Consider the following 71,581-nt stretch of genomic DNA (forward strand, 5'->3'; position numbering starts at 1 on the left):
GGCGTGATCTCAGCTCACTGCAACCACCACCTCCTGGGTTCATGCAATTCTCTTGCTTCAGCCTCCCAAGTAGCTGGGATTACAGGGCTCCACACTACAACCAACTAATTTTTGTATTTTTAGTAGACATGGGGTTTCACCATGTTGGTCAGGCTGGTTTTGAACTCCTGACCTCAAGTGATCTGCCCATTTTGGCTTCCCAAAGTTCTAGGATTACAGGCGTGAGCCACCGCGCCTGCCCGCCGTCACCCCCACCTGTTTTTTTTTTTTTTTTTTTTTTTTGAGACAGAGTCTCACACCGTTGCCTGGGCTGCAGTGCAGAGGTGTGATCTTGGCTCACTGCAACCTCCGGCTCCCGGGTTCAAGTGTGAGCCACTGTGCTTGCCTTTTTTTTTTTTTTTTTTTTTTTTTGAGAGGGAGTCTCGCTCTGTCGCCCGCGCTGGAGTGCAGTGGCCGGATCTCAGCTCACTGCAAGCTCCGCCTCCCGGGTTTAGGCCATTCTCCTGCCTCAGCCTCCCGAGTAGCTGGGACTACAGGCGCCCACCACCTCACCCGGCTAGTTTTTTTTGTATTTTTTTAGTAGAGACGGGTTTTTTTTTTTTTTTTTTTTTTTTTTGAGATGGAGTCTTGCTCTGTTGCCCAGGGTGGAGTGCAGTGGCATGATCTCGGCTCACTGCAACCTCCACCTCCCAGGTTCAAGCGATACTCTTGCTTCAGTCTCCTGACTAGCTAGGACTACAGGTGCACACCACCACTAATTTTTGTATTTTTAGTAGAGACGGGGTTTCACCATGTTGGCCAGGCTGGTCTTGGACTCCTGACCTCAAGTGATCCACCTGCCTCGGCCTCCCAAAGTGCTGGGATTACAGGCATGAGACCGAACCTGGCTGATTCTGTTCCATTTTGAGGCACATGCATTTGCTGAACTCTCTTATTCCACAATGAGAGCCTATTTGAATAAAGTACATATGGATGAAATGTTGATTGTAGTTCTGTTTATTTTCTTTATTTATGCCTTTCAATATTTACTATAATAAAAAATACATAAAAGTTTTTAGCAATCTTTTACTGTGTTTTGAGACATTGTGTAATACATCTTGAGGGTTTTCTTTCATTTATACTTGAATTTACTAGACTTGCTTGATCTTTTTCTTCTCTATATCAAGCGACCAGATCAGCACTTTTTCTGCCCTGGGAACCAAATGTCACCCCTGCTTTTCCATCTGCTGGCCCCGGAGCCTTCCAGCTTTTCATCTCCTCCTTTTCTTTCTCATTCCCTCACAAACAGTTCCATCACTGCTCCTGGAATAGCTCAGCAGAGTCCTGGCAGGAGGGACTCAGACCTAGAACCCAGAGGTTACTGTGGCTGTCAGTCTAGGAATATCATGAAAACCTAGAAGGCAGGAGAAATCCCATATTTTGTGGCCTTCCTGTGTGCACATGTCTCCTACACTGGGCCATGAACTCCTCAAGTGCTGGCTCTATGCTACCTGCCCAGGCTGGAGTGCAATGGCGCGATCTTGGCTCACTGCAACCTTTGCCTCCCAGGTTCAAGTGATTCTCCTGCCTCAGACTCCCGAGTAGCAGGGATTACAGGCTTGCGCCATGATGCCTGGCTAATTTTGTATTTCTTTTTAGTAGAGACAGGGTTTCTTCATGTTGGTCAGGTTGGTCTCAAACTCCCAATCTCAGGTGATCCGCCCACCTCGGCCTCCCAAAGTGCTGGGATTACAGGTGTGAGCCACCATGCCTGGCCTAATTTTTGTATTTTGAGTAGAGACCGGGTTTACACCATGTTGGCCAGGTTGGTCTCAAACTCCTGACCTTAGGTGATCTGCCTGCCTCAGCCTCCCAAAGTGCTGGGATTACAGGCGTGAGCCACCATGTACAGTCTTAAACTTAATTACACTATCGTTTCCATAGGCCATATGAACGTATTTCTTTTTAGACCATAGACTCTCTGAGAGCAGAGGTCATGTGACATTGATCTTTCTGTAACTTGGCACTGGCTCAGCTGCTGTATTGTGGGCACATTGTAATGGGCAGTAAGTGAAGGGGTTGGTGGAACTACTGGGTAATTGGAACTGAAAAGACAACTCAAGTGAAAACTTTCCGGATACAGACAACATGGAATAGTTTTCTGAAAACCTGTCATTTTTTTCTCATAGGTTGGAAGTATTTTTAGTATAAAAGTTTTCTTCAATCTGAAAGTACGAGATGAGCCATGGTTAATAAACAGGGATAGCCAGCGACAGCAGGTAAGCCACGTTTGGGTGACAATGGTCAGCTCACGCACTTGATGAGAGTAAGGTTGTATGGGGACATGTCCTAACAAAGGAGGCAGACCTGAGACACTTGGAGGAATGACTCGTCGTCACCCAGGAACAGAAACAAGGGGTCGGGGGAGGAGAAGGGATGTAAAACTGGTATGCCATTTCTGGCCTGAAAATCAAGGTTCTTTCTGCCATAAACAGGAATGAGAAAGGTGGAAAGAAAAGTTAGTTTTTGGTGCAAGATTAGTTTGTGTCCTTGAACTTCAGTGTCCATAATTATTAAATAGGAGCAGTACTTGCTCTGAGGAAATGAGATAATGAAAGCACTTTGTAAACTAGGAAGGACCAGATGATTATAATGTGTTAGTGATAATTGTTATCATTTTGATTATATTTAAATACATCCTGTCAGCAGGTGGAATAAAGACTTGAAGTGCTGTTTGGGATCCAAAGGGAGGGCCGAGCCACCTGAGGAAGCAGGCATGAATGGGGAGAGGCAGAGGAGACAACAGATCTTTAGGAATGCAGAAGAAAATAGTTTTTTTAAAAGGAATCCAAGGAGCAGTGAGAACTCCAGGAGAAGTTTGGATAGTGTAGTGTGGTAGAAACCAAGGCTGTGGGGAGTTTTTAGAAGGTAGAAATGTTCAGTAGTGGCTGGGCACGGTGGCTCATGCCTGTAATCCCAGCACTTTGGGAGGCTGAGGTGGGCAGATCACCTGAGGTCGGGAGTTTGAGACCAGCCTGGCTAACATGGTGAAACCCTGTCTCTACTAAAAATATAAAATTAGCCAGGTGTGGTGGTGCGCACCTGTAGTCCCAGCTGCTAGGGAGGCTGAGGCAGAAGAATTGCCTGAACCCAGGAGGCAGAGGTTGCAGTGAGTCGAGATTGTGCCATTGCACTCCAGTCTGGGTGACAGAGTGAGACTCTGTCTCAAAAAAAAAAAAAAAAAAAAAAAAAGTTCAGTAGTGTGAAATGCTGCAGAGAGGTTCAGTAAGAAGATGATTAAACTTCATTGAATTTGGCTTGAAGGAAGTTTTGGTGAACTTGAGGAAATGGTTTCACTAAAGGGTAGAGAGAGAACCCAGATTTTGTATATTTTGGAGGGGTGGTTGGGCTAGGTCTTAAGGTACCCAACGAGAGGAATGGTGGCTTTAGGTATCACCACAGCTGCAGGTACTTCGCAGCCAAAAAACGATAGCTTAATGTAATTTTGTAACTCTCATTCCAAAAAAAGGATTTGGACCAGCAAAGTGGGGAGAAGTAGTTCAAAAAGGGCAGAAAGATTAGCTGAGAATGTTTGGAAGGTGCAGGAAAGTGGGAGAGGAGAGAGAGGAGACTCTTGATCTGTGACAGAAAGTGACAAAGTCCAAGAGGAGGGCATAGCTTTACAGATTAGAGACAACTCTCATGAGGCTGGGAGAAAATGTGGGGTGGTAAGTGTAGGGTGGTGATGGTTGTGAGCAAGGGGAGGGCTTGTAAAGGATGTTTGGAGGATCTCAGAGCATTGGGAGAGCACAAGAGAGGCAGAGCAGGAGGGAGGCTGCCCACTGAGTGCAGAGTAAGAGAATTGGATAGAATTGGGCAGTTTAAGAAGCTGTGAAACCGTACTGAAAAAAAAAAATACTAGATATTTAGCAAATGTTTCTTGTAGTATAAAGAGCATACAAAAAAAGGAAAATATATTCTTTTTTTTTTTGAGACACAGTTTCACTTTGTTGCCCAGGCCGGAGTGCAGTGGCCCAATCTTGGCTTACTGCAACCTCTGCCTCCCAGGTTCAAGCGATTCTTGTGCTTCAGCCTCCAGAATAGCTGGGACTACAAGTGCATGCCACCATTCCCAGCTAGTTTTTGTATTATTAATAGAGATGAGGTTTTGCCATGTTGGCCAGGCTGGTCTCAAACTCCTGACCTTAAGTGATCTGCCTGCCTTGGTCTCCCAAAGTGCTGGGATTATAGGTGTGAGCCACCGTGCCCGTCTCAAATATTCATTGTTCATACCCATCTAAAAACTGTTAATTTTCACACAACTCTGAAAATATATAGTAACTAGATCCTTAATAAACGCTGGTTGAATTAAGGTCTATTTATTAGATTTCAGCTAGGCACTGACCTCATTTATGAACACAACTATGTGGCTGTGTGTGTGTGTGTGTTTCTTTTAAGTTGCTGCAGTTGGCATTCTATTTTTTTTTTCTTATTTTTTGCATACCCAACTCAGACCTAATTGTGCCAGTAGCTTTGACCCAGGGCTCTGCTTTGAAGAGGCTGGCAGCCCTGTGCTGACATGCTTTCCTATGCCCCTTCTCCTCTCTAGGCAGAGGGCCTGAGGTGGGGCAGTCTTCATGGGCTATTGGTTGCTTCCATCACCTGCCTCACCTGCTACCTCAGGGCTGAGCTTTGCTAACGCACAAAATGACTTCTTAGTAACATGTATTTGAAAGACTAAAAGTGAGTCAAGGTCCTGGTTTGCTGATTGGACAGCAATCAGTGGTTGTCCCATAGTCCTGGAAACCACTTGGGTTCTGCTGGTGTCTGTCCTGATGCTGCTTTGAGTCAGATGTTGAGGTCAGCCTGGCCCACTTTGCCATCAGCATTACGTTGCTTAAGGTACCAATGTTCTGCCTTCTCATTCTGCCCTGGTATTTTCATCTTCCAGGAACATCACTGCAACTGAACCCTTCTTGCCAACCCTCTCTCTCTTGCCCCCGACTTCACTTTCCTGTATAAACAAAGACTCCTCTACTGTCACCCTCTTTGGGAACACTCTATCTCTTTCTTTTCCCCTGAGGATATGACCTAAGTCCTCCTACCACAGAGCTGGGGGTGGGACTGGGGGTGGGGTGGGATTGGCTTTCTGCTTGCTCTCCAGTACTGCCTCCTAACCAAAACCATGTGCCACTGGGCTTTGCCCCCTTCATCCGCCTGTGTCCTGAGCTTTTCTCTACACTCACTGCAGACTTTGACATTTGCTTTATAGACTTTCCCTCTCGACACTTAGTCCTGCCATTATCCTGAACAACTTTATCTTTCCTGTGGTCTTTACTATCCTTTCCACTCCACTTTAGCTGCCTATCCCATGGTCACAACCTGTGCCTGATCTTTGTCTAAGACTGGCCTATTTCTGTACTCCTAAGCTTCAGAAGCACAGCTGTGGCCTTCCTCCTCCAACACAGACTCTCTCTCATGCACCTACTCCTACAGTTTCCAACCTCACACAGCTCTGGACTACCCCATTTTATCTTTTTATCATTTACTTCCCTCTGTGACCTAATTCTTGAAGTCATTATTTCAATTATTCTCTCTCCATCAACCTTTTTGCTTATTTCTCCCTTGTATCCATCCAGCAAACCCTGCCTTGGAGGAAGTCTCCTAACTCAACTTCTCTAGTTCTATATATACGCGGTACTTGTGTATTGTTGGTAAAAACTGTATGGTTTTTCTGCCTGACAATCTTTAGGCAGCTTTAGGAAGCTTCTCCCATCTCCCTTTTTCTTTTTCATACCCTCCACACTTCAACATCTTGCTCACTCTCAACAAGAGGCCTTTATTTTTTCACTAAGAAAACTGAGGTTGTAAGGTAGGGAGTTCCTTAACTTACTCATTTGTCCATCTGGCTCTCATCTTTCCATCCTCCTCCTCTTGGGGAAAGAGCTACCAGTTCCTGTTTATTAAGGGTTTGGATCTGGTCCCCCAGCCCACCATCTTTATCCATATCTTTACCCTAAGCCCATAAATGTGCTTACCCCTTTCCCATCTGAAAATGAAACCAAACTGAAACCCTTGCCACCATTCTATCTCCTTCCCTTCACAAGCAAGCCTCCTGCAAAACTAAGCCTGAATGAACTGTCTTCATGGTTTTACTTCCCGTTCTCTCCTCAGCCTTCTATAATCTGGCTTCTGCCCTATCATCATTCCACAATGAAATGCCGAGTCATTAATCTAGCTCCATGTGGACAAAACAAATTGGCGCTTCCCTTCTTCATTTTGCTTATCCTCCCTGAGCCATTTGCTCTGCTGGCTGTCCCTTCCTCCGTTAGCTTCTCCTGTATGTCTCTCCTCATTGCTGTCAAATCTTAAGTAGCTCCTTTCCTGTATTGGCTTCCTTTGGACTCTCATTGGTCAAATGCCAGAATCTCTGGGTTTATTCTGTACCCTGCTCTTCCCGTTCTATGTGCTTTCCTTGGGTGACCTCATCTGCTCTTCTGGCTTCAATGACCAGGGACATATTGAAAATTCATATGCCTCTAGTTCTGTTCAGGCTTCACTTCTGAGTTCCAAACCATGTGCTTAGTTGTCCCCTGGATACCTCCACTTAAATATCCCTCAGGTACCTCAGACATAGCTTCATCCTAACAAAATCAATACCTTTTCAGCCAAACGTCTTCCCTCGGATTCTCTGTATTGTCATCATCCAGGATCTCAGCCTCTTTTCCTCATTTCTAGTCAGTCACAAACTTTAGTGAGATGAGGTGGTAGGGCTGGTTTCCAAGAGACACGCAGTGGATTGGGAGCTACTAACAGTGAGGACAACCACCTGGCAGAAATGCTGCTAGGGAGAGGGCCCAGTAAAGGAAGGGTGGCTATGGGTGAGTGATGCTTCCAATCTTGGGTAAATTTTACATAGCATCACCAGATGCTGAGGGTAGTTGGAGTTCTCGAGGAAAAAGGAACAGAGCTTGCCTGTGCCCAAACAGGAATAGGGACAGAAAGAAGTCCAAAACAGTTAAGTTTGAAAGTAGGAGGGCATGTGTACCTGGATCTCTGAGGTGTAAGGAGGTTCCAAGTGAGGGGTAAGGAAGACTACCTTTGTGATGTCTTCCCAACCTGTTTTTTTCCTCAGTAGCCTCCAGGCTACTGCCCCCACCCAAGTCTTGTTCCGAAAGCAACTTTTTTTTTTTTTTTAAACAGTCTAGCTCTTGTTGCCCAGGCTGAAGTTCAATGGCGCGATCTCGGTTTACTACAACCTGCGCCTCCTGGGTTCAAGCAATTCTCCTGCCTCAGCCTCCCAAATAGTTGAGATTACAGGCACCCACCACACACCTGGCTACTTTTTTTGTATTTTTAGTAGAGACGAGGTTTTACCATGTTGGCCAGGCTGGTCTGGAACTCTTGACCTCAGGTGATCCACCCGCTTTGGACTCCCAAAGTGCTGGGATTACAGGTGTGAGCCACCGTGCCCAGCCCTGAAAGAAAATCTTATTTAAGCTGTTGGCTCTAGTAACTTTTGGACATCAAGTTAAAAATTTCTTAGTTTCTCAAACAAGGTCCCTCAGAATATAGTCCGTATTTGCTATCTACGCCCATCTCTTGCTACTGCATACACATTATTTTTGCTCCAGCCACATGGAAGTTCTTCCAGTCCTCTAAAAACATCACAACTTCATCCTTAGAGTGTCTGTCTCACCCACTCTTCCCCAGGCTCATTCATTCTTCCATTTCTGCTTGTCCTTCAACACTCAGTTCAAGCACCATCTCCTAGAAGCCTTTCACAAGCCCGATCTGATTTTGTCTGGGCTATCTTGGTATCCTAAAGGATAGGATCCACAAAAATATCATTTGCCACATCTCACTGTAATCCATTAAGTTGCCTCTCTTCCCCAGTAGACTGGGTACTTTATGAAGGCAGGTCTCAGTCTATCTTTTTTGCTATCCCCAATGTCTGGCACTTGATATTACTTAACTCTTTTCTTTTTTTTTCTTCCTTCCTTCCTTCCTTCCTTCCTTCCTTCCTTCCTTCCTTCCTTCCTTCCTTCCTTCCTTCCTTCCTTCCTTCCTTCTTTCCTTCCTTCCTTCCTTCCTTCTCTTTCTCTCTGTCTCTTTCCTTTCTTTCCTTCCTTTCTTTTGCTCTGTCACCTAAGATGGAGTGCAGTGGTGCCATCCTGGCTCACTGCAACCTCGACCTCCCGTGCTCGAGCAATCCTCCCGCCTCAACCTCCTGAGTAGCTGGGACTACAGGTGCACGCCACCACCCCTGGCTAACTTTTTTTTTTTGTAGAGATGGGGTTTCACCATGTTGCTCAGGCTGGTCTCGACTTCCTGTACTCAAGAGATCCGCGAGCCTCAGCCTCCCAAAGTGCTTGGATTACAGTCATGAGCCACTGCGCTTGGCTGGCACTTGATAGTTTTAAATAAATAGTTATTAACCATGAAACTTTTAAAGTTTAAGCAATAGGCTGTTCAACCTGGAAGACTTTTTAACATTTAAACAGCAGGCCATTTAATTGTGGCATTTCACATACTACACCAGTGTATGGAGCTCCTGGTGGCCAGTGCAATGTTGCTGATCCATTTGGCAGTGGGAAAATCCGGGCATCCAGGAGTGCATTTCTAGGAGGTATCTCCAGCCCTCACACCAATCTCAAACTGCCTGTCATCTGCAGAACCCACTAGATCAGCGCGCTTCTGGCCTTGACCCACTTGGTGGTTAACTACAGCCACTAAGAGGTGGGCAGATATTTATTTTTGGTAAGTGGTCTTTGGGTTAGGGAGTGCATGGGTTATGTCCGTCTAGATGGGTGTGTTTTTGTGTGTGTGCATGGGCGGGGGAAGGGAGGAAGGAGGCCGAATGTGCATCCCTTCTACAGGGACGCCTTTCCAGACCTCCTTATTAGATGGCATTCACCTCCTCACCCTCTCTCAGCCCCTTATTCTCCTCTTACACCGATCACGACTTGATTAATGCCTGTCTCCCAGCTAGGCCGCCAGCTGCACGAGGTAAGGAACCGAAGGCATTCCGGTTCTCCCTGGCAATCCCCCTCCTCAGAAGGATGCCTGAGGCATAACAAGTGTACCAGAAATATTTATTCCGCAACCGCTCTGGGCCAGTCTGGATGGACCCAGCGCCCGCTGGGCTGCGGGGGCCGGGGCCCCCGGCCGGCACTGACGCCCCGCCCACCACCGGCAGGCCCCGGCGGGGCGCGGCGCGGCCGGTTGCTCTCGCGGGGACCGTTCTCTGGATCGCGTGGGCGATGCCCAGGCGGGGAAGCGGGAGGGAACGACGGGACGCGAGGTAGCGGCCTGGCCAATGAGCGCGGGTCGGGCGGGGCTCGGGGCCGGCGGCCGGGGAGCGCGCGGGGCTGGGCGTGCCGCGGGTGACGGCGGGGCCGGGCGGGCCAATGGGCGCTGGGTGGCGGGCGGGCGGGCCTGGCTGCCGGGGGCTTTAGGACGTGAGCGGGCGGCCGGCCGGACAGACTTACGTGTGAGCTGCATCGCGGGAGGCGTATGGCGGGGATGGCGCTGGCGCGGGCCTGGAAGCAGATGTCCTGGTTCTACTACCAGTACCTGCTGGTCACGGCGCTCTACATGCTGGAGCCCTGGGAGCGGACGGTGTTCAGTATCCTGTCCGGGTCGCGGGCGCTGGGCCCGGGGTGGGGGTGCGGGCCGCGGGGCCGCAGCTCCCAGGCCCCGGGCCTGGGGTGGAGGTTGGAGCAGCGGCCTCGCGGGTCCTGTGCTTGGAAGCCGAGGAGTAGAGGGGGCAGGGGGAGGTCTGGGGGCCCAGGGCCGCGCTTGCAGGGTTAAGTGGGAGGTGGGGGAGGCGAGAACTCTTGAGATCCGGAGTCACCCGTGAGTCGCTGGACCCAAGGAGGAAGCGTCTTGATTCCTGGAGGAAATCCCCGAGGGTGATGTGTAACCCAGTGTGTCGCCTGCACTTCAGCCGCGCCTGCCTTTGGTTCAGTCCCCTGTTCCTGTAGGAGGCGGGGATCATGTAACAGTACGTCGCTCCCGGCTTGGACGCCGTTGACCTTAAAGTGTTCCTGATTTAGTTGGCTTTGGGTCTACCAAGAATTCTAACCAGTTAACCAGCTTTTAAGCCAGGTTCTGAATTTGTAGGCATGACACTCCAGTAGTTTTTGAAAGCAGTTTAAGTTATTGTATCTTTTTGGTCTTCAAGGTGGGGAGTTTTAAAAGTGTGTTTATTGCTTCTTTGCACCGTCCGTAGAAGTCGGCCTGAAAAGTGGTGTAATTTGTGGTTAGTTGTCGGTAGGGTTTGAAACTCTGTTTTGGTGGATAGTTAGTAAATTATTGTTAATGACTGTTGAGTAGTTACTATAAGCAAAGCATTTGTGCAGAGCACGTTGTCTGTATCTTAACTCATCTAACTTTGAGAACTTCAATTAATAACTCAGGATTGTGAAGATAGGCTCCCTGAAAGTCTGATGTTTCTTGTCTCTGCTTGTCCATATTGACATCCTTTGATGATATTCTTGCAGATTAAATACTGATAATGAAGTAGATGTAAGTTTTTACAAACTCAGGCCAATACGAAACAGATATTTCACAAAACATGTTTAGTTTATCCACGTTCTCTCCTTTTCAGTGTGATTTAGTTGGAGTAGCTTACTTCAGAACAACTTTGGGAATGCATTGTTGCATTCCAGTGAGTGACTGAGGTAATTTCATTCCAAGCCTTATCAAGTGTGTTTGTTTTGAAATAGCTTAAGGTTGTACTCAAAGCTGAGTCTTTTGTTTCAGCACTTTTGAAGAATTTGAGATGCTTTCAAAGCAGTTTATTTATTAGGAATTTAAGAACCAGAATGCATATTTTGGATTTAGACACTGAAGATAGCTTGCTTTGATTTCCTTCACCATTTATTTGTAGCTGCACTTTAGTCTCACTCTTTAGGGCTCACAGGGCCATGCCTTGTAAAATACATACTTAAATGCGTATTTAATAGAAGTCTCTCAGTAGAAGCAAGCGTATCTTGACTCACATAACACATCCTAAAATTAATTTAAACAATGCTGGGTTAAATTGAAGCTCTTTAAATCAGAGGTTGAATGTAGAGTGCACTATTAGAATATAGTATAGATTTTACACCTAAAAGCTTTTACACCTAAAATCTAATATAGATTTTACACACTAAAATGCTACAGTTATCAATGATGTTAAGATTTTTCTGTTATGTTGCAATAGTGATGGTATCCTATAAAGAACTAGGTGATGGCTTTTTTGGGGGATGGAGAAATAAATTATGAAATGAAATTCAGTGCCTTAGTAGATATTTGCCTTTAATGTTTTTGAGTTACCATTGGTTTAGCGACCAAGTAGTTTCAATTTTTTTTTTCAAATAGGTGACAACTGCAACCAACTGACATCCAGTATTATAGAACCTTATGATTTTAAACTTAAGATTAAAAAAAGTCTTATTTCAAATTTCATGTTATTGAATTAACTTAGGTTAGAAATGCAATCATTTGACATAAGCCAGTCTTGAATTACTATCAGCTGTTGTATTTATATTTTTCCACTTCAACTTCTAGAATCATTTAAAACTATCTGGTAGTTTGGAACATCAATTGGAGATTGAATCCTCGTTTTAGCTTGGCGGAAGAACTGAATGAGAAAGCTGTATTTTTTTTTCCCCCAACTTGTCAGAAGGCCTACTGTGAAGTACTTTGAATTTCATAAATCCATTAACGATTAGTAAGCTTCACCCAGAACTGATTTGTGGCCAGCTACATGGTGTTAAAGGAAAGAGGCATACTTTCTACAGCTTAAACATTACATTCAACTTAATCATCAATCCTAGAAACCTAAAATTTAGAGAAATTTGCCTCTGCCGGTCTGAAAATTGGTCTCTGTCTGAGTTAGAAGTCCTGAACAGAGGAAGACTTTAGATTGATTTCTTTTCTTTGTGTGTGTGTGTGTGTGTGTGTGTGAGATGGAGTTTTGCTCTTGTTACCAGGCTGGAGTGCAATGGCATGATTTCGGCTCACTGCAACCTCCGCCTCCCAGTTTCAAGTGTTTCTCCTGCCTCAGCCTCCAGAATAGCCAGGATTACAGGCGCCTGCCGCCATGCCCGGCTAATATTTGTATTTTTAGTGGAGATGGGGTTTCACCACCTTGGCCAGGCTGGTCTCCAGCTCCTGACTTCAAGTGATCTGCCCGCCACAGCCTCCCAAAATGCTGGGATTACAGGCATGAACTACCATGCCTGGCCAGATTAATTTTCTTTTTTTTCTTTTTCTTTTTTTTTTTTGAGATGGAGTCTCTGTCCCCCAGGCTGGAGTGTGGTGGTGCAATCTTGGCTGACTGCAGCCTTTGCATCCGGGATTCAAGCAATGCTCCTGCTTCAGCCTCCCGAGGTAGCTGGGATTACAGGTGCCCACCAACACGCCCATCTAATTTTTGTATTTTTAGTAGAGCCAGGGTTGGGGGTGGGGTGAGGGAGTGGTTTTACCATGTTAGCCAGTCTGGTCTCAAACTCTGACCTCAAGTGATCTGCCCACCTCGGCCTCCCAGAGTGTTGGGATTACAGGCGTGAGCCAACGCGCCTGGCCCAGATTAATTTCTTAAAGAGGATAGATGCATTAGTTTACATTTCCTTGCTGTATAATGCCTTTTTAAAAATTTGAAGTTGTTGGCCTAGTGTGGTGGTGGGTGCCTGAAATCCCAACTACTTGGGAGGCTGAGGCAGGAGAATCGCTTGAACCCGGGAGGTGGAGGTTGCAGTGAGCCGAGATCACGCCACTACACTCCAGCCTTGGTGACAGAGCAAGATTCCGTCTCAAAAACAAAAAACAAAAAACAAAACAAAACAAAAAAGAATCTCAATTGAATATAAGTATTTTTGAACTTACCTATGTAAGGAAATTGCTATTTATAAAAAAGATTTTAAGATGTGTTTTTAAGGAAAAGCCTCTATTGGGTCAAGTCAGACACATTGTAAATAGTTCTTGAAACAGTGAGATTTATGAATAAGTTTTGTAAATTCTTCCTCACTAGGGCCTATATGCTAAGTTTTCTTTTACCATGTGTCTTGTCTTTTCTTTCTTTGTATTTTTTTTTCGAGACAGTCTTGCTCTGTCACCCAGGCTGGAGTGCAGTGGTGCGATCTCGGTTCACTGCAGCCTCTGCCTCTGGGACTCAGGCGATTCTCCTGCCTCAGCCTCCCGAGTAGTTAGGACTACAGGCCGTGCCACCATGCCTGGCTAAATTTTTGTATTTTTAGTTAAGGTGGGGTTTCACCATGTTAGCCAGGCTGGTCTTGAACTCCTGACCTCAAGTGATCCACCCACTTCAGCTTCCCGAAGTGCTGGGATTGATTACAAGCATGAGCCCAGATACCTGGGCTACCATCTGTCTTCTGATAAGACATTTGAAGTGATACATTAGCATTTGGTTTGTCAAGGAATATTTGAACTTCTTCGTGTGCAGACATGTTTCTATCTTACAGAGAAATGGGACATGACACCCGCATTAAGACAAAAGATAACAATAAAAAAAGAATCTGGTAAGTGCTAATTAGTATTACAGTATGTACTATAAAAGGAGACCTACCATAGACTGAGAACCACTTACCTCATCTCAGGAGGAGACATTTTTTTTTTTTTTTTTTTTTTTTTTTTGAGACGGAGTCTCGCTCTGTCGCCCGGGCTGGAGTGCAGTGGCCGAATCTCAGCTCACTGCAAGCTCCGCCTCCCGGGTTTACGCCATTCTCCTGCCTCAGCCTCCCGAGTAGCTGGGACTACAGGCGCCCGCCACCTCACCCGGCTAGTTTTTTGTATTTTTTAGTAGAGACAGGGTTTCACCATGTTAGCCAGGATGGTCTCGATCTTCTGACCTCGTGATCCGCCCGTCTCGGCCTCCCAAAGCGCTGGGATTACAGGCTTGAGCCACCGCGCCCGGCCAGGAGGAGACATTTTTAACATACGTTTCAAAAGTTTCCTTTCCCTACTGGCATCCAAAGGTGGGAAAGAAAAGACCAGGTTTTGGCCGGGCGTGGTGGCTCACACCTGTAATCCCAGCACTTTGGGAGGCCGAGGTGTGTGGGTCACAAGGTCAGGAGATCGAGACCAACCTGGCTAACACAGTGAAACCCTGTCTCTACTAAAAATACAAAAAACTAGCCGGGCGAGGTGGTGGGCGCCTGTAGTCCCAGCTACTCGGGAGGCTGAGACAGGAGAATGGCGTGAACCCAGGAGGCGGAGCTTGCAGTGAGCCGAGATTGCGCCACTGCACTCCAGCCTGGGCGACAGAGAGAGACTCCCTCTCAATAAAAAAAAAGAAAAGAAAAGACCAGGTTTTGTAATCAAGAGAGGCTTTTGTAACAGTGAGACTGGCCCTGAAGTACCTCACTGGATAACATTGTAACCATGCCTTGTTGAGAGGTGAAAAAACTAAGAATAGTTTGTTAAAATAATTTGAATCAACTTTGGGAGGCTGAGGTGGATGGATCACCTGTGGTCAAGAGTTCAAGGCCAGCTTGGCCAGCATGGTGAATTCTTGTCGCTACTAAAAATACAAAAATTAGTGGGGCATGGTGGCTGGTGCCTGTAGTCCCAGCTACACAGGAGGCTGAGGCAGGAGAATTGCTTGAACCTGGGAGGCGAAGGTTGTAGTGAGCCAAGATGGCGCCCTTATACACCATCCTGGGCAACAGAGCAAATACTCTGTCTCAAAATAATAATAATAATTTGAATCAGAAGTATGCTATTTTAATCGTTTTTCTTTTTTTTTTTTTTTTGAGATGGAGTCTCGCTCTGTTACCCAGGCTGGAGTGCAGTGGTGCCATCTTGGCTTACTGCAACCTCTACCTCCTGGGTTCAAGCGACTGTCCCGCCTCGCCCTCCCGAGTGATCCACCTGCCTCGGCCTCCCAAAGTGCTGGGATTACAGGCATGTGCCACTGTGCCCGGCCAAGAGTACAGGTGTGTGCCACCACACCTGGCTGATTTTTGTATTTTTTGGTAGAGACAAGATTTCACCATGTTAGCCAGGCTGGTCTTGAACTCCTGTCCTCAGGTGATCTGCCTGCCTCGGCCTCCCAAAGTGCTGGGATTACAGGCATGAGCTACCGTGCCCAGCCTATAATCTTGTTTTATTGATTAAAAAATAGAGTCATAATAGTCTATAATCACGGCTATATTTGCCCATCTCTCTGCTGCTGCTGATGTTTCCATGGCATTTTATTTTAAGCAAAATGTGGGCAGTTTTTTGGTTTATGTTAGGAATTAGATTCCCCCTGAAAGACAGTTCATGTGTCTTGAAAACTTTTTTTTTTCCAGTTTTAAACCACAGTGCTGGGCACACAAATAATGCTTAAAAAACAGTTGTTTATATATTGATTTGTTATTTAATTAATTTATTTATTTTTTGAGACAGGGTTTTGCACTTGTTGCCCAGGCTGGAGTGCAATGGTGTGAACTCGGCTCACTGCAACCTCCGCCTCCCGGGTTCAAGTGATACTCCTGCTTCAGCCTCCCAAGTAGCTGGGATAACAGGCATGCACCACCACGCCTGGCTAATTTCTTGTGTTTTTAGTAGAGATGGGGTTTGTCATGTTGGCCAGGCTGACCTCAAACTCCTGACCTCAGGTGATTCACCCACCTCGGCCTCCCCAAGTGCTGGGATTACAGACGTGAGCCATTGCGGCCAGCTGATTCGTTATTTTAAAGCAATTGCAGAAGTATTTGAGAGTGGGAAAAGAGACCTGATTTTTTTTTTTTTTTAGATGGAATCTCACTGTTGCCTAGGCTGGAGTGTAGTAACGCGATATCGGCTCACTGCAGGCTCCGCTTCCTGGGTTCAACTGATACTCCTGCCTCAGCCTCCCGAGTAGCCGGGATTACAGGCATCTGCCACCATGCCCAGCTAATTTTTGTATTTTTAGTAGAGACGAGGTTTCACCATGTTGGCCAGCCTGGTCTTGAACTCCTGACCTCAGGTGATCCACCTGCCTCGGCCTCCCAAAGTGCTGGGATTACAGGCACGAGCCACCGCGCCCGGCCAAGAAACCTGGTTTTAAACCACTTCTAGAGTGGTTTTGGAGCTTGGCTGCTTCTGATGAACAGAATGCAGTTCTCAGAGAGAACTTAAATTTAAAGAGATTAGGTGAACTTTTTTTCTTTATTATTTTATTTTTTTAAGAGACAGGGTCTTGCTCTGTCACCCAGGCTGGAGTGTTGTGGTGCAATCATAGCTCACTGTAAACTTGAACTCTTGGGCTCAAGTGATCCTCTCGCCTCAGCCTCTTAGCCACCTGAATAGCTGGGCTAATTTTTTTTTTTTTTTTAATTTTTAGTAGAGACAGGGTCTTGCTATGTTGCCCAGGCGGTCTCAAACTCTTGGCCTCAAGTGTTCCTCCCACCTCGGCCTCCCAAAGCATGGGAGAACTTCTTTGACTTATCTTGGAGCTGTTAACAAAATTTACATTGCTTTGTTTACTCATTTGTAAAATGTGTATGTTTGTTGAATTCTACTCCACAAGTATTGTGTACCTTCTATTTGCCAGATACTATTCTAGAAATTGGGGCTATAACTGTAATAAAACATAAATTTTTTCTTCTAATGCCACTAGATAAAGAAATGAAATATATAGATTATTAGATTGTTACAACTGTTATGGATAAAAATAAAGCAGAACAGGATGGAAAGTAAGGCAGAAGGACGTTTTTCTTTTTCTCCTCTTCCCTCCCTCTCTTCCTTCTTTCTTTCCTTTACTTTCCTGCTTTCTTTTTTTGACAGAGTCTTGCTCTGTCACCCAGTCTAGGGTGCAGTGGCATGATCTTGGCTCGAGCTTTTCTGCCACCTCAGCCTCCTGAGTAGCTGGGAATACATTAGGCATGCTCCACCACACCTGGCTAATTTTTTTTTTTTTTTTTGTAGAAACAGGATTTTGCTATGTTGCCCAGGCTGGTCTCCAACTACTGGGCTCAAGTGATCTGCCAGCCTTGGGCTCCCAGAGTGCTAGGACAAGTGTAAACCACCCACCATGCCCAGCTGAGGTTTTTTTTTTTTTTTTTTTTTATTCCCTGCTCCCCAGTTTTAACCAGAGTGGCCAGGAGAAGACATTTGGAAATATTTAAGCAGGGAGATAATTCTAGAGGAATGAGCATTCCAGGCAAAAGGCACAGGATATGCAAATGGCCTGAGGCATGAGGAAGCCTGGCATGTTTCAGGACTAGCAGAGAGGCCAGTTTGGCTGGAGCCCAGTGAAGTGGGGTGTGAATAGCAGGAAAGGTCAGATGATGAAGGGCTTCTCAAGCTAAGATTTGAGGAGATGAAGGCAGGTGCTCATACCTTTTGAATACTTTCACTGGTTAAAATCCAGTAATATTTTTTTTCACTGACATTTTAAAATTTAATAAAGTAGGCAAGTGAACCATAAGAATATACATTTTTGTTGGGAAGGGTAAGGGAAGTCCCCTTCCCATTTTGTTGGGAAGGGGGTAGCCAGAGGTTGGTTGACAAATACGAAATTACAGCTAGATAAGAGGAGTAAGTTCTAGTACTATAGGGTGACTCTGATTAATAATTTATTGTATATTTTCAAATAGCTAGGAGAGCAGATGTTGAATGTTCCCAACACAAATAAAGATAAATATTTGAGGTGATAGATGTGCTAATTACCTTGATTTGAACATTATGCACTGTATACATGTATCAAAATATCACACTATACTCCGTAAATAGGTATAATAATAATAATTTTTTTTTTTTTTTAGATGAAGTTTCACTCTTGTCACCCAGGCTGGAGTACAGTAGCATGCTCTCAGCTCACTGCAACTTCCACGTCCCAGGTTCAAGCAATTCTGCCACATCTTCCCAAGTGGCTGGGATTACAGGCGCCTGCCACCATACCTGGCTAATTTTTGTATTTTTAGTAGAGATGGGGTTTCGCCATGTTGGCCAGGCTGATCTTGAACTCCTGGCCTTAAGTAATCCTCCTGCCTTGGCCTTCCAAAGTTCTGGGATTACAGGCATGAGCCACCATGTCCAGCCAATAGGTACAATTACTTATTATGTGTCAATTAAAAAAATAATAAGTGCTGGCCGGGCGCGGTGGCTCAAGCCTGTAATCCCAGCACTTTGGGAGGCCGAGACGGGCGGATCACGAGGTCAGGAGATCAAGACCATCCTGGCTAACATGGTGAAACCCCATCTCTACTAAAAATACAAAAAACTAGCCGGGCGACCTGGCGGGCGCCTGTAGTCCCAGCTACTCGGGAGGCTGAGGCAGGAGAATGGCGTGAACCCGGGAGGCGGAGCTTGCAGTGAGCTGAGATCCGGCCACTGCACTCCAGCCTGGGCGACAGAGCGAGACTCCGTCTCAAAAAAAAAAAAATAATAATAATAATAAGTGCTGAGTACAGTGGCTTGCACCTGTAATACCAGCTACTTGGTTGACTGAGGTGGGAGGATCACTTGAGCCTAGGAGTTTGAGATCAGACTAAACATAGCAAGACCTGTCTCTAAAAAAAAAATAAAATGATAAAACAATACACATTTTTGGGGCCAGGTGCGGTGGCTCACGCCTGTAATCCCAGCACTTTGGGAGGCCGAGGCGGGCGGATCATGAGGTCAAGAGATTGAGACCATCCTGGCTAACACGCCGCCTCTACTAAAAATACAAAAAAATTAGCTGGGCGTGGTGGTGGGCGCCTGTAGTCCCAGCTACTCGGGAGGCTGAGGCAGGAGAATGGCATGAACCCGAGAGGCAAAGCTTGCAGTGAGCTGAGATTGCACCACTGCACTCCAGCGTGGGTGACAGAGGGAGACTCTGTCTCAAAAAAAAAAAATATATATATATATGTGTGTGTGTGTGTGTGTGTATGTGTATATATATACATATATATGTATATATACACACACACACACATGTTTTTCCTCCCTGGGATTCCAAGCTATTTTCATTTTGGATGGAAAAAAATAGAACCTAAAAGCATTTTTTTTTTCTCATTTTTAATGTGTTGTCCTGAGTTCGTCTGAGTTTCCAAGAAGATGGATTTCATTTCTTCCTTTAGGGAAACTAGGGAGTAGTGTCAGGAAAAATAAGAATTTACACATGTTATCAGATAGAGCCTTCTGGTGTTATTTCAGCTGAGGGAGCTAGGCAGCAGATGTTTTGGGATGTAGGGCAGGAAGAGCAGGATGGATTGGGAGTGCTCAGAGAACTTTCAGGGAGGCATTTGAGTGGGTTTGTTTCTCTTCCCCAACATGGGTAAGAAGGTACAGACCAGGGTACAGAGGTGTACTGGGATGGTGAGTATTCCAGTCAGACTGGCTGGAGCAGGCATTCTTTTGGGAAGAATAGGTGGGAAATAAAGTTGAAAAAGTAGGCTGGGGCCATCCATTAATTCAACAAATACTGTGTGCATTCCTTGTACCAGATGCTGGCTTTGGTGCTTGTGATACATCAGTGAGCAGAAGAGACAAAGATTCCTGCCCTCATGGAACTTTCATAGCAACGAAGTAATAGAAAAGTAGATCATGACCCAGGTGTCAGAAATGTGGGGGTGTGATGGAGTTGTTGGTTTTTGTTTTCGTTTTTTTGTTTTTTGAGACGGTCTCACTCTTTCACCCAGGCTGGAGTGCAGTGGCACGATCTTGGCCCACTGCAACCTCTGCCTCCCGGGTTCAAGTGATTCTCCTGCCTCAGCCTCCCAAGTAGCTGGGATTACAGGCATCTACTGCCATGCCTGGCTAATTTTTGTGTTTTTAGTAGAGATGGGGTTTCGCCATGTTGACCAGACTGGTCTTGAACTTCTAACCTCAGGTGATCTGCCTGCTTTGGCCTCCCAAAGTACTGGGATTATATGCATGAGCCTCTGCGCCCAGTAGACTTGCTGGTTTTTAAAGAGAATATCAGGAGAGGCTTCATGGAGGAGGGAGGGGTATTTGAGCAAAATATAAAGGTGGTAAAGGAGTTAATGTGGGGGAAGAGCAGAGCTGGAACAGCCAGTGCAAAGTCCCTGAGTCAGTAGCCTGCCTGGCATGTGTGAGGAGGGTCACTGAGGCAGGTGTGGCTGGAGCAGAGTGAGCCTGGGCCAAAGTGGTGGGTAGTGAGGCCAGAGAATCAATGGAAGGCCTGTAAGGGCCAGAGGAAGAATAGGCCTTGAGTGAGGAGTGATCCAATTTACCTTTATTTAAGTTTTTTTTTTTTTTTTTTTTGAGACGGAGTTTCACTCTTGTTGCCCAGGCGGGAGTGCAATGGTGTGAACTCGGTTCACCAGAACTTCCACTTCCCAGGTTCAAGTGATTCACCTGCCTCAGCCTCCCAAGTAGCTGGGATTACAGGCATGTACCACTACAGCCGGCTAATTTTGTATTTTTAGTAGAGACAGGGTTTCGCCATGTTGGTCAGGCTGGTCTTGAACTCCTGACCTCAGGTGATCTGCCCACCTCGGCCTCCCAAAGTGCTGGGATTACAGGCGTGAGCCATGGCACCTGGCCCCTTTTATTTAAGTTTTTAAAGGTTAACTCTGGTTATGGGGTTTGGAATAGGCAAAGGTCTGTGAGAGGAGGCAGTGGTAGAGGCAAAAGTCAGTGTTTTGATTTGAGGGTAGTCTTTGAATGATAATGAAAAAAGAGCATTACAAATTTTAAGCTATATGCTATTTTCAGTAGCAACTAAATTATTTTCTTAGATTTTTGCTTTATCCTCAGATGCGTACAACTTAGCATTTTTTAATTCTCACGTGATCCTCCCCCCTCGGCTTCCCAAAGTACTGGGATTACAGACGTGAGCCACCGCACCTGGCCAAAAAGGACTTTTTTTGCATCTCAATATACTAATTAAAGTATTTGGGAGTTTGGAAAATGTGAATTTTTAAGTTGTAAATAAAATAGATTATACATCCTTATGGTTGAAACACAAAAGACACAAAAAGGTAGCTGGTGACAGTCTTCCTTCCACCCCTGCCCGAGCCACCCTGTGACAACCAGTGTCAGCAGTTTCCTGTGCATCTCTCGAGAGATATTCTGTGAATGTATAAAAAATATACTCTTTTTTTTTTTTTTTGAGACAGAGTTTCACTCTTTTGCTTAGGCTGGAGTGCAGTGGCGTGATCTCATCTCATTGCAACCTCTGCCTTCTGGTTTCAAGTGATTCTCCTGCATCAGCCTCCCCAGTAGCTGGGATTACAGGTGCCTGCCACCATACCTTGCTGATTTTTTGTATATTTAGTAGAGACGGAGTTTCACCATGTTAGCCAGGCTGGTCTCGAACTCCCGACCTCATGATCCGCCCGCCTTGGCCTCCCAAAATGCTGGGATTACGGGCGTGAGCCACCATGCCGGCTCCTATTTTTTTTTTTTTTTCTCAAGATGGAGTCTTGATCTGTCACTTAGGCTGGAGTGCAGTGTTACAATCTTGGCTCACTGTAGCCTTGGCCTCCTGGGTTCAAGCAATTCTGCCTCAGCCTCCCGAGTTGCTGGGATTACAGGCGCCCACCACCATACCTGGCTTATTTTTGTATTTTTAGTGGAGATGGGGTTTCACTATGTTGGCCAGCCTGGTCTTGAACTCCTGACCTCAAGTGACCAACCCACCTTGGCCCCCCAAAGTTCTGGGATTACAGGCATGAGCCACTGTACCTGGCTGGGAAATGCACAATCGTAAGATTAGGAAGTAATGTGGGAGAAGTGAATACATTTATAAGGGAGGGTGGGAAGGACAACCAGCAAACCACAAGAATTCTCAGACAGATCAAGCTCTGGGAGTACAGTGGAAGCAGACCACTTTTAACTGGTTTCTCCTTAAAGTATCCTAACCTCCTGAAAAGTTGTCTTGTTATCTCCAGGGCACCACTGCTTTAGTTTGAAGAAAACTGCTCTAGCCTCTTTTACATGTTAGCCTTTATATTTGGCTGATTCAGTGAGAATGTTAGGATATCTCTTAATTGTACTCCTTAGAATATTGACTTTTTCTTTAGTAGTTTTTGGTTGGTAAAGGTAGAAAATAATGAAGCCTGTGCTTAACAAGAACTAAATGGTCTGTACCAGGACAGGCGGAGAACATCATGGTTGGGTTAATGGCAGTGGGAGCCACACATTGATATTCTGCAGCAGTGTTTCAGCATGTGATTCTAGTGATTTGTGAGTAGTGATCACTATAGGCCCTGTCTCCATTTTCTTAAAGACTTTATGATTCCTCCAGACTATGAGTGTTGTAACATTTATGGTACATGGCAGCTAAGATGGGTTTTTTTTTTCCCCCTAAAACAGGGTCTTGCCCTGTTGCCCAGGCTGGAGTTCAGTGGCTGGCATAATCTTTAGTTCACTGTACCCTCGAACTCTTGGGCTCAAGCGATCTTCCCGCCTCAGCTTCCCAAGTAGTGGGGACTACAGGCACACACCACCATGCCTCATTTTTAAATTTTTAGTAGAGACAGGGTCTCACTATATTGCCTAGGTTAGTCTTGAACTCCTGGCCTCAAGCAGTCCTCCTGCATCAGCTTTCCAAAGTGTTGGGATTGTAGGTGTGAACCATTGGAACTGGCCTCTTTTTTTTTTTTAAAGAACAAACTCCAAATGCTCAAATTTAATAATTTATGCTGGCCAGGCACAGTTTTTCATGCCTGTAATCCCAGCACTCTGGGAGGCTGAGGTGGTGGATCACGAGGTCAGGAGATCGAGACCATCCTGGCTAACACAGTGAAACCCCGTCTCCACTAAAAAATACAAAAAATTAGCCGGGCGTATTGGCAGGCGCCTGTAGTCCCAGCTACTCGGGAGTCTGAGGCAGGAGAATGGTGTGAACCTGGGAGGCGGAGTTTGCAGTGAGCCGAGATCTCGCCACTACACTCTGGCCTGGGCCTCAAAGCGAGACTCCGTCTCAAACAAACAAACAAAAAATAAATAATTTAAGCTATGTGTTCCAGAAGATGTACTTGATAGAGGATATACAATTTTTATAAATTGGAATGTTGAAAAAATAGTAGTTATGGAATGGTAGAAAGATAGTATTTATGATCAATAGTTATGAGAAATAGAAGTTTTACTAATACAAGGATTTTGGTCAGCATGTATTATATATGTTTCTGAAAAATTGCAAAATAATAGGGTTTATGGGAAAATAGTATTGAGGCAGACCACTCAAAATGTATGCAATTTAGTATGCAAGCACTAACAAACACAATACTTGGCATCTTGAGGGAATAACTTGGATATCCCAGACAGGCAGGCAGCTCAGCTTCACTGGAAGCTGCCCGAGGGGACATGACCAAAGCATGGACAAAGTTGAATGGAAATGTCAGCAGCAGGTGCTGATGTAATGCAGATAGTGTGGGCTGCCATTGAGGCAGTGTAGGGGCAGTGCCACCTGCCACACTAGCTGAGAGCTGTGCTACCCTGGAGGTGCCTTTCTCTGAAGAGGGAGACTGGGTGCAAACGCGAATTTCTGATTTTCTTAAAACAGAGTTAAAAGGACTTCTGTCTGTATAGCTGAGTTGAGAGATGTTTCCTGCTCGAGGTGATACAGTTGACCCTTGATCCACTTGGGAGTTAGGAGTGCTGCCCCCAGGCCCTCATCCTCACCCCACAGGCAGTTGAAAGTCTGTGTATAACTTTTGACTCCCCAGAAACTTTATTAATAGTCTACTTTTGACCAGAGCCTTACTGATAACATTAATAGTCGATTAACACATATTTTGTATATGTATTATATACTGTATTCTTACAGTAACATAAGCTAGAGGAAAGAAAGTCATGAGGAGGAGGAGGGGTTGGTCTTGCTGTTTCGGGGGTGGCAGAGGCAGAAAAAAATCCATGTGTAAGTATAAGTAGACCTGCACAGCTCAAACCCTTGTTTTCAAGGGTCACCTAGTTATTTTCCCGCTAATCTGCTCCCCTAACTGATGAAATATCCCATATGAAGGAATACAGCTCCTATACTCTACTAGTCATATGTGAATTATCTGATGTTACAGAAACATGTGCTGTAGCAGAACAGATTATATTTCAGAGCAGACTGAGAATTTTTTTTTCCCATAACAATGGAACTTCAAATCTTCCTGAGGGTAATAGAAACTCAAATCAATAAAGGTGTGCCAGAGACACCATAGCCTTAGTGTCCCTGGGAGTAGAGCTACAAACCATTTCCGGGATTTTAGTCCATAGTGAAAAATGTGCAGTTTGTGATCATTACTGATTTCAGCAGCATGCTTTGTTGGTTGTTCAGCTTTAAAAGAGCTTGTCGTCAAGTTGTAGTTTCTAAAAACAATTTTTTTTTTTTTTTTTTTTTTGAGACGGAGTCTGGCTCTGTCGCCCAGGCTGGAGTGTAGTGGCCGGATCTCAGCTCACTGCAAGCTCCGCCTCCCGGGTTTACGCCATTCTCCTGCCTCAGCCTCCTGAGTATCTGAGACTACAGGCACCCGCCACCGCGCCCGGCTAATTTTTTGTATTTTTAGTAGAGATGGGGTTTCACCGTATTAGCCAGGATGGTCTCGATCTCCTGACCTTGTGATCCGCCCGCCTCGGCCTCCCAAAGTGCTGGGATTACAGGCGTGAGCCACCGTGCCCGGCTTAAAAAACAATTTTCATACTTAAGTTTGTATAATCAGCACACTATAGAAAGCTTAGAGAATGGATTTTGCTTGCTAAACACTAACTTCTGATGGTGATGTGCTATCCTTTAACATGACCCATGAATATCAAATTGGTTAACATACAGAGGACTGTGACAGTATAATAATTGTGACAGTATAATATTTTCCACTTGCTGCAATGTAAGGAAACTAGAAAAGTATCAAGAGATAGTCAATATATCTAGGAAAAATTAACTTTCTTTTTTTTTTGTGGGGGATGGAGTCTCAGTCTGTTGCCCAGGCTCCAGTGCAGTTGTACGATCTCGGCTCACTGCCATCTCCGCCTCCTGGGTTCAAGTGATTCTCATGTCTCAGCCTCCCGAGTAGCTGGGATTACAGGTGTGCACTACCGTGTCAGGCTAATTTTTGTAGTTTTAGTAGAGATGGGGTTTCACCATGTTGGACAGGCTAGTCTCAAACTCCTGACCTCAGGTGATAATGCCCGCCCCGGCCTCCCAAAGTGCTGGGATGGAATTACAGGCGTGAGCCACCACTTCCTTTACATTTCTGTTGGTGGTGATCTGCAGTTTTTTAAGGTCAAGGGAAAAGAAAACTACAGTAATAAGGAAGATTTCCTGTGTGGGGCCTCATTCAGTAGCCTGCAGCTGCTTTCACTTAGGGCTTTGATTGCTTTTCAGTAAACAGCATGTGATAATACTTAGTGAAATGCTTTGTTTTCTCTTTTCATTAAAGATGATTTCTTAGATCACAACTTTTGAGTATTTCTAAGGTTAAATAGCATTTTAGATTGATTTTTTTTTTTTTTTTTGAGACGAAGTCTCGCTCTGTTGCCCAGGCTGGAGTGCAGTGGCCGGATCTCAGCTCACTGCAAGCTCCGCCTCCTGGGTTTACGCCATTCTCCTGCCTCAGCCTCCCGAGTAGCTGGGACTACAGGTGCCCGCCACCTCGCCCGGCTAGTTTTTTTGTATTTTTTTAGTAGAGATGGGGTTTCAACCGTGTTAGCCAGGATGGTCTCGATTTACTGACCTCGTGATCCGCCTGTCTCGGCCTCCCAAAGTGCTGGGATTACAGGCTTGAGCCACGGCGCTCGCCCGATAATGGCCTTTGTATGGGCCAAAAAAAAAAAAAAAAAATTCTTTATTTCTTTCCTAGCTTGCTGGAAACTTAGCTTATGTTTAGGAGATTCCTCTTAAAGAAGAGAAAACAACATACAGATTCTATATATGGCTTCACATCTACTTGCTTTTATGTCCATGGAACCCATAAAATATTTATGTTATGCCCAGGTTATAAAGAACCTGTGATTGTTCATTCAGCCCTTGAACAAACATTTATCTTCAGCACCTGCACAGTATCCTGGCCCATTATTTGCTCAGTTCTGGGATGGTTCATGAAGCACCTGCTTTACCAAGTGATGCACTATAGCTGGAAGCAAAGGCTCAGTAGAGGTGCTCTGTCAAACACTTAAGTCAGTGTTTACAGACAAGTCATAAACACAAAACAGAACAGCCCGTTTTTTAGTTTTTGAGGTTGTATTCTAGATTGCACTTTGTTCTCTATTGCTTGAGTCATGGAACCCCCTCTAGAATATAGACCTGATTAATTTGTGTATAGCTACTGGCACTTATACAAACAACAAGAAGAGTTCGGTAAATAAAAAGATTACTCTATTACTTTGTATATTATCTTCCAATATGTGTGTATTGCATAAAACTGATTAATTTTTACATTTTTTCTTTGTGTACATGTGAAACAGAAGATTGCCTTATGGACGATTGACAGTTGGTACCTAAATGTCCTCTTCAGACAAGTGGAATCCCATGTTAATGAAAGAAAGGACCTCATTTTATAAAGAAACTCAGGTCCAGAGAGGTTGTGACATCCCAGGATTACACTATAAATTAATAACAAATTAGTAGCAGGATGAACTTGGGCAAACATAGGTCTAAGTCATGATGTTAAATGCTCAAACCCTCAAAGAACAGTTTTAATGAGGATTACATTGCCTTCTCTTGCAGAATAGGTTCGATTCTGAATTCTCACAACCCTGAAAGATAGGTGATGTATGTCCACATTTTATTGATAAGGAGACTAATGTTCAGAGAGCTTTTGATAGAAACAGGGATGGCAGAGTTATGACTCAAACCTGGGTCTCCTCTAGTGCTGTACTGTTTCTACTACCCATTTCTTAAAATTCACAGTGTGTCAAGGATACTTTAAATTTTGAGAGGCTTGTTACAGAATGAGATGGATTGAGAAATCTATACCAGATAGCAAATTATAGCCGGTATACTTTGTTATATATATGTTTAGCTTTGTGAGAGCACTTCCGAATGTCATCATAAAACCAATGCCTAGGCTGGGTCCCAGCCCTTTGGGAGACTGAGGTGGGCGGATCACCTGAGGCCAGGAGTTCAAGACCAGCCTGGCCAACATGGTGAAACCCCGTCTCTACTAAAAATATAAAAATTAGCCCCTTGCGGCCCGGGCATGCCCAGTGCGGGTGCAGCGGCCTCGGCCCTGAAAGCGCCCCGCAGAGCCAGCCGTGGTGGGTGAGGGGCCGGGCCGGAGCCGCGGATCCTTCATGATGAGAGATTTGGGGACACTTCTCTGTCCTCTGTGTAGTTGAGTTTGGTGGTGAAGAGATGGCTGACAGTGTCAAAACCTTTCTCCAGGACCTTGCCAGAGGAATCAAAGACTCCATCTGGGATATTTGTACCATCTCAAAGCTAGATGCTCGAATCCAGCAAAAGAGAGAGGAGCAGCGTCAAAGAAGGGCAAGTAGTGTCTTGGCACAGAGAAGAGCCCAGAGTATAGAGCGGAAGCAAGAGAGTGAGCCACATATTGTTAGTAGAATTTTCCAGTGTTGTACTTGGAATGGTGGAGTGTTCTGGTTCAGTCTCCTCTTGTTTTATCGAGTCTTTATTCCTGTGCTTCAGTCGGTAACAGCCCGAATTATCAAGGACCCATCACTACATGGAGGTGTTTGGTCGTGGCTGGAATTCTTCCTCACGTCAATTTTCAGTGCTCTTTGGGTGCTCCCCTTGTTTGTGCTTAGCAAAGTGGTGATTGCCACTTGGTTTCAGGATATAGTTAATCTGGCATTTGAGGTATCAGGGAGGAAGCCTCACCCATTCCCTAGTGTCAGCAAAATAATTGCTGACATGCTCTTCAACCTTCTGCTGCAGGCTCTTTTCCTCATTCAGAGAATGTTTGTGAGTCTCTTTCCCATCCATCTTGTCAGTCAGCTGGTTAGTCTCCTGCATATGTCCCTTCTCTACTCACTGTACTGCTTTGAATATCGTTGGTCAATAAAGGAATTGAAATGCACCAGCGGTTGTCTAACATAGAAAGGAATTGGCCTTACTACTTTGGGTTTGGTTTGTCCTTGGCTTTTCTCACAGCAGTGCAGTCTTCATATATTATCAGTGGCTGCCTTTTCTCTATCCTCTTTCCTTTATTCATTATCAGCGCCAACGAAGCAAAGACCCCTGGCAAAGCATATCTCTTCCAGTTGCACCTCTTCTCCTTGGTGGTCTTCTTAAGCAACAGACTCTTCCACAAGACAGTCTATCTGCAGTCGGCCCCAAGCAGCTCCACTTCTGCAGAGAAGTTCCCTTCACCGCATCTGTTGCCTACCAAACTGAAGGCTGCTGCAGGCCACTGAGTTGCCTGCCATCCAAACGGAATGGGTGGGATTGGAAGAAAGTTGTGGCAGCTCTTTTCCCTGTTCACCTCCCCCTACCAGGGAAGGCAGGACCCACTCTGCCAAGGGCCCTCTGCATATTCCCTTCTCTCTGAAGAACTGAAATTTTTGTCTCTGGTACACGTAAGGCAGAATGTTCCCAGACACCAGTGTGTGGATTTTTAATATCATCGTGAGTCTGAAAGGACCACAAGTTTTTCTGCAGCTATTTTCTAGCGTTTGCCAGTCCCTGTGCCTGGACTGATTTGAATACTTTGTTTTTCTCCCTGTGCCATTTACCCTTCCACCTTTCCATCCTGCCTTCTACCACCCTTGGATGAATGGATTTTGTAATTCTAGCTGCTGTATTTTGTGGATTTGTTATTATTTTTTCTGTGAAGCACATACATTGGACATGGGAGGTCAAGGAGTGTCCCGGTTGTTCCTGGTCACTCCCTTTATAGCCATTACTGTCTTGTTTCTTGTAACTCAGGTTAGGTTTTGGTCTCTTGCTCCACTGCAAAAAAAAAAAAAAAAAAAAAAAAAAAAACCCTGAAGAGATGAGATAGGAGGAAAGACCTCACAGCCAGTTCTGCTGGGTTTTGAGGAGTGATTTTCTTTCTTCCCCTTGAAGGGGAAAAAACTATTTTCACTGGTACATTTAACGTCCCCCAACTATGGGGAGGTACCAATTATGGACAAGTGCCACTGCAACAACACTAAACCTGAACTTTTCAACTCTGTTGGGGGTGGGAGGTGGTGGGCAGAAATTTACTGTTGGCTACTGCCAGGTCTGTTTCATATTTCAAAGGAATATTGGGTGCTGCAAATAGGAACTGAAGGGGTAAATGTATTAAACCTGTGATTGGTTGTTTTTCTGTCATTTTAAGACTAAATGTGGGGGGCAGATGTCAAAATACTTGTACAATTTTAAAATGTCACAATTAAATGTGAGCTGGTTTCCCACAAAAAAAAAAAAAAAAAAAAAATATTAGCTGGGCATGGTGGCATGTGCCTGTAATTCCAGCTGCTCGGGAGGCTGAAGCAGAGGAATTGCTTGAACCTGGGAGGGGGAGTTTGCAGTGAGCCAAGATCGTGCCATTGCACTCCAGCCTGGTTGACAGAGCAAGACACTGTCTCAAAAAAAAAAAAAAAAACAAAAAAAAGAAAAAAAAAAAAAAAAAAAAAAAAAGAGGGGCCAGGTGCGGTGGCTCACGCCTGTAATCCCAGCACTTTGGGAGGGCGAGGTGGGTGGATCACGAGGTCAGGTGATCAAGAAATTAAAATTTTTTTTTTTCTTTGAGACAGGGTCTCAGTCATCCAGGCTAGAGTGCAGTGGTGTGATCTTGACTCACAGCAACCTGCGCTTTCTAGGCTCAAGCAATACTCCTGCCTCATCCTCCTGAGTATCTGGGACTACAGGCATACATCACCATGCCTAATTGTTTTCTTTTTTTTTTTTTTTGTAAAGATAGGGTTTCACTGTTGTTGCCCAGGCTGGTCTTGAACTCTTAACCTCAAGTGATCCTCCCACCTTGGCTTCCCAAAATGCTGGGATTACAGGTGTGAGCCACCACACCCAGCCCACATTTTTTGATTATTAGAAGTTCCTCACTGTCCTGTTATCTGCTTGTTCACTTACTATGTCCCTGTATAGCTAATTTATTATTTTTTAAAAACTTTTTATCTTTTTAGATAGAGTCTCACTCTGTCATCCAGGCTGGAGTATAGCCGTGTGATTTCAGCTCACTGTAGCCTCGACCTCCCAGGCTCAAGTGATCCTCCCACCTCTGTCTCCAGAGTAGCTGGGACTACAGGTGTGTGCCACCACGCCCAGCTAATTTTTGTATTTTTTTGTAAAAGAGATGGGGTTTTACCATGTTGCCCAGGCTGGTCTCATATTCTTGGTGTTAATGGTGGAGGGTATCCTGGTTCTTGGTGTCTTGAACAAAGACTTGGTCAAAACGCACAAACAAAGCAAGGAAGGAATGAAGGGTTTTATTGAGAATGAAAGTACACTCCATAGTGTGGGAGCGGGCCTGAACACAGGGGTTCGAAGCCCTGGTTACAGAATTTTGGCGAGTTTAAATACCCTCTAGAGGATTCCATTGGTTGCTTGGGGTATGCCCTATGTAAATGGAGAGGATGAAGTAAAGTTACAAAGTCATTTACTTGGCATACACCCTATGGAGAGGATATTTCCTGTCATAGCTGAAGTGTGAATCGGCCTTATGTTCTGTGCCTCCAGACACTATTTTTCTGCCTCATCTCCCCACTGAGAGATGTGATTCCCATAAATCTTTATGGGAGGCAGAGGGACCAATGTTATTTTTCTATAACTACTTCATGCTGCCTTGTGGTCTAGTCCCTACCTATTGGGGACCACAGAACTCTCGCCCTGCTCTATCTAGTGAAGGTAGGGTAGCTTTTTTTTTTTTTTTGAGATGGAGTTTTTGCTCTTGTTGCCCAGGCTGGACTGCAATGGCATGATCATGGCTCACTGCAACCTCCGCCTCCCGAGTTCAAGTGATTCTCCTGCCTCAGCCTCCCAAGTAGCTGGGATTACAGGTAACCCACCACCATGCCTGGCTAATTTTTGTATTTTTAGTAGTGATGGGGTTTCACCATGTTGGTCAGGCTGGTCTTGAACTCCTGACCTCAAGTGATCCGCCCACCTCAGCCTCCCAAAGTGCTGGGATTACATACTTGAGCCCCTGTGCCCTGCCAGCAGGGTAACTTCTTGATGGCCAGGGGTGGTGGCTTCACTTGGAATTGGCTGGAACCTTTGTTGCATGATCATCTGAAGCTTTATGGTCTCTAGGTGAGAGGGAATGAATTTGGTTAAAAGATTTAATGGGAACTTCAGAGGTAGATGCCTATGCTATCAGAAATGTTTGTTACAGAGATTTGCAGAAGAAAAAACAAAACCTTGTCTGTTCTAGAATCCATGTGTTTCCTTAAAGTCTTAGCACAAACAGCCCCGTTTTGGTTTGGTTTGGTCTTTTGGGGCCCAGTGGATGAACTTAGTCCAAAACAATGGCCTCCCAGGATTTTGTTAAAAAATTCCGCCTTTTTGTTCAGGTTCTCACTTAGGTGAGAGTATGACCAAAACTTAGGGCTGTAGGACCACTCTCAGTTACCACCATTTTCGTTTCCAGTCTCAGCACGTCATTTATAGGTTAAGTCCTCATGGTTGCACATTTCCTTCAGCTCTTGTCATTCCAGTTGAAGAGAGATAATATGACATTCTAGAGATGGCTGCATGCAAGCATTTAAAACCTTTGAGACAATATAGCACTCCAGGGAGACGATTATTATGACTGTTGGGAGGATAATACCAAGAGTTCGGAGTATGCTTCTTACCCGGGTCCCATACCAAACCACCTAAAATTACATAGATTAAAGAATGACCTGGATGAAGAGTCAACTTGCTTGACCAAATGGTCTTTTTTTTTTTTTTTAAAAAGAGATGGAGTCTAGCTCTGTCACCCAGGCTGGAGTGCCATGGCACAATCTCGGCTCACTGCAATCTCCACCTCCCAGATTCAAGCGATTCTCCTGCCTTAGCCTCACGAGTAGCTGGGTATTACAGGTGCCCACCACCACGGCCAGCTGATTTTTGTCTTTTCAGTAGAGATGAAGTTTCACTATGTTGGCCAGGCTAGTCTCAAACTCCTGACCTCAGGTGATCAACCTGCCTCAGCCTCTCAAAGTGTTGTGATTACAGGTGTGAGCCACTGTGCCCAGCTGATTAAGTGGTCTTTTCATTAATCCCCTGCAATTGAATTTTTATAATATGCAATCTGTATTTCTCCATAGGCCACAGGTGCCAGCAGCTGCACGGATACTTCTCTGTTTAGCCAATTCTATTATTTAGTGTAACTTTCACAAGAGAATTTAAAGTCTGTTGTATGATAAAGCTTTTAAAGTAGAATGTGCTATAGAGCCTATCACGAGGGATACATTTCTGATCATTGCTTCTTTCACTTTAAACCATGGAAAAAGAGCCAAATAACTGATGCCCTTCTAGAAGAGTGAAGGCCTTCTGGCAATGTTCTCTTTAACCCATGATGTGGGTTAAGAGGAGTGAACCAGTGTTTTGTTTTTGACTGATTATGAGGCAATGTATGTACCATTAAGGTTTCTTACTTACATTGGGCCTTCATTTGTTATCTATCAAAGTATAAGGTTATCCAGGTAGAAGGCTGGCTGCAGACTCCTTCATAAATAAAAGTATACCCCATAAATACACATAACAGACCCCTTTTCCACTTCTAGTGTTCGTAGAGATGTAGGCAAGAAAAAAAATATTCAAAGATAAGAGTTTCATGATAGTAGAAGTCTTAATCTGTGAACTTGGAAAAGCTGTTCACATCAAGGATGCTATCTTCTTGGGAGAAATTTCCCTGGTTAGCTTTATCTCAAAGGTTCCAACAGATGCAGTTCCAAAAGTGTGGAGGGACCCCTCTCAGTTGCGAGACCATGAACCCAAAGCCCAAGGTCCCAAAGTTTTGTTGTAGTGTGGATGGGAAGGACAGTCTTTCTCTAATGTTCTCAGAAGATTCAAATGATAAAAAGCTTTTTTTACCTGGTGAAAATACACTGTAGCATAGTAATCTACTGTTACAACATCAGCCCTCTTGCATGGGAAAGCTTTATACAACCAGATAGCAATGGAATGAAGCCACTTTATAAAATGTTTAAAATGTTTAAATGGTGCACCAGGTGGACCAAATGTACATGAAGCTTTAATTGTCTTCTCAGTAATATGGCACCAAGCATTAGTTATAAACTATTTTAAATAATTTTAGTATCAACTGGTTTGATTTGGTTATTTCTGTGATTTACAATAACTTAACATAATAACCATAATTATAGTTGATAGCATATATTTAGACATTAGAATTTTAGAAATCCAATACAATTTTGGAACATAGTATTATTAACAAAAATATAACCTAAAGAAGATTGAACATCGTTTTGGCAATCCCATGTACCTAAACATGTCAAATAATCCTGTTTACCTCTTTTCTGGATGTTTTCAGGGATCCTCTGAGCCATCCAGAAAGTCAGGCATTTGGAAAGACAATTTTGAAACTGAAGTTTGATTTTGGAATTCCAGATTACCATACATTATATATTTTGCCAAAATGATGACTCAGAAATTTTATTTTATTTATTTTTTTTGAGACAGAGTCTTCCTCTGTTACCTAGGCTACAGTACAGTGGTGTGATCTCGGCTTACTGCAACCTCTGCCACCCAGTTTTAAACAGTTCTCCTGCCTCAGCCTCCTGAGTAGCTGCGATTACAGGTGCATGCCATCACACCCAGCTAGTTTTTGTATGTTTTCATAGACAGGGTTTGGCCACATTGGCCAGGCTGGTCTCGAACTCCTGACCTCAGGTGATCTGCCTGCCTTGGCCTCCCGAAGTGTTGGGATTATAGGTGTGAGCCCCTGCGCCTGGCCTAGAAATTTTAAAGACGCAAAAACCTTTTATAACCTTTTACCAAAAAGAAAAAATATTTTTTTCTACTATTTTTACACAGCTTGCATGTAAAACTGTTTTTAGTAGCCTTTTTTTTTTTTTTTTTGAGACAGAGCCTCGCTCTGTCACCCAGGCTGGACTGCAGTGGCGCAGTCTCGGCTCACTGCAAGCTCCACCTCCCGGGTTTACGCCATTCTCCTGCCTCAGCCTCCCAAGTAGCTGGGGCTACAGGTGCCTGCCACCTTGCCCGGCTAGTTTTTCGTATTTTTTAGCAGAGACGGTTTTTTTTTTTTTTTTTTTTCTTTTAGATGGGGCCTGATTCTGTTGCCCCAGGCTGGAGTGCAGTGGCGTGATCTTGGTTCACTGCAACCTCTGCTCCCAGTTCAAGTGATTCTTGTGCCTCAGCCTCCCAAGTGGCTGGGATTACAGGCACCCACCACCACACCTGGCTAACTTATATTTTTAGCTGAGACGGGGTTTCACCATGTTGGCCAGGCTGGTCTTGAACTCCTGACCTCAAGTAATCCACCCTCCTTGGTCTCTCAAAGTGTTGGGGGATTACAGGCATGAACCATCGTGCCTGACCTGTTTCAGGTAGTCTTATTGCATGTTACAATGATGACTCTTAGCAATTTTTTTTTTTTTTTTTTTTTTTGAGACAGAGCCTTGCCCTGTGGCCCAGGCTAGAGTACAATGGCGCAATCTTGGCTTGCTACAATCTCCGCCTCCGGGGCTCAAACGATTCCCCTGCCTCAGCCTCCTGAGTAGCTGGGGTTACAGAAGCCCGCCACCACGCCCAGCTAATTTTTGTATTTCAGTAGAGATGGGGTTTCACCATGTTGGCCAGGCTGGTCTCAAACTGTTGACCTTGGGAGTCACCCACCTCGGCCTCCCAAAGTGCTGGGATTACAGATGTGAGCCACCATACCTGACCTGACTCTTAGCAATTTTAATTTTAGTGTAAAACCTGGTAAGATCAGACTGTTTCTAGCATAACTAGGGGCGTGGCCAACTCCACATGTCCCCTGGCCTTACCTAGCTGGAAGGCAGGCAAGTTAAACAATTTTCAAAAGCGAAGGAAGCAGTTTATGACCGTAAAGCATTTAGCAAACCTAGTATTTGAACATAATTTAGACCAAATGTTTACATTTTGAATACATTTTTACCAATAATCTTTAAAACCATCTTTATTTCCCAAAGACTGCTAAAGTCACATGAACTAAAAGGCATTACACTTTCTATTTTCTGACAAAATATTTGATTTAAGCTCTTATTATTATTAAACCAATTAATTTAAAACTTTACAGAGGAGATTAACCATTTTGCTTATAGAGAAAGCAGGCCAGAAACTGAGTGGTAAGAAATTCTTATCCTTTTGCTGGCATGTCAGATTGCTGGGTTCTCTATCCCTGAGCGGCCCTAGCAACCCTGTTTGACTGTATGCAAACAGACACATTACCATGAATTAAGAATATTCACAAATAGTTTGCAAATTTTGGAGAAATTAGGCAGAGAAAGAGAAAAATATGACTCAAATTCTATTTATGAAAGTATCCTTTGCCAGGAGTGGTGGCTCACGTCTATAATCCCAGCACTTTGAGAGGCCCAGGCAGGTGGATCACCTGAGGTCAGGAGTTAGAGACCAGCCTGACCAACATGGTGAAACCCCACCTCTACTAAAAATACAAAAATTACCCCAGTGTGGTGGTGGGCACCTGTAATCCCAGCTACCTGGGGGGCTGAGGCAGGAGAATCACTTGAACCTGGGAGGCAGAGGTTGCAGTGAGCCAAGACTGTGCCATTGCACTCCAGCTGGGTAACGAGAGCAAAACTCCATCTCAAAAAAACAAAAAAACAAAACATATCTAGACATGTTTACACACACACAAAGGAAGATCCAATAGCTTGGAGCCTTAACCACGAGATAGCAATACAAGCTTGGCGGTTTTACTTTACCCCAAGAGATAATCCAAGGAAGACTGTGAACCAAAATTTTGGGTAAAGCAATCTCCATGGCAGTTTGATTTTTTTTTTTTTTTTTTTTTTTTTTTTGAGGCGGAGTCTTGCTCTGTCGCCCGGACTGGAGTGCAGTGGCCGGATCTCAGCTCACTGCAAGCTCCGCCTCCCGGGTTTACGCCATTCTCTTGCCTCAGCCTCCCGAGTAGCTGGGACTACAGGCGCCCGCCACCTGGCCCGGCTAGTTTTTTGTATTTTTAGTAGAGACGGGGTTTCACCATGTTAGCCAAGATGGTCTCTATCTCCTGACCTCGTGATCCGCCCGTCTCGGCCTCCCAAAGTGCTGGGATTACAGGCTTGAGCCACTGCGCCCGGCCAGCAGTTTGATTTTTAAAGGCCAAACCTCCCCCAGACTCCAAGGAGCACTGGGGCCAAAGAGTAGCAAAGGAGCGTGTCACCTGTTAACCAGGCCCTCTGCTTAGAACCACAGCACAAAAGCCTGGATGCATGTAATGCCATTCCACTTTGCCATTCAACAGTAAACTCCAGATTCCAAACAATGTTGGGGCCAAACAGCATTCATTGCAACTGCGAGAGTAAATTCTAAGGAGGGCCTAGTATTAGACCTCAGAACCTCTTCCAAGAGCATCCCCTTTGGGCAGGTTGAGGTCTGCAGGACCCCTGGAGCGTCCTCCTGTGGGGTCCAGTCTTAGAGTGCCAGATGTCTGTGACCGTAGGTGGGCACCAGTGCCACATGCAGGTTTTCCCCTCCAGAGCCTACTATGAGCTTTAGAAGAATAGCCATGAACTGTAATGAGAACCGGATGCTGGGTGGGCCTTTTCCTTAGCCAGTTGAGTATGATAAGGGAAAAATTTAGTCTAAGAAAAGAAGGTTTAAGTCCCCTGAAATGTGGGTGACTTTGCTCCGAGCTGCACACATGTAGGAATCAGGGACCACGTGCGGAAAATATTAAAAAAAAAAAAAGAAAAGAATCCAGGGCAATTATAAACAGGTGCTGAGGCCTCACAAGGTGGCTCACGCCTGTAACCCCATCACTTTGGGAGGCCAAGGTTGGGGGATTGCCTGAGGTCAGGAGTTTGAGACCAGCCTGGCCAACATGGTGAAGCCGTGTCTCTACTAAAAACACAAAAATTAGCTGGGTGTGGTGGTGGGCGCCTGTAATCCCAGCTAGTCAGGAGGCTGAGGCAGGAGAATTGCTTGAACCTGGGAGGTGGAGGTTGCAGTGAGCCGAGATTGTGCCACTGTACTCCAGCCTGGGCAACAAGAGTAAGACTTTGTCTCAAAAAAACAAAAAACAGAAAAAACAGCCACTAAAACACTGAAAAAGAAAGAAAGGAAAAAAAAAAAAGAAAAAAGACCCAGGTTCCTTTAGTGGACTGGGCGGTGGTAGCTAGGCTTCTCCACATGAAAACCCCTTAGTTTCACTAGCCATGGTCAGAAACCTGCAGTTGCTTCCATGTTTAGGTGCTACCCACATGGGTCCTGGGTGGGAAAGGAAAAGAGAGAGCAATATTCCCCTGTATGGAGCAGAAAAGAAAAGGAGAAAGGAGGAAAAAAAGAATTCCCAAACTTTAGGCTTACCTCTTCCTCCTGGCTGGCTTGCCAAAATATGTTAACTGTGGACGGTGTCCAGGTTCTTGGCTTTTGAAGAAAGAACTGGTGAAAATGCACAAACAAATCAAGGAAGGAATGAAGGGTTTTATTGAAAATGAAAGTACACTCCACAGTGTAGGAGTGGGCTTGAGCATAGGGGCTCAAAGGCCCTGTTACAGAAGTTTTGAGAGTTTAAATATCCTCTAGAGGATTCCATTGGTTACCTGGTGTACGCTCTATGTAGATGGAGAGGGTGAAGTAAAGTTACAGAGTCATCTGCTTGGCCTACACACTATGGGGAAGCTATTTTCTGTCATAGCTGAAGTGTGAATTGGCCTTGTGTTCCCTGCCTCCAGGTCCTATTTTCCTGCCTCACTGGTCTCAAGTGATCCACCTGTCTTAAGTTCCCAAAGTGTTGGGATTAGAGGTGTGAACTGCCTCGCCTGGCAACATTTTTTTTTTTTTTTGAGAGACAGGGTCTCACTCTGTTACCCATGCTGGAGTGTGTATACAGTCTTGAACTCTAGTATCTTGTATTTTAACCAGGCAAAAAACCTGTTCAAGTTTTGATAAGTTACTATTTCACTTAGAATTTAAAAATGATGCTTTTATATGCATGTAAAAAATTTAAAAGCTTGAAAATTTAATGTTCAGAAAATTGAGCTTAAGTTTCAGATTCTTTTTTTTTTTTTTTTTTGAGATGGAGTTTTTGTTCTTGTTGCCCAGGCTTGAGTGCAATGGCGCCATCTCAGCTCACCACAACCTCCACCTCCCGGGTTCAAGCGATTCTCGTGCCTCAGCCTCCCAAGTAGCTGGGGTTACAGGCATGCGCCACCACACCTGGCTAATTTTGTATTTTTAGTAGAGACAGGGTTTCACCATGTTGGCTAGACTGGTCTCGAATTCCCGACCTCAGGTGATCCACCCGCCTCGGCCTCCCAAAGTGCTGGGATTACAGGCGTGAGCCACTATGCCTGGCCAAGTTTCAGATTCTTGATTTATAGTGGAATAATCCCTGTTAGGCTAATTTATGCATGTTCCTTAAGTGATATATTCTCCATACTAAATTGAAGAATTAGTACCTTAAAGACTATGTAACATACATATTCAGATAGCTGATTTATAGTAATCACTCCTACTGGAGTTGAAATTGAGCCAATGACTTTAAGATTATTACTATACCATTTTCATTTGTTTGGTATATATATTTATAAGGTTTCCATAAAAGCTGTAAAAAAAAGCAAAATTTGTTCTTAACTACAATATTGCCTGGAAACGGGTTTTGTCTTTTCTGTAGTCATTATCAAGTTTGTCAGCCACGGTAATGTGTGGAATATGTAGAAAGCATCATAATGAATCTAGTCACATGACCATCTCTTCATCAAATGTCTATTTAGCATGTTTTTTGTTAGATGCTGGAGATACAAAAATAATATTATTTCTCTGTTTAAGGAGTTGATAAGTTTAGTGAGATAAGTACATTGACAAATAGGTAACGTCAGGTAGTAAGTGCTGTGTTACTCACTTTCATACAAAGTATTAAAGGAGCTTTATGAGCTTTAAGGAATAATTAGTTCTGCCAAGGGGCTGGGGTAAGAATAGGAAAAATTATGAATGCCAGGAAAGGCCTAAGGCCTAATAGAAGAGGAGATAACTACTGAGCTAGAATTATTAGGTTTTACCAGGGAGAATAGGGCATTTCATATGTAGGAAAGTGTGTAGTGTAGTAGTTAAGAACACAGACACACCGGAGTTGGACTGATTTGGTTTGGAACTGGCCCCTTTACTTTGTTGTTGGGGAGGTTACTGGAACTTGATGAAGTGCTTAACTAGTACCAGACACACACTAGACATTCGCAAAGTGAAAGCTGCTGCCGCCACTGTTATTCTTACTTGTATTATTATTAAACAATAAGCAAAGCTAGAGCAGTATGGAAATATATAATGTTGTTTTCTGAGACTCTTGTAATATGGCTGCAAGTAGGATATGTGTGTATTAGGGAGTGGTTTGAACTGTCGGGAAGTACAGTGGAAAAGTAGCATGGTACTTGTGGTTGGTCCTCACCTAGGTCTCCTTTCTTTCTTTTTTTTTAAGTTAATTTTATTTTTATTCTTGGTAGAGACATTGTCTTACTATGTTGCCTAGACTAGTCTCATACTCCTGAGTTGAAGTAATGCTCCCACCTCAGCCTCCCAAAGTGCTGGAATTACAGGCATGAGCCACTGCACCTAGCTTAAGTCCCCTTTAATAGCTGATGTACCCCATCCCCCCAGCCTCCGTGAGTTTTGGCTGCTAATGACTTATAGCTCCCTCTTTCTCCAGAGTATTGTCCTCTGCCAAGCAGCTTTCTTGCTTAGGTGGATTTTCTGTATCCCACCCTATACCCAGTGATTGACAGGTAAGGAGATACCTGTCATGCCTTAATCATTTATCATTGATTAAGGTTGTGGGGGGTGAGATTTAAGAGTCATTTGTAGGGGTTGGGGAAGAACTGAGAAGTCATAATTTGAATGTGGGGAGAAGGAATAAAAAGCCTTCTAGACTGGATGACTTGGCAAATAGTTGTGTCAATTGGAAAAATAGGACTCGTAGGAAGAGGTAGTTTTGGAGAAGGTTAATGAGTTCAGTTTGAATTTAAGTTACCTTGTTGAATGCCATAGATGGAAATGTACAGTAAGTAGGCAGAAATATCTGTCTGCAGTATGGAAGGTGAGGTCAGGTTGACAACATTAAGGTACAGATTGGACATCCCTAATCTGAAAATCAAAAGTCTGAAATGCTCCAAAATCCAAAACTTTTGAGCAACAATATGACAGTCAAATGAAATGACCACTGGCGTATTTTTGATATTGGATTAGGTATGCTCACCTGGTAAGTATAATGCAGATATTCTAAAATTATTTTTAAAATCTGAAATTTGAAATGCTTGTCATCTCAAGCATTTAGGATAAGGGATACTCATCCTGTAGTTGTTTAAGTTATGAGAGTGTGGGGCCCAAGACAAAACGATGGGAATTCCATTTGATCTGGAGCGTTTTCAGCCGCAAGTAACAAAATTGAACAAGCTGCTTTAAGAGTAAAGGGGATTGGCCAGCCAGGCGTGGTGGCTCACACCTGTAATCTCAGCACTTTAGGAGGCTGAGGTGGGAGGATCGCTTGTCCCCAGGAGTTCAAGACCAGCCTGAGCAACATAGGGAGACCCCATCTCTACAAAAATAGTAAATCAACTGGGCATGGTGGTGTGTGCTTGTTGTCCCAGCTACTTGGGAGGCTGAGGTAGGAGGATTGCCTGAGCCTGGGAGGTCGAGGCTGCATGAACTCTGATTGTGTCACTGCACTCCAGCCTGGACAACAGAATGAGACCTTGTCTCAAAAAAAGTAAAGGGGATTTATTAGGTTAGTATGTAAAAATCCAGAGGTAGGGTGGGCTTAAGGGTTTTTTGGTGAGGATTCTGACTCCATTTTTCTGTGATTATTTTTGTTCTGCCACCTTCTTGAGTTAGCTTTGTTCTGAATCTTGCTTTCCTCATGGAGGTAAAGTGACTCTAGTGATTGCAAGATTCCATCAGCAAGCTGCATATTCTAGGAGAGAGCATCTACGTTCCTGAATTCCTGGCAGAAGTCCTAAGCTTTGAGCTGATTAATCGGTTTTGAGGTAGGGCATTGTTGCCAAGAGAAAGAGATCCCTCTAATTGGTTAAGACCAGTCAGGGGTTATCCATGAAGATGGGTTAGTCCAACCAAAAGGGCATGGCTGCTATACTAGGAAGAGAGGTAGAGTGGATGTTTGCAAGGAAAGCACAAAGTTCACTCTTATCATCTATCATCCATCACAAAGGAAAGAGCCAATGAAAAACAGGGAAATGGTAAGAGAGATTAAAAGAGGGCCTTAGAAAATACCTCAGCCCAGAGTAGAGTTTTGAAGAGTGGAAGGGGTTGTTTTGTTTTGTTTTCTGTTTGTTTTTTGAGACAAGGTCTGGCTCTGTTTCTCAGGTTGGAGTGCAGTAGTGCCCTGGCTCACTGCAGCCTTGAACTCCTGGGCTCAAATGATTCTCCCACTTCAGCCTCCAGAGTAGTTGGGACTACAGGCATAAATGCAAAGGGTTTTGAAGAAGAAGGACTAAAATAGTGTCAATTCAAACAGCCTTTGGATTTGGTGGAGACCACCAGTGACCTTAGGACAATGCCTACAGTCTGGAGGAGTAAGAATCAGATGGTGTGTTGGTGATGAACAAATATATGCCAGTGATATAGAAGCAGCAAATGTTTTTCTTTCTCTCTCTTTTCCTTTCCTTTCCTTTCCTTTCCTTTCCTTTCCTTTCCTTTCCTTTCCTTTCCTTTCCTTTCCTTTCCTTTCCTTTCCTTTCCTTTCCTTTCCTTTCCTTTCCTTTCCTTTCCTCTTTCCTTTCTTTCCTTTCCTTTTTCCTTCTTTCTAAGAAATTAGTAAATAGAAGGTGGCAGTTTAAGGAAGAACTGGATTAAGGGAGGTTAAAAAGTAAATTGTAAAAAAAGATTGTGAAAGACTTTCTGCCCTTGTTTGCTGGGTGAAGAGAATGAGTTTATGGTTTCAGTCAGGCAGTCTTGATTTGACCTCTGGCTCCAAAGACAACTTCCTTTATGGCCCTGAACAGGCTGCTCAGTTTTCTCAGTTTCTGATTAATAGTGAACATAATAAACATTTCATAGGAAAGCTATAAGTGTTAAGTAAGATAATGTAATTGTGGAAGAGATTTGTCAACTAACCTGTTATACAAATATTAGTTGGTAGTAAGCACATTGCTTATTTAAACCCTATCTTCTCATAAAAGAATGTAAGTTATTTTAGAAATAATAGTATGTAAAGGTATGTAGAGTTGAGAAAGGGGAAAGGCAAGTGGAAGAGGAGAGCGAATAAATGAGAATATGAATGAATTAATAAAGCATGACCCCAGTTCAAAAACAGTTATTCCTCTTAGCATCCTATGTAACTGTGCAAAGCCAAAAGCCCTTAGATTTGACATAATTTTTGCTAGCAGTGTTTTGTGTGGCCCCAGAGAGAGACCTCTTGTTGACTTCCATATATGCAGTTTCAGTTCCTTTTGTAATAAAGGAGCACAGCACAGAAAGGTTATTATTTAGGTTATCAAGATGACTTTTATTTGAAGTTGTTGCAAATAGTAGCAATAGTGATAATGATGTTTAATAGTGATAATAATAAATAAACATTTGATAGTAGCTGTTGCTGTCATTTTATATATCCCTAAGCTAGTGTATGATTGATTCTAGCTTTGTGTGACTCTAAAAATACTTTTAGCCACATTCTAGTCTAACTAATTCTAAAATTCTTTGATCATACATTCTTATTAGTTAAGTTGGTAGACCTTTTACAGTCATTAAATAGAATTTTATTCCTGTATATTTATTTCTTAGGTAGAACAGTGTCACATCCTGTGCTTCAGTTTTAAGCAGTCTTGCTGGGTGCAGTGGCTTACACCTATAATCCCAGCACTTTGGGAGACCCAGACGGGTGGATCACCTGAGGTCAGGAGTTTGAGACCACCCTGGCCAATATGATGAAACCCTGTCTCTACTAAAAATACAAAACTTGGCTGAGTGTCGTGGCAGGTGCCTATAGTCCCAATTACTCAGGAGGCTAAGACAGGAGAATCGCTTGAACCCAGGAGGCAGAGGTTGCAGTGAGCCGAGATCATGCCATTGCACTCCAGCCTGGGCAACAAGAGCAAAACTCTGTCTCCAAAAAGAAAAAAAAAAAAACAAAAAAAAAAAGAAAAGAAAAAAAACATTTTAAGCAATCTGATGTTTTCGACTATACAGGGAGAATAACAGTACCTACCTTATATGGTGATAGTAAAGATAGAATGAGCTAAAAACAAAACAAAACAAAAACCAACTTAGAATGGTGCCAGGCATGGTTGTTAGTAGCTAGCATTATCGTTCTTGTTTTTTTTTTTTTTTTTTTAATCAGTGCTTGATATAAATGAGAAAGCACTAAGTGAATGGGTACTTCATCATAAAAGAGTTGTTGAAAACATGTGGGGATTTAGTTTTGAATAAATTAATAAGTTTCCTTAACTACAACTCAGATTCAATGCTGGTTTCCATTGTGGGGATGGCACTATACACAGGATACGTCTTCATGCCCCAGCACATCATGGCGATATTGCACTACTTTGAAATTGTACAATGACCAAGATGCGGCAGGATCAGAGGTTCCTTGGGGAAGACCCACCCTACGAAGTTGGAATGAGACCATCAGTTGTGATAAGAAACTCTTCTAGATGTCAACATAACCAACCTTATAAAGACTAAAATTCATGAGTAGAACAGGAAAATCATCCTGACTCATGTGTTGTGTTCTTTATTTTTAATTTTCAAAGAGGTTCTTGTAGAGCAGTTTTTGTCTATTTTAACATTGTAGTCATTTGTACTTTGATATCAGTATTTTCTTAACCTTTGTGACTGTTTCAATATTACCCCCGTGAAAGCTTTTCTTAATGTAACTTTGAGTACATTTTAATTGCCTTCTATTTTTAAAACTCAAAATCATTAGTTGGGCTTTACTGTTCTTGCTATTGTATGGCATATACATCTGCCTGGATATATTTCTACTCTTGACCAAAGTTTTGTAAGAACAATATAAGATTTCGGGTAGGGGTATGGGGAGGGAAGATATTTTATTGAGAACTACTTACAAAAGATTTATCTGTAAGCTTGAACTCAGGAGTACAGTTTTAGCTATCTAGACTCTAACAGCTTTTGCTTTAAAATTATTAAATTGTTTCTTAATGAAAAAGAAAAGATCTTGCTAAAGTTAAAATAAGGAACGTTTCACCTTTTAAATATTTTATTCTTATGTGGACTTATTTCCAGAAAACTTTGGTGATAATTCTTGAGACAAAAGGTGGTTAAGTAGCATTATTATGTAGTGCTTATATACCATAGAGTTTTTAATAGAAGAGAAATCCATTTCTTCTGAGGGTCACTATTGACAGTGTACTTCCTTAAATTTAGTTTAATGATTGAAATGGGTGCTGCATTTGCACATTGCATTAAGTTATGATGAGACGAATTGTTGTTAAAACTTATAGCAAAAAGAAAGGTAAACTTGGTTAAAATCTTTTCACTCTTTGTATTGTTTTTTTTAAGGTTTTTATTCCTTAAATGTAAAATGACTACCTAATTTTTTGATGTAAATACATTAAATTCAAAGAGAAAAAAATCAGCTGATGTAGCAGTATATCTTTTCCTTGATGGTTAAATATTGATCTAGTATTTATATTTCTGAATTGTTTTCTGTGGAGGACCAGATAAGCAGTAAGTATGTTTTATCCTATATGTCTTGCAACATAAAAATGTTGCTAATTAAAAAAAATTAGGCATTATGTGTGTGTGTGTGTGTGTGTTTTTTTTTTTATTTATTTATTTATTTTTTTTTTTTTGAGGCGGAGTCTCGCTCTGTCGCCCGGACTGGAGTGCAGTGGCCAGATCTCAGCTCACTGCAAGCTCCGCCTCCCGAGTTTACGCCATTCTCCTGCCTCAGCCTCCCGAGTAGCTGGGACTACAGGCACGCACCACCATGCCTGGCTAATTTTTTGTATCTTTAGTAGAGATGGGGTTTCACTATGTTGGCCAGGATGGTCTTGAACTCCTGACCTCCTGATCCACCTGCCTTGGCCTCCCAAAGTGCTGGGATTACAGGCGTGAGCCACTGTGCCCGGCCAAAATTGAGGTATTTTTTGCCCAACATTTTAAGGACTAGACTTTTGAAGTATTTTATAGTCTAGAGGTCTCAAGTAATATATACATGTTTAATATTTTTAGAGTCAATTGATACCACAATTAGAAATAGAATAATATGTAATTACTTGGTTTGAAGTAGTTAAAACTTGGATATGGTTATATCTGAGCTATAGTCATACTATCTCAAGAAAAATAATATGAGGATTTAATTTAAGATTTGTTCTATTAATGCCCAAATTTGGCTTTCCTCTACTATCCCCCATAGAGAACCACTAACAAGTGGATGTCTAATATTCCTCTGGTGAGTTGAAGGCAGGAAAAGTTGAGAATCATTAGTTTCAATGGGTATCCAGGTGACCTATCCTGGCCCTCTACTCAGAAACCTGCAATTTGTCCTCACTCTGCTGAAATTCATTAAATTGCTGTTGTATAACTGATGGTTACTATGAACACTGACCTGTGAGACATACGGAAGACAAAATTTAGTCCTACAGGAAATCTTGAGGAGACTCAAAAGAGAAATGGGAGCATGTCTCTTGAGAAGTGATCAGGGAAGTTTATGCTCACTGTCTGATGCAAATGTCTGGTCTATTTGTTAGTAAATAACAAACAGGGAAATCATTTTCACTTTTTGTTTAAAATAAGGTATTTACAAGCATACCTTGTAGTTATTGTGGGTTCAGTTTCAGACCACTGCAATAAAGTGAATATCTCAATAAAGTGAGTCACATGAAGTTTTTTGGTTTTCCCCTGCATATAAAAGTTACATTTACACCATCCTGTAGTCTATTAAGTGTGCAATAGCATTATGGCAAAAAAAAAAAAAAAAACAAAAACAAAACCCATATGTACCTATCTTAATTAAAAAATTGTCTATTGCTAAAAAAAGCCAATGATTATTTGAGCCTTCAGCAAATCATAATTTTTTGTTGGTGGAGGGTCTTGCCTTAATGTTGATGGCTGCTGACTGATCTGGGTCAGGGTTGCAGAAGATTGGGGTGGCTATGGCAATTTTTAAAAATAAGACAATAAAGTTTGCTGCATTGATCGACTCTTTATTCATGAAAGATTTATCTGTAGCATGTAATGCTATTTGATAGCCTTTTACCTACAATGGAACTTCCTCCAAAATTGGAATCAATCCTTTCAAACCCTGCTGTTGCTTTATCAACTAAGTTTATAAAGTATTCTAAATCCTTCGTTGTAATTTCAACAATGTTCATAGCATCTTCAGCAGGAGTATATGCCATCTCAAGAAACCACTTTCCTTGCTCATCCATAAAAGGCAAAATCTTGTCTGTTCAAGTTTTATCGTGAGATTGCAGTAATTCAGTCACATTGTCAGGCTCCATTTATAGTTCTCTTGCTATTTTTAGCAACTACAGTTCACTCCCTCACTGAAGTTTTGAACCCCTCCAAGTCATTCGTGAAAGTTGGAATCAACTTCTTTCCAACTCCTGTTACTGTTGATATTTTGACCTCCTCCCATGAATCATAAATCTTCTTAATGGCATCTAGAATGGTGAATCATTTCTGGAAGATTTTCAGTTGACCGCCTAGGTCCATCAGAGTAATCACTACCTATGGCAGCTATAACCTTACAAAATGTATTTCTTAAATAATAAAGACCTCAAAGTCAAAGTAAATCCTTGATCCATGGGCCACAGAATGGATGTTATGTTGGCAGGCACGGAAATGATATTAATCTCCTTGTACATCTCCTTCAGAGCTCTTGGGTGACTAGGTGCAGTATTAATGAGCAGTAATATTTTGAAGAGAATCTTCAAAATAGTAGTAGGTCTCAACAGTGGGCTTAAAATATTTAGTAAACCATGTTGTAAACAGATGTGCTGTCACCAGTCTTTATTGTTCCATTAGTAGAGCACAGGCAGAGTAGATTTAGCATAAGTCTTTTTTTTTTTTCCGAGCCAGAATTTGTCGCCAGGCTGGAGTGCAGTGGTGCGATCTCGTTTCACTGCAACCTCTGCCTCCCAGGTTCAAATGATTCTTCTGCCTCAGCCTCTTGACTAACTGGGACTACAGGCACGCACCACTGCACCCAGCTTATTTTTGTATTTTTAGTAGAGACGGGGTTTCACCATGTTGACCAGGATGGTCTCAATCTCTTGATCTCATGGCCCGCCCCCCTCGGCCTCCCAAAATGCTGGGATTACAGGCGTGAGCCACCACGCCTGGCCTGATTTAGCATAATTCTTAAGGGCCGTAGGATTTTTGGAATGGTAAATAAACATTAGTTTCAACTTAAAGTTACCAGCTGCACTAACCCCTAATAAGAGTCAGCCTTTGGAGTTTTGAAGCCAGGCATGGACTTCTCCCTAGCTATGTAAATTCTAGAGGGTGTCTTCCAATATAAGGCTGTTTTATCTACAGTGAAAATCTTATTTAGTATAGCCATCTTCATCAATGATATTAGCCATAGCTGCATTATTTGCCACATCTTCTAAATCAGTATTTGCTGCTTCACCTTGCACTTTTATCTTACAAAGATGGCTTCTTTCCTTAAATGTCGTGAACCAACTTATACTAGCTTCAAACTTTTCTTCTGCAGCTACCTCACCTCTCTCAGCCTTCATAGAATTGAAGAGAATTAGGACCTTGCTCTGGATTAGGCTTTAGCTTAAGGGAATATTGTGGCTGGTTTGATGTTTTATTGAGACCATTAAAACTTTATTTATTTTCAGCAATAAGTCTGTAATACTTTCTTACCATTGGTGTGTTCACAGGATTAGCATTTCTAGCTTTAAAACAATTTATTATTATTTTTCCCTATCTTTCAGCAGCCTGGAACATTTCTAGCTTTTGATTTAAAGTGAGAAATGTGGCAAGGCACAGTGGCTCGTGTCTGTAATTGCAGCACTTTGGGAGACTGAGGTGGGAGGATTGCTTGAGCCTAGAAGTTAGAGACCAGCCTGGGCAACATGGCATGACCCCATCTCTACAAAAACTTAAAAAAAAATTAACCAGGCATGGTGGTGTGTGCCTGTAGTGACAGCAAGTTGGGAGGCTAAGGTGGGAGGATCGCCTGAGCCTGGGAGGTCGAGGCTCAATCAGCTATGATCGCACCACTGCACTCCTCCCTGGGAGACAGTGAGACCCCATGTCAAAAAATGCCTCCCGCTTTGTTCTTTTGACTTAGGATTGTCTTGGCAATGCAGGCTCTTTTTTGGTTCCATATGAACTTTAAAGTAGTTTTTTCCAATTCTGTGAAGAAACTCATTGGTAGCTTGATGGGGATGGCATTGAATCTATAAATAACCTTGGGCAGTATGGCCATTTTCACGATATTGATTCTTCCTATCCATGAGCATGGTATGTTCTTCCATTTGTTAGTGTCCTCTTTTATTTCACTGGGCAGTGGTTTGTAGTTCTCCTTGAAGAGGTCCTTTACATCCCTTGTAAGTTGGATTCCTAGGTATTTTATTCTCTTTGAAGCAATTGTGAATGGAAGTTCATTCCTGATTTGGCTCTCTGTTTGTCTGTTACTGGTGTATAAGAATGCTTGTGATTTTTGCACATTAATTTTGTATCCAGAGACTTTGCTGAAGTTGTTTATCAGCTTAAGGAGATTTTGGGCTGAGAAAACAATGGGGTTTTCTAAATATACAATCATGTCATCTGCAAACAGGGACAATTTGACTTCTTCTTTTCCTAACTGAATACCCTTGATTTCTTTCTCTTGCCTGATTGCCCTAGCCAGAACTTCCAACACTATGTTGAATAGGAGTGGTGAGAGAGGGCATCCCTGTCTTGTGCCAGTTTTCGCCCATTCAGTATGATATTGGCTGTGGGTTTGTCATAAATAGCTCTTATTATTTTGAGGTACGTTCCCTCAATACCGAATTTCTTGAGCGTTTTTAGCATGAAGGGCTGTTGAATTTTGTCAAAAGCCTTTTCTGCATCTATTGAGATAATCATGTGGTTCTTGTCTTTGGTTCTGTTTATATGCTGGATTACGTTTATTGATTTGCGAATGTTGAACCAGCCTTGCATCCCAGGGATGAAGCCCACTTGATCATGGTGAATAAGCTTTTTGATGTGCTGCTGAATCCGGTTTGCCAGTATTTTATTGAGGATTTTTGCATCGATGTTCATCAGGGATATTGGTCTAAAATTCTCATTTTTTGTTGTGTCTCTGCCAGGCTTTGGTATCAGGATGATGTTGGCCTCATAAAATGAGTTAGGGAGGATTCCCTCTTTTTCTATTGATTGGAATAGTTTCAGAAGGAATGGTACCAGCTCCTCCTTGTACCTCTGGTACAGTTCAGCTGTGAATCCATCTGGTCCTGGACTTTTTTTGGTTGGTAGGCTATTAATTATTGCCTCAATTTCAGAGCCTGCTATTGGTCTATTCAGGGATTCAACTTCTTCCTGGTTTAGTCTTGGGAGAGTGTAAGTGTCCAGGAAATTATCCATTTCTTCTAGATTTTCTAGTTGATTTGCGTAGAGGTGTTTATAGTATTCTCTGATGGTAGTTTGTATTTCTGTGGGGTCGGTGGTGATATCCCCTTTATCATTTTTTATTGCGTCTATTTGATTCCTCTCTCTTTTCTTCTTTATTAGTCTTGCTAACGGTCTGTCAATTTTGTTGATCTTTTCAAAAAACCATCTCCTGGATTCATTGATTTTTTGGAGGGTTTTTTGTGTCTCTATCTCCTTCAGTTCTGCTCTGATCTTAGTTATTTCTTGCCTTCTGCTAGCTTTTGAATGTGTTTGCTCTTGCCTCTCTAGTTCTTTTAATTGTGATGTTAGAGTGTCAATTTTAGATCTTTCCTGCTTTCTCTTGTGGGCATTTAGTGCTATAAATTTCCCTCTACACACTGCTTTAAATGTGTCCCAGAGATTCTGGTATGTTGTGTCTTTGTTCTCATTGGTTTCAAAGAACATCTTTATTTCTGCCTTCATTTTGTTATGTACCCAGTAGTCATTCAGGAGCAGGTTGTTCAGTTTCCATGTAGTTGAGCGGTTTTGATTGAGTTTCTTAGAGCCTGAGTTCTAGTTTGATTGCACTGTGGTCTGAGAGACAGTTTGTTATAATTTCTGTTCTTTTCCATTTGCTGAGGAGTGCTTTACTTCCAATTATGTGGTCAATTTTGGAATAAGTGCGATGTGGTGCTGAGAAGAATGTATATTCTGTTGATTTGGGGTGGAGAGTTCTATAGATGTCTATTAGGTCCGCTTGGTGCAGAGATGAGTTCAATTCCTGTATATCCTTGTTAACTTTCTGTCTCGTTGATCTGTCTAATGTTGACAGTGGAGTGTTGAAGTCTCCCATTATTATTGTATGGGAATCTAAGTCTCTTTGTAAGTCTCTAAAGACTTGCTTTATGAATCTGGGTGCTCCTGTATTGGGTGCATATATATTTAGGATAGTTAGCTCTTCCTGTTGAATTGATCCCTTTACCATTATGTAATGGCCTTCTTTGTCTCTTTTGATCTTTGAGGGTTTAAAGTCTGTTTTATCAGAGACTAGTATTGCAACCCCTGCTTTTTTTTGTTCTCCATTTGCTTGGTAGATCTTCCTCCATCCCTTTATTTTGAGCCTATGTATGTCTCTGCATGTGAGATGGGTCTCCTGAATACAGCAGACTGATGGGTCTTGACTCTTTATCCAGTTTACCAGTCTGTGTCTTTTAATTGGAGCATTTAGTCCATTTACATTTAAGATTAATATTGTTATGTGTGACCTTGATCCAGCCATTATGATATTAACTGGTAATTTTGCTCGTTAGTTGATGCAGTTTCTTCCTAGCCTCGATGGTCTTTACATTTTGGCATGTTTTTGCAATGGCTGGTACCGGTTGTTCCTTTCCATGTTTAGGGCTTCCTTCAGGGTCTCTTGTAAGGCAGGCCTGGTGGTGACAAAATCTCTAAGCATTTGCTTATCTGTAAAGGATTTTATTTCTCCTTCACTTATGAAACTTAGTTTGGCTGGATATGAAATTCTGGGTTTAAAATTCTTTCCTTTAAGAATGTTGAATATTGGCCCCCACTCTCTTCTGGCTTGTAGAGTTTCTGCCAAGAGATCTGCTGTTAGTCTGATGGGCTTCCCTTTGTGGGTAACCCGACCTTTCTCTCTGGCTGCCCTTAAGATTCTTTCCTTCATTTCAACTTTGGTGAATCTGGCAATTATGTGTCTTGGAGTCGCTCTTCTCGAGGAGTATCTTTGTGGCGTTCTCTGTATTTCCTGAATTTGAATGTTGACCTGCCCTACTACGTTGGGGAAGTTCTCCTGGATGATATCCTGAAGAGTGTTTTCCAACTTGGTTCCATTTTCCCCCTCACTTTCAGGGACCCCAATCAGACGTAGATTTGGTCTTTTTACATAATCCCATACTTCTTGCAGGCTTTGTTCATTTCTTTTTCTTCTTTTTTCTTTTGGTTTCTCTTCTCGCTTCATTTCATTCATTTGATCCTCAATCGCTGATACTCTTTCTTCCAGTTGATCGAGTCGGTTACTGAAGCTTGTGCATTTGTCACGTATTTCTCGTGTCATGGTTTTCATCTCTGTCATTTCGTTTATGACCTTCTCTGCATTAATTAGTCTAGCTGCATATTCTTCCACTCTTTTTTCAAGATTTTTAGTTTCTTTGGGCTGGGTACGTAATTCCTCCTTTAGCTCTGAGAAGTTTGATAGACTGAAGCCTTCTCTCATCTCGTCCAAGTCATTCTCTGACCAGCTTTGATCCGTTGCTGGCGATGGGCTGCGCTCCTTTGCAGGGGGAGATGCACTCTTATTTTTTGAATTTCCAGCTTTTCTGCCCTGCTTTTTCCCCATCTTTGTGGTTTTATCTGCCTCTGGTCTTTGATGATGGTGACATACTGATGGGGTTTTGGTATAGGTGTCCTTCCTGTTTGGTAGTTTTCCTTCTAACAGTCAGGACCCTCAGCTGTAGGTCTGTTGGAGATTGCTTGAGGTCCACTCCAGACCCTGTTTGCCTGGGTATCAGCAGCAGAGGTTGCAGAAGATAGAATATTGCTGAACAGCGAGTGTACCTGTCTGATTCTTACTTTGGAAGCTTCCTCTCAGGGGTGTACTCCACCCTGTGAGGTATGGGGTGTCAGACTGCCCCTAGTGGGGGATGTCTCCCAGTTAGGCTACTCAGGGGTCAGGGACCCACTTGAGCAGGCAGTCTGTCCCTTCTCAGATCTCAACCTCCGTGTTGGGAGATCCACTGCTCTCTCCAAAGCTGTCAGACAGAGTCGTTTGTGTCTGCAGAGGTTTCTGCTGCTTTTGTTGTTGTTGTTGTTAACTGTGCCCTGTCCCCAGAGGTGGAGTCTACAGAGACAGGCAGGTTTCCTTGAGCTGCTGTGAGCTCCACCCAGTTCGAGCTTCCCAGCGGCTTTGTTTACCTACTTAAGCCTCAGCAATGGCAGGCACCCCTCCCCCAGCCTCGCTGCTGGCTTGCGGTTAGATCGCAGACTGCTGTGTTAGCAATGAGGGAGGCTCCGTGGGCGTGGGACCCTCCCGGCCACGTGTGGGATATATTCTCCTGGTGTGCCCGTTTGCTTAAAGCGCAGTATTGGGGTGGGAGTTACCCGATTTTCCAGGTGTTGTGTGTCTCAGTTCCCCTGGCTAGGAAAAGGGATTCCCTTCCCCCTTGCGCTTCCCGGGTGAGGCGATGCCTCGCCCTGCTTCAGCTTTCGCTGGTCGGGCTGCAGCAACTGACCAGCACCGATTGTCCGGCACTCCCTAGTGAGATGACCCCAGTACCTCAGTTGAAAATGCAGAAATCACCGGTCTTCTGTGTCGCTCACGCTGGGAGTTGAAGACTGGAGCTGTTCCTATTCGGCCATCTTGCTCCGCCCCAAGTAGAGTAGAATTTCACACTCTTCATAGTTTATGACAGTTTAGGTGATGAGGATGGGATGTTGGCAGATGTGGTCTTCTGGAAGAGGGAGAATGGACCCACAAACTAGGTTTGAAGATGAGACAACTTGGATCAAGAGGTAAATACATTTGCCCAAGTATTGGGTGAGTTAAGAGAATAAGGATTCCCCAATATCCTACTTGTTAATTAATAGTTGGGGGCTGTACAGTGAGAAGTAGAATGAAAACAGCTGCCTAAATGGTGCCTCAGTTGTTACTCTCCTCTGGGCAGATAGAAAAAGGGATCTTATGACAATGGGACAACAAGTGCCATGGTCTTGGTCTAGATGCAATGATAGCTATGGCTACTAAGCTAAGCTTGGGTGGTCCAAAACCTCAGAAGCTCATTCAGATGAGCCATGAGTGAGGGCCACTTGAAATTGAATGCAATGCCTCAATTTTCTCAAAAAAAGCCGCTCTTCTTCTGTACCTTTGATCCTTCCTTTGCCTCCTACCCTAACTTCAGCTTTATTAAGGAGAAGGATAATTAAGAGTGAGACCTGGCCAGGCGCAGTAGCTCATGCCTATAATCCCCGCACTTAGGGAGGCAGAGGTGGGCGGATCACTTGAGTTCAGAGTGAGAAACCAGTCTGAACAATGTGATGAAATCACATCTCTACAAAAAATACAAAAATTAGCCAAGCATGGTGGTGCAAACATGTAGTCCCTGCTACTTGGGAGGCTAAGGTGGGAGGATTGCTTGAGCCGGGAGGTTGAGGTTGCAGTGAGCAGTCTTTGCACTGCTGCACTCCAGCCTGGGTGACAAAGCAAGACCCTGTCTCAAAAAAAAAAAAAAAAAAAAGAAAAAGAAAACAAAAAAGGATCCAGTATGCACTTATGCACTGCTTGAATATGCTGGGGAACTGTGGAGGAAAAAAATTCAAACTGTGTGCTGTTGCATATAACTACTCAAGGCACTAGTCTTTGCAGCTGCTTGGGAAGAAGGGGCACCTTAATTCAACTGATGGGATTTGGGCAATTTTTGCAGTGAAGAGAAATTAAGTGATCCTGTTGCATGTGGCCCTTTGGGTCTGTTTAGTGTACTGTTGTAGCTTCCACTGATGAATGTATATTTGGTATTAATGTTTTACATGATTGTAATTTGAATGCTTATAAGTGCCAGAGGTGATTCTCCTGATTGGGAAGAGATGTTGTATTAGTCTGTTTTCTTGCTGCGGATAAGGACATACCTGAGGCTGGGAAATTTACAAAAAAAAGAGATTTAATTGGACTTACACATGGCTGGGGAGGCCTCATAATCATGGCAGAAGGTGAAAGGCATGTTTCACATGGCGGCAGACAAGAGAAGAAAGCTTGTGCAGCGAAACTCCCCCTCATATAATCATCAGATCTCATGAGACTTATTCACTATAATGAGAACAGCACAGGAAAGACCTGCCCCTGTGATTCAGTTACGTCCCACTGGGTCCCTTCTGCTACATGTGGGAATTCAAGATGAGATTTTGATGCGGACAGAACCAAACCATATCATTCTGCTGCTGGCCTCTCCCAAATCTCATGTCCTCACATTTCAAAACCAGTCGTGCCTTCCCAACAGTCCCCCAAAGATTTAACTCATTTCAGCATTAACTCAAAAGTCCACAGTCCAAAGTCTCATCTGAGGCAAGGCAAGTTCCTTCTGCCTATGAACCTGTAAAATCAAAAGCAAGTTAGTTACTTCCTAGATACAATGGAGGTACAGACATTGAGTAAATACAGTCATTTCAAATGGGAGAAATTGGCCAAAACAAAGGGGCTACAGGCCCCATGCAAGTCTGAAATCCAGCAGGGCAGTCAAATCTTAAAGCTCCAAAATGGTCTCCTTTGACTCCACCTCTCACATCCAGGTCACGCTGATGCTAGAGGTGGGTACTCCCATGATCTTGGGCAGCTTCATCCCTGTGACTTTGCAGGGTACAGCCTCCCCCCTGATTACTTTCATGGGCTATCACTGAGTGTCTGCAACTTTTCCAGGCACATGGTGCAAGCCGTTGGTGGATCTACCATTTTGGGGTCTGAAGGATGGTGGCCCTTTTCTCACAGTTCCACTAGGTAGGGCCCTAGTAGGGACTCTGTATGTGGGCTCCAACCCCACATTTCCCTTCTGCACTGCCCTAGCAGAGATTCTCCATGAGGGCCCCGACCCAGAAGCAAACCTGCCTGGGCATCCAGGAGTTTCCATACATCCTCTGAAATCTAGGCGGAGGTTCCTAAACCCTAATTCTTGGCTTCTGTGCACTCACAGGCTCAATACCATGTGGAAGCTGCTGAGGCTTGGGCTTGCACCCTCTGAAGCCATGGCCCGAGCTCTGTGTTTGTCCCTTTTAGCCATGGCTAGAGTGGCTGGGATGCAGGGCACCAAATCCCTAGACTTGGTTAAGCTTCAAACTGATGGCACTCATTGAGTTGCTGCCACTGTTCAGCCTCAGTGCCAGCTCTGCAGAACCAAACATGGGTGGGATTGCTCCATTCCCTTTGCAGAACTCAAGGCTATCTCATATCTCTCGCCAGTGTTCCTTTTGATAAAGCTTGTTATATTTTTACTGACCTCTGGGCTATAGCCAAAGGCCTAGGAGTTTAGTCTGTCACTTGGAAAACTACGGATTGGTAGATTAAAGCCACCCTCTCTGGGGCTGCAAAATGTGGTAATAAATCACAGTTAAGCTGTTGGGTTACTCATGTGGATGTCTAGAGTAAGGGCCAGTTCTCTGGTATCAAGTTGCTGATCAAGACTGCACTGTCCAGATTGCTCCCATTTCTAACTAGATCCATCATTGTACTGGACATGGTGACCTATCTACCACTGTAGGTTTGGCATAAAATAAAGAAAAAGATCCTGTTTCTGATGCATAAGCTACCTGAAAGGCAGACTTGTGAAAGTGTTGCAGTGAGGGGGGTCACATAACATGAGCCATCACCTCCATCTCCTCACACCTTGTTCTTGGCAGATTGACTACATTAGACTTCTGATCTCTTCTCAGGGCTACCCATTGTGCTGCAATGCTGTTGATGTTTTTCAGTGATGATTATACAAGGCGGAGTTTCACTGCACAAGCTCTCCTGTCTTGTCTGCCACCATGTGAAATGTGCTTTTCACCTGCCTTTCAACACAATATTGCTGTTTTAACCTGATCAGCAGATTCCACCTATAATATTGCAGCCCTTGAAACTAATCTGTGTCATGTGTTTGGCCTTCTGGGCCTTTGCAGCTTGACAATGGAGTGGGTTTTTGTTGCTGTTGTTGTTGTTTTTCAATCACAAAAGCTACTCAACAAAGGGCTGATAGTCCAGGTATTTGATGGACATTCCATACACCCTACCATTCACAGGCATCTGATATTGAATACTGGAATGGCCTCTTCAAAAATCAATTCAAATAGAATTTTACTCTAGCTCTCTCTTCTCCTTCTGGGCCATGTAGCTTAATTAGGCAGTTTGGTCACTGAATGTGGCTATGCTCAGAAAGAGATAATCTCTCAGCCACTTCCTGTTTAATGATCAGGATGATCTATTGCTATTTTAAAATTTGGATTCCTCCCTGTTAGAAACAAAATGCTTGTTCCTTGGTGCTGCAAAGAAATAGCACTTGAACTAAATTTAATTTTCCCAGCAAGGCAATGTTTACTTCTATAGAAGTGTGTGACTCACCAATGGACTAATGGTGAGAGGACATCTGAACAAGAGAGGGGAAGGGGTTCTTATTCTTGATGCAGGTAGCCCCTACTGCTCTCTCATTCCCCTATTGGCTAGGGTTGCACTGCACAGTCTAAGCTAATTCTGATTGGCTATTTTAAAGAGAGCAGAGGTATGAGCCAGAGTGGCGGGGTGAGTAGTTTGGCGGGAAGGACAGTTAGGGACAGGTAACTAAAGGTAACTTAGGTCAGAGCAGGTGACCAGGGGTGATTCAGGTCAAAGCAGGTGACTGGGATGAGTCAGGACGGAGCAGGTGACCAGGGGAACAGATGTGAACTACTGATTAAAACTGGTGTAAAGGGTTTTTTACTGAAACTACGAGGAAGTTAAACTTTAAAAGAGAGGACAAAGAACTGAACATACTGACATAATGATTCTTTAAAGAGAAATTTAGAACTCATTGTATCCAACACTCCCTGACCATGCTGCTTTTCTGTTCACTATCGGCAGTCCCAGGCCAGTGCGTTGGTAGCCCAGCCAGAAGGGGGCCTAGGGATTTCAACTTAATTCTGGCTCAGTCCCCTAGATTCTGTAGTTGAGTTGCTGCGACTCTGTATCATGAGGCTAATCACCACTTGGTTGAGTACATTTTCTTCATGAGTCACCCCAGTGGCTCATGCAGGCCAAAGTAGGTGGCATGAGTCTCTACGTTTTATAAAATTGCCTTATCCCTTTTTCACCTGACTCTTTTGGATGAAAGGTCTGGGTATGAGCAGAGATGATTGGAAAAAGGTGAATGATAATTATTGGAATAGGACAAGCTGATTTTATAGTGATGGAGAGAGAGAGCAACTCCAATACATGAGGGGAGAATACCTTAGATGCCAGGAAGGGGAAGAAGGATCTCTAATAATGTCCTTAAGAGCCACCCCTGGGTGTTTCCTCAGAAAGAAAAATGCCCAGATACAGCTCTCCCAAACTGTAGCAAAAACTTTAAATGGTGAAACTGCTGAATCTGCCATCCCCCACGATGGTGCTGACCGTGATTTTGATTGTCATTCCCCTTCACCTTAGCGAGAATCTATCCGATAAAGCAGAGGATTTCCCCATTTTCTACATCTCCCATGCAAGACATTGGTTAACACCACTGGATGTCTTCCTCACCTCCCTCCCCATAGCTATGGCTTAGTCATTCTGTGGGGTGAATGAGCAACATCTGTCTGATGGCATAGATAAATAGGGCAGTTTGACTGACAGCCCTCAGGCAATTTCAGAAAAAACAGGGACTAGCCTCAATTGTTCAAACTGAACCAGGAACCCTAAGGCTTACCAGCTTGCCAGGAGGCCAAGCTGGAGGAACTGTCAAACTATGCCCTCTGAATAATGTATGTCCCACTTAGAGAGGCCAACAACACTTTCTTTCCAGGGGCATCCTGTGTGCCCTCAGGTCTTTATTTCCTGTGTGGAATCCAGGAGTTATTTTGTCTCCCCTAAAAACACCCTTAGGGGTAATCATAAGATCCCTTTAAGTGTTTAAGGAAGCACCACTGACAGATCACGTAGCCCTCAGATGACTACAGAGATCTCTTCAAAATGAGGCTTTTCTTAGGTAATGGAGAGATCTCTGCAGTAAGATAACAGATTCATAGGCTGGGCGTGGTGGCTCATGCCTGTAATCTCAGCACTTTGGGAGGCTGAGGTGGGCAGATCACTTGAGGTCAGGAGTTCAAGACCAGACTGGTCAACATGGTGAAACACCGTCTCTACTGAAAATACAAAAACCAGCTGTCTTGATGGCGTGCGCCTGTAATCCCAACTACTCAGGAGGCTGAGACAGGAGAATCGCTTCAACCTGGGAGGCAGAGGTTTCATTGTGCCGAGATCGTTCCACTGCACGTCAGCCTGGGTGACAGAGCGAGACTTGGTCTCAAAAAAAAAAAAAAAAAAAAAAAAGAATCAAACAGATTCGTTATTCATGTATCCCTGCTGGCAGTTATCCCTATAACGGTAGTCATCCAACTAGAAAAGTGAAGTGGTAAAAATTTTGCTGAAGTTTTCAATGACATGCCTGGATGCTGAAAGGAAAAGCAGGTCAGCCTCAGCTCACTAGCTAGGGTTGTTATGAATGAAATAATTGCCCCAGACTTTCTTCTCAGGTGAAGTATCTGCAATCTCAGCTCTATCTTGCTGTGCCAGGATTAATGCCTCACGCCAAGTGAAAAGGTCAATACAGAAACAAAGAGAAAGCCATTTGGCTTTCTAAGTAAACCATGATGGTGTGTGGGATTTGTTAAGCTGATTGAGACCAGGACCCTGCTGGCCATGGTTGAGGTTAATACTGCACAATGGCCTCATCTTGCTGTACAAAGTGCTGTTGATAAGAGCCTTAATTAAATGCTGTGTGAGACAAATGGATTTGGTCACAGCCTCTGTTAAATTAATTAGAGTGGCTGATGGAGTGGTATAATATGGGAAAATTTTCCAGGAGCCACCACCGTATAGAAACTATACAGTCTTATGGCTGTTGTTGGGAGGAAATTCTCTCTGGGTCTTTTGCATTTCTGCATGTCTTGTGAACAGTGGCACTGATTGTTTTTGTTCCATACAGTCTCCTCAAGGATGCTTGTATAGGGAACAGCCTTGGAAGACAGATAGTGTCTCCTTCCAGAACAAGGAGCAGGTTTGCTTAGAGACTTAAAAGATGGACATAATGTCTACCTCTGAAACAAATGGCAGGCATACTTACTGTTTAGTATAAAAAGATTAGATTTCTTTAAGCTTGGGGTCCTCTCCTGCAATGAAACCCATTGTATGTGTAGACGTCTCTTTGTGCTATGCTGCGGTGTTTGGAGCATACAAGAAAATGCTAGTACTCTAGCTACAGAATTTTGGCAGGCTGAGGCGAGCAGATAGCTTGAGCCCAGGTGTTTGAGACCAACCTGAGCAAAATGGTGAAAACCCATCTCTACCAAAAAAACAAACAAAATAATCCCCCAAATTAACCAGGCTGAGGTGGGAGGATGGTTTGAGCCCAGGAGGCAGAAGCTACAGTGAGCTGAGATCGTGCCACTGCACTCCAGCCTGGGTAACAGAGCCAGACCCTGTCTCAAAAAACAAAAACAAAAACAAAAACAAAATTACATCTTATTTTTGGCATCTAGTACATAATTTATTATTTGCTGTCATTCCATAACAAAAATAGAAGTAGCTTTATTTTTCTTCATTTTAAAATAATATGAGTTTATTGTAAAGTAAATTTCTGAAAAATTGGATGGTACCTATTACACTTTGTTAAAATCATCATATTAATATTGTAATAACTACATTTTGCTGAGAACTATTATGTGCAAGTGGTTTACACACAGAATGTAGCCCTGTGTGGTAGGTGTCATCTTTCTTTACAGATAAAGAAAGCAAGGCTTACTGAGACTTTCCAAAGGTCATATACTAAGTGATGAGGTGGGTGCAGATTTATGTGTACAGCTGTTAGGCTGGAAAACTCCATGCTTCCTCCTGGTAAGTGGTTCCCAAACAAAATGATCATCCTTGGTGGTTCTGATTCAGGAGATCTATGATGGGGCCTGGGAATCCCTCACAGGTTGATTACACTGTGAGGCATGTAGTTCTACAGTATCAGCCTCCTTTTCTTAATTTAGAGAACAGTACAAGCAGGCCTGACTTAATTTTTGATGATTTCACCTAGGGTGCCAAGTTGCTTATATCCATGTTTTTGCTTCTGCCAGCAAACAGCATTAAACATGTAAGCTTACTTCTACATATCTGCTTGCTAGTGCTTTGGGCAAGTCCGACTATAGTTAAGGTCTCAATATGTCTCCAGCATCCCTTGCTCCTCTGTGGCCCACCTTCTAAAGGTCCTGGGCATCTTGGTTGTGGAGGCTCTGGATACTCAAGCTGTGGGCTCAAGTTGAAGAGAAAAGAGGAAGGGGTCAAAATGAAGTTAAGCAATGTTAGGAAATGAAAGAGGGAAGAAAGAAAGAAGGGAAGACAGGGGAAAGAGAGAGAGAGAGAAAATTTAACAAATGAAGGAATATTTTGTAATAATAGAGTAATGAAACCCATTTTTTCTTGTGTGGGTGATAATCCATTTCTAAAGGCAGTTTTATTAGTGGCATCCCAAACATATATTTTAAACACTTTAAAATGTCAGATAAAAGGGAACAGAACTACAATGATATGTTAGAGAAGACAGGTTTGGACTAGTGCCCACATGGAAAGATTTACTTTCGGTGGTATCAGGGTCACCTTTAGCTTTGAGGTCTTCGCATTTGACTACTGCTTGAACTAAGATTCGGCAGTGCGAACAGCTCTGAGGTGAGGGATTGCAGGCTAAAATGCTTAGTCAGTATGAGGGTTCAGGTATGCATTTTCAAGGGAAGGCTGTTCACATACTGTCTACCTGCAGGGTGAAGTTGCTGGTGCAGAGCAATGGCAGCCCAAGAATGCAGGTGCCCCATCTATTTCAGAGGCATAAGAAGGACCAACCACCTGATTATTAATGTCTATATATGTTAAAGGGCTGTCAGGAACAGTAAGTTCCTCTTCAAGCTCCTTGTTCTTTCTTGTTCTGTAAACAACCTCTCCTGCCTTTGCCACACCCAGACATGCCTTGCCGCCCAGATGTGCCTTCCTGCCTAATTGGTAACTGGACAGCCTCTCCATTCCCTCCTAATTAGCCCTATTCAATTTACAGCAGTAGCCAATCGGTCAGCTTAGATTGTGCGGTCTAACTACAGCCAGTAGGGGAAGGATACAGAAACAGGAACTGTGTTAGGGTTAAAAACCGCTTCCCTCTTTTGTTCAATGTGCTCTTGTGATTGCCTCAGATGCAGGCAGCACCCTTCTGCAGAAGTAAATTGCCTTGTTGAGAAAACTTTTTGCTTGAGTACTGGTTCTTCTTTGCAGCACTGAGCATCCATTTCTAACAGGGCAATATGTAATAAATGAACCATTTTGTAATTTCTTGAAATACTCATTGAATGATCCTTACTCTCCAAATAGCTTCTTACACTTAATTGTCAAACATGTCCTAAAACTGATCAAACCCAGGGTTAGTACAAATGGAGAGAAATGAGAGTTCTTATTCATTGTTACTGGTGGGAATGAGAACTAGTACAAGCATTTGGAAGGTAATTTAGTATTACTAAATGTTTTAATATTTGTATTATTTGATCTAGAAGTTACACCTTCCTCAAGTTTATAATGATAAATGTACAAGAAAATATATATATTTTTGTTTTATTGATTCTCCTACAGAAAGGAACATTTGGTATTTTAAAAGCTTTTTTTGTGTGAGGTAAAACATATTTAAATAAGTTTATTAAATTCTAAAGTATGGTTTAATGAATAACTATGAAGTGAATCTCACGTTAGAAGTGAATAATCACGTAACCAACACATAGGCCAAGAAAGATAACAATGCCAGTTGCCCAGAGGTCTGCACGTATCCTTCCCAATTATGATTCTCCCTTTAGAAGTAACTCCCTTTCGGCCGGGCGCGGTGGCTCAAGCCTGTAATCCCAGCACTTTGGGAGGCCGAGACGGGCGGATCACGAGGTCAGGAGATCGAGACCATCCTGGCTAACACGGTGAAACCCCGTCTCTACTAAAAAAAAAATACAAAAAACTAGCCGGGCGAGGTGGCGGGCGCCTGTAGTCCCAGCTACTCGGGAGGCTGAGGCAGGAGAATGGCGTAAACCCGGGAGGCGGAGCTTGCAGTGAGCCGAGATCGCGCCACTGCACTCCAGCCTGGGCGACAGAGCGAGACTCCGTCTCAAAAAAAAAAAAAAAATAAAAAAATAAAAAAAATAAAAAAAAAAAAAAAAAAAAAAAAAAAAAAAAAAAAGAAGTAACTCCCTTTCCTGAGTCTCATATCTGCTAGAACTCTGGGCTGTCTAATATGGTAGGCATTAGCCACATGTGACTACTTAGCACTTGAATTTTGGTTAGTCTGAATTGAGATGTTCTGTAAGTGTAAAATTTACCCTGGATTTTCAAGACTTTTTTTTCAAGTGTGAAAAAAAAAAGAGAGTATGTAAAAAAAAACTTGTATTTAATTTAATTTAATTTAATTTAATTAATTAATTTATTTTTTTGAGACAGAGTCTGGCTCTGTCACCCAGGCTGGAGTGCAGTTGTGCAATCTTGGCTCACTGCAACCTCTGCCTCCCAAGTTCAAGCTATCCTTCCATCTCAGTCTTCCACCTTGGCCTCCGCAGTAGCTAGGACTACAGGCGCATGCTACCATGTCTGGCTAATTTTTGTATTTTTTAGAAATGAGGTTTCACCATGTTGCCAAGGCTGGTCTTGAACTCCTGAGCTCAAGTGATCCGTTCGTCTCTGCCTCCTAAAATGCTGGGATTAAAATGCTGTGAGCCTTCACACCTGGCCACTTTTAAATATTAATTATATGTTTAAGTGATGATATTTTGAATAGCTTAGGTTAAATAAAATGTATTTAATTTCAACTATTTCTTTTTACTTCATTTAATGTGGCTACTAGAAAACTTAAAATTAAACTTACAGCTTACTTCTGTAGTTCACATTATTTTCACATTGGGTAGCTCTGCTCTATAGGTAACCACGATCTTGACTTTGTGAAAATGATTTTCTTCCTTTTCTTTAGATTTCTATCACCTGTGTGTGTACCCATAAAATAATATATTTTGGTTTTGCCTGTGTTTGAAATTTATATAAATGGAAATTCTTCACTTATTCTTTTGCATCTTGCTTCTTTTGCTTATGTTCGTATAACTTATCCTGCTGTTATATGTAGGTATAATTCATTCATTTTTATTGTTGTATGTCCTATTCCATTTTATGACTATGCACAGCAATTTGTTTATCCATTCCATTATGCTAATTTATAATCCTATCAGCAATGTATGTGTCTACAGCCTTGCTTTTAATCATGAAAAATTGGAAACATTTCAAATGTCCATCATAGGGATTGATAGGTAAATTATAGTATATCTATACAATGAAATACCATAAAATTATTTATTAAAAGAATTAGATATCCAGGCATGGTGACTCACGCCTGTAATCCCAGCACTTTGGGAGGCTGAGGTGGGCGGATCACCTGAGGTTGGGAGTTCAAGACCAGCTTAACTCACGTGGAGAAACCCCTTCTCTACCAAAAAAATACAAAATTAGCTGGGTGTGGTGGCACATGCCTGTAATCCCAGCTACTTGGGAGGCTGAGGCAGGAGAATCGCTTGAATCTGGGAGGCAGAGGTTGTGGTGGGCCAAGATTGCACCATTGCACTCCAGCCTGGGCAACAAGAGTGAAACTCTTTCTCAAAAAAAAAAAAAAAAATTACTCTATCTGAAATAATTTGAAAAGATGTTTATAATATATTGAAAAATTCTAAAAATTTGTTGGCATATAATTCTTCATGGCAGTTTCTTACAATCACTTGTATTTCTGTGGTATCAGTTATAATGTTTCCTCTTTTATTTCTGATTTTATTTATTTGAGTCATCTCTCTTTTTTCTTAGTCTAGCTAAAGACTTGTCCATTTTACTTTTCAAACACCAACTTAGTTTTTCTTTTCTATTGTTTTTCTAGTCTCTATTTTATTTATTTCTGCTCTGATCTTTATTATTTCCTTCCTGCTGCTGACCATGGGTTTAGTTTGTTCTTTTTCTTAGTTCCTTGAGGTGTAAAGTTATTAATAGTTTGCTTATTTGAGATCTTTTCAGGAGTGTGTTAATTTCCACGTATTTGTGAATTTTTCAATTTTCCTCCTGTGATTGACTTTTGGTTTTATACCATTGTGGTGGGAAAAGTTACTTGATGTGATTTCAATCTTATTTTTTTGTTTTTTAGACAGAGTCTCACTCTTGTTCTTCAGGCTGGAGTGCAAAGGGGTGATCTCGGCTCACCACAACCTCCTGGGTTCAAGCGATTTTCTTGCCTCAGCCTCCTGAGTACCTGGGACTACAGACACACACCACCACTCCCAGCTAATTTTTTATTTTTAGTAGAAATGGGGTTTCACCGTGTTGGCCAGGCTGCTCTCGAACTCCTGACCTCAGGTGATCCACCTGCCTCGGCCTCCCTAAGTGCTGGGATTACAGGCGTGAGCCACCGTGTCCAGCCAGATTTCAATCCTCTTGAATTTGTTAAGACTTGTTTTCTGGACTAATATATGATCCATACTGGAGAATGTTCTATGTACTTAAGAAGAATGTGTATTCTCTCTCTCCTGCTCCGCCATATTGAAGATTGTGCCTGCCTCCTCTTCACCTTCCACCATGATTTTAAGTTTCCTTAGGCCTCCCCAGCCATGCCTCCTGTACAGCCTGCAGAACTGCAACTGAATTTTGAAAGATTCAGAGACATCTTTAGTAAAATTTAAAGGATATTGTCTTCAATATGACAGCATTGATGTTGACTTTTTAGAAAATTTAGAAGAGTTTGAAATTAAAGATAATCATGTCTTCATAGTCACATACCCTGAATCTGGAACTGTCTGGTGTCAGCAGATATTAAGCTTGATTTATTTTGAAGAACACTGGAAGAGAAATGAACATCTGGAAGCACTGTATCAAGCTCCCTTTCTTGAGTATAGCAGCAAAAACATGAGTTTTTGTGAAAGACCATCTCCTCATCTCTTTGCAACCCACCTCCCATACTATTTGGTTCCAAGAGGGATAAAGAACAAAAAAGTCAAAATGAAATATCTATACAGAAACCCAAAGGATGTTATGTGCTCATATTTTCATTTTTCAAAGATGGTGACAATGTGTAAGCCTACAGCTACCACTGAGAATTTTATGAAACAATTTTTTGAAAGAAAAGAGGTAGGAAGCCTTTGATTTGACCATATCAAATGTTGGTATGAGCACAAAAGCCACTTCAACATTCAGTTCTTAATGTATGAGGAGATGAAGAAGGATCTCAGAGGTTCTGTATTAAAACTCTTCAAGTTTCTGGGGGAAGGAACTGAGTAAGGAGGCCATGGATGCTGTGGTGAGACAGGCCACATTTGAGAACATGAAGGAGGACCCACTAGCAAATTATGCAAACATACTAAACATTAGAATTAGGAGAAAAAGTAAAGAAGGCATTTCCTTCACAAAAACACCATTGGAGACTGAAAAATTTACATGACTTTTGAGCAGAATGAAAGGTTTGACAAGATTTTCTGAAGGCAGATGAAAGATTTTCCACTGATATGGAATATGGGACATAAATGAAGTTCATCTGTGATACAAATGAAGTATAGAATTCTAAGCTCAGCACACAGAATCCTAAGAAGTCACTTTTGAAAGGAAATACATTAAATTTTACACTTTAATCTTTGACTATAATTGAATCACAGTGAAAAATCTCAGTGATTAAGGAAGATTAATATAGTGACTTTTTTTTTTTTTTTTTTTTTTTTTGAGACGGAGTCTCGCTCTGTCGCCCAAGCTGGAGTGCAGTGGCCGGATCTCAGCTCACTGCAAGCTCCGCCTCCCGGGTTCATGCCATTCTCCTGCCTCAGCCTCCTGAGTAGCTGGGACTACAGGCGTCAGCCACCTTGCCTAGCTAGTTTTTTGTACTTTTTAGTAGAGACGGGGTTTCACCGTGTTAGCCAGGATGGTCTCGATCTCCTGACCTTGTGATCCACCCGCCTCGGCCTCCCAAAGTGCTGGGATTACAGGCTTGAGCCACCATGCCCGGCCATATAGTGACTTTTATATGTCATCTGCCACCTGCAGAGTTTTCAATTTCTAGAGATTCCTTAGTTTCTGATCAAATGAAGATTCCCCATATTGTTTTGGCATATCATTATGAATAATTTATTTTATTTGTAGTAATTCCTAAGTTCTTAAACAAAAGGGGAAGTTTTAATGTGTGAGCAATGTGCTGTCTTGAAATAGAAACCTTTTCAATTTTTACAAACTGCTTATGACCTGTTTGTCATATTCAAGATTTTTATTCTTATGTAATGACATGTTATTTTTATGTAATCACATTTCATAGCTTCTAGGTTCTATATTTTACTTTGGAGGGTTGATACCCCAAAATATTCACATATGTTGTATCCTTTTTATTTGGATATTATTCTAATGTTGTGAGAAAGCTATTTAATTACCTTTACAAATAGATAACAAATTGGCCCAACATCATTTATTGAATAGTCCATCATTTTCTTACTGCTTAAAATACACATGATCATGTTCTAAAGAATTGTGTCTACATGAGTTGACTCTGTATACATTGTTCTGTGGATGTACTTAACACTTCTTCTATCAAGACAATGATGTTTAAATTTCTAAAATAATTTTATAAACTCTCACAGAGGAAAAAAAGTGTGTATTTTGCTGCTGTTGGATGGGATGTTTTGCATATGTGTATTAGGTGTATGGTGCTGTTCAAGTTTGCTGTTTAACTATTAATTTTATTTCTAGATGATCTGTACATTGTTAAAAGTAGGATATTGAAGTCTACTATTATTGTATTGCTATTTCTCCCTTCAATTCTGTTAATATTGGCTTTATATAGTTAGGTGCTCTGATGCTGGGTACATATATATTTACAGTTGTTATATCCTCTTGATGCATTGACCCTTTTATTGTTATATAACAACCTTCTTTGTCTCTTTTTACAGTTTTTCACTTAAATTCTATTTTGTCTGATATAAGAATTGCTACTCCTACTCTTTTTTGGTTACCATTTTCTTTTTTGTATGTGTGAGAGTGGCATGACCACGGCTTACTGGAGCCTTGACCTCCCAGGCTGAAGCAATCCTCTCACCTCAGCCTCCAGAGTAGCTGGGACTACAGGTGCCTGTCACCATGCCCAGCTAATTTTTTAATACTTTGTAGAGATGGAATCTCACTATGTTGCCAGGGCTGGTCTCAAATTCCTGTGCTCAAGTGATCCTTCTGCCTTAGCCTTCCAAAGTGCTGGGATTATAGGTGTGAGCCATTTTACCCAGTCTACCATTTTAATACAATATCTTTTTCTATTCCTTCACTTTCAGCCCATGTAGATCCTTAAAGCTAAAGTGAGTCTCTTGTAGGCAGCTTATAGTTGAATCTTGTTTTTATTTTTTATCCATTCAGCCCCTCTGTGTCTTTTGATTAGTGAATTTAATCCATTTATACTTAATTATTGCTAGGTAGGGGCTTATCATTGTGATTTTGTTAATTGTTTTCTGACTGTATTTCTTTTGTTCCTTTCTTTCTTGCTTGTTCCCTTCCTTTGTGATTATATATATATAAAGATAAAGGAATCAAAGCATACTACTACAAAATATATATAGTGGTATGCTTTGATTCCTTTATCTTTTGTGTATATATTACCTGTTTTTTATTTTGTGGTTATTATGTGACTTACATTAAACATCTTAAAGTTATAACACTTTCTTTTAAGCTGAAAAGAACTTAACTTTAACTGCATACAATTCTACACGTCAACATCTGCTTTTCCTGTATTTTTTTTTTTCTTTTTTTTCAGATGGAATCTCATTCTGTTGCCCATGCTGGAGTGCAGTGGCGTGATCTTGGATCACTGCAACCTTTGCTTCCTGGGTTTAAGCAATTCTCCTGCCTCAGCCTTCCAAGCAGCTGGGATTACAGGTGTGTGCCACCAGCCCTGGCAAATTTTTGTATTTTTAGCAAAGATGGGGTTTCACCATGTTGGCCAGGCTGGTCTTGAACTCCTGACCTCAAGTGATCTGCCCACCTTGGCCTCCCAAAGTGCTGGGATTACAGGCATGAGCCACCAGGCCCAGCCTCCTTCCCCTGTATTTTGTGTTATTGGCATCACAATTTACACTTTAAAATTGTGTATCCATTAACAAATTATTATAGATATAGTTATTTTTAATAGTTTTGTCTTTTAACTTATATCTGAGTTAAAAGCTATCTATATACTCCCATTACAGTATTAGAGTATTGTGAATTTGATTATACTCTTACCTTAACAGTGAGTTTTATACTCTCATAGTTTTCATGTTGTTTGTTGGTATCCTTTTGTTTCAACTTGAAGGAATCCTTTTAGCATTTTTTTTTTTGAAAGACAGATATAGGGTGGTGAGCTCCTTTAGCTTTTCTTTGTCTGGGAGTCTTTATCTTTCCTTCATGTCTGAAGGACAGCTTTGCCAGGTGTAGTATTCTTGGTTGGCATTTTTTTCTTTTTGCACTTTGAATATATTATCTCACTCTTTCCTGGCCTATAAGTTTTCTGCTGATAAACCTCCTGATAGTTTTATATAGGTTCTTTTGTATGTGATGAGTTGCTTTTCTCTCATTGCTTTCAAAATTCTTTTTGTCTCTGACTTTTGAGAATTTGATTATAAATTTGTGTAGGTGAATAACTTTTTATATTTAATCTACTTGGGTGTTCTTGGTATTCCTTTTTTTTTTTTTTTTTTTTTTTTTTTTTTTTTTTTTGAGGCAGAATTTTGCTCTTATCATTCAGGCTGGAGTGCAATGATGTGATCTTGGCTCACTACAGCCTCCACCCCCTGGGTTCAAGTGATTCTCCTGCCTTAGCCTCCCAAGTTGCTGGGATTACAGGAGCCTGCCACCATGCCCAGCTAATTTTTGTATTTTTAGTAGAGACGAGGTTTCTCCGTGTTGGCCAGGCTGGTCTCAAACTTCTGATCTCAGGTGATCCCCTGGCCTTGGCCTCCCAAAGTGCTGGGATTACAGGTGTGAGCCGCCAAGCCTAGTCTCATATTACTATTACATGGATCTGGATATTCATTTTCATCTCCAGATTTGGGAAGGTTTCTCCCACTGTTTCTTTAAATAAGCTTTCTGCCCCTTTCTCTGCTCCTCTTGGCCTACCACAATTGTACGTTTATTTACTTGATGGTATCCCATAAGTCCTGTAGACTTTCTTCACTCTATTTAAATCATTTTTTCTTTTTGTTCCTCTGGGTAATTTTAAATGACCTGTTTATATGCTCACTTATTCTTTGTTCTCCTTTATTGAATCTGCTATTGAAGCTCTCAATGGAATTTTTCAATTAATCATTATATTCTTTAGCTCCAGACCATCTGATCAGCTCTTTTTTATGGTTTCTATATCTTTGTTGAACTTCTAATTTTGTTCATGTATTGTTTTCCCTTTTTTTTTTTAACAGAGTCTCACTCTGTCACCCAGGCTGGAGTGTAGTGGCAGGGTCACAGCTTACTGCAGTCTTGAGGTCCTGGGCTCAGGTGATTCTTCCACCTCAGCCTCCTGAGTAGCTGGGACTACAGGCATGTGCCATCATGCTTGGCTAAGTTTTTGTATTTTTTGCAGAGACAGGGTTTCACCATGTAATCCAGGCTGGTCTCAAACTCCTGGACTCAAGCGATCTGCCTGTCTTGGCCTCCCAACATGTTAGGCATGAGCCACCACAACTGACCTTCTAATTTTGTTTAGTTGCCTATCTGTGTTCTCTTGTAGCTCAATTTCTTTCTTTCTTTCTTTCTTTCTTTCTTTCTTTCTTTCTTTCTTTCTTTCTTTCTTTCTTTCTTTCTTTCTTTCTTTCTTTCTTTCTTTCTTTCTTTCTTTCTTTCTCTCTCTCTCTCTCTCTCTCTTTCTTTCTTCCTTCTTTCTTTCTTTCTTTCTCTCTTTCTCTCTTTCTCTCTTTCTTTCTTTCTTTCTTTCTTTCCTTTCTTTCTGCAGAGTCTTGCTCTGTTACTCAGGCTGGAGTCCAGTAGCTTGATCTCAGCTCATGGCAACCTCTGCCTCCAGGGTTCAAGTGGTCCTTGTGCCTCAGCTTCCCAAGTAGCTAGGATTACAGGTGCATGCCACCATACCCAGCTAATTTTTGTATTTTTATACAGCTGTTTTGGCATATTAGCCAGGCTGGTCTCAAACTCCTGGCCTCAAGTGATCCACCCACCTTGGCCTCCCAAAGTGCTGGGATTACAGGCATGAGCCACTGAGCCTGGTCTGAACTCATTAAAGATGATTATTTTGAATTCTTTGTCAGGCAGATTGTAGATCTCCATTTCTTTAGGGTTTGTTTCTGGTGCTGTATTTTGTTCCCTTGGTGGTGTCATGTTTCCTTGATTATTTATGATCTTCATGTTCTTATGTTGGTGTCTCTGTGTCTGAAGTAGGTACCTCCTCCAGTCTGGCTTTGTCAGGGAAAGCCCTTCACCAGTTAAACTGTCCTGAGGTTCTGGGCTGGCAGAGTCTGTGAACAGGTTTGCTGATTGAGTCCTTGGGTGGGCTGGCCAAATGCCTATGTCAATGGGCAGATGGGCCTGGTACCCACATCTACAAGAGCTGGCCTGGGCTGGGCCTTGGGGTAGGCCAGGTATCTGAGTCTATTGGGGTAGCTCTAGAACCTGGGTCTGCAAGGGTGGCCTGGTGCTGGAATGGGCTTGGGGCTTGAGTTTGCAGGAGTAAGCCTGAATCCTGGGTCTGTAGGGGACCAGCCTGAGGCCTGAGGTCATGGGGGCTGGCTTGATACTGGTGTGGCCCTAGAACCTAGGTCCACAGGTGCCAGCCTAGAGCTTTGCTTCATAGGTACTGGCCTGGTACCTGGGGCTGCAGAGGCCAGTCTGAAGCCTGGGTCCATGAGGGCCAGCCTAGTCCTTATGTTCACTGGGGTAACCCTGGTGTTGGGGTCTGCAGTAAAATTAAAATTAGGTGCTCAGTTTACTTTCCTTCTCCACACAGAGGCCATCTCTCTTCATGCTGCACTATGTGGGCTTAGGGGAGGAGTGAAGTGAGTAATGTAAATTGTCCTTCTGACTCTCTTCAATGAGTCTTCTCTTATTTATGTATCTTAGGTGCTGTAAACTCTCACCTGGATTCTGTAGCTCTTGTGAAATTATTTTTGTGTGTTGATGGTTGTCTAAATTGATGTTTCTATGAAAGAATGAGCACTGGAAATGTCTTTTCTTTTTTTTCTAATCTTTAAAGCCACATTCAAAGCACTGGAAACTTCTATTCCATTGTTTTGCTGGTATCACTCGTAGAAGTCAAGATAGTAAATTTTATGTTATGTGTTTTACCACATGAAAAAATTGGAAAAAATTGATGACATTTTAAAGAAATTTAAGGAGAA

General features: G+C 42.8%; 1 protein-coding gene and 1 pseudogene across 2 annotated transcripts; both read left to right on the forward strand.

The window, feature by feature from the left end:
* Positions 1-9,424: 9,424 nt before the first annotated feature.
* On the forward strand, positions 9,425-45,745 carry SPTSSA (serine palmitoyltransferase small subunit A). The gene is made up of 2 exons (XM_010372259.2): positions 9,425-9,607; positions 43,369-45,745. Exons 1-2 carry the CDS (start codon positions 9,496-9,498, stop codon positions 43,470-43,472), a joined length of 216 nt encoding a protein of 71 aa, XP_010370561.1. The 5' UTR covers positions 9,425-9,495; the 3' UTR covers positions 43,473-45,745.
* Positions 27,153-28,777, forward strand: LOC104669318 (annotated as a pseudogene). The gene has a single exon (XR_004057430.1). The product of XR_004057430.1 is annotated as an etoposide-induced protein 2.4 homolog pseudogene (transcript).
* Positions 45,746-71,581: the final 25,836 nt, after the last annotated feature.

This window comes from Rhinopithecus roxellana, chromosome 5 (assembly GCF_007565055.1).
Source record: "Rhinopithecus roxellana isolate Shanxi Qingling chromosome 5, ASM756505v1, whole genome shotgun sequence".
NCBI classification, from domain to species: domain Eukaryota; kingdom Metazoa; phylum Chordata; class Mammalia; order Primates; family Cercopithecidae; genus Rhinopithecus; species Rhinopithecus roxellana.

What these genes read in the sequence shown, in the direction of transcription:
- SPTSSA (XM_010372259.2), top strand. Translation starts at nt 9,496, where the DNA reads ATGGCGGGGATGGCGCTGGCGCGGGCCTGGAAGCAGATGTCCTGGTTC. An exon ending in CTGGGAGCGGACGGTGTTCA is followed by an intron (nt 9,608 to 43,368) that starts GTATCCTGTCCG and finishes ACTACAACTCAG; the next exon opens with ATTCAATGCTGGTTTCCATT.